At 41.9% G+C, this 72,089-nt stretch overlaps 2 protein-coding genes across 2 annotated transcripts; both read left to right on the plus strand.

Annotated features, from left to right (window-relative positions):
• The first annotated feature begins 23,167 nt into the window (after positions 1 to 23,167).
• On the plus strand, positions 23,168 to 54,419 carry OBI1 (ORC ubiquitin ligase 1). Its single transcript, XM_045011209.1, has 6 exons — positions 23,168 to 23,408; positions 34,364 to 34,499; positions 35,514 to 35,605; positions 37,737 to 37,985; positions 40,493 to 40,581; positions 52,045 to 54,419. The coding sequence occupies exons 1-6, from the start codon at positions 23,337 to 23,339 to the stop codon at positions 53,597 to 53,599; spliced, it is 2,193 nt and encodes a 730-aa protein (XP_044867144.1). The 5' UTR covers positions 23,168 to 23,336; the 3' UTR covers positions 53,600 to 54,419.
• Positions 54,420 to 64,348: 9,929 nt separating this feature from the next.
• On the plus strand, positions 64,349 to 66,627 carry POU4F1 (POU class 4 homeobox 1). The gene is made up of 2 exons (XM_044988868.1): positions 64,349 to 64,773; positions 65,574 to 66,627. The coding sequence occupies exons 1-2, from the start codon at positions 64,651 to 64,653 to the stop codon at positions 66,591 to 66,593; spliced, it is 1,143 nt and encodes a 380-aa protein (XP_044844803.1). The 5' UTR covers positions 64,349 to 64,650; the 3' UTR covers positions 66,594 to 66,627.
• Positions 66,628 to 72,089: the final 5,462 nt, after the last annotated feature.

Here is a 72,089-nt window from a genome sequence, read left to right on the forward strand (position 1 = left end):
TGGTCTCTTTTCACCTTCCTGCAATACAATAATCCCTCCACCCCACCACTAATTTTTTTACCAAATGATCAAGGAATAAAGAGGTACAGGAAGGGAAAGGGAATAAGAAAGAAAGTGAGAGAGAAAGCAGGTAAGGAATACAAGCTGTACTTAAGAGAGGAAGGAGGAAGTAAGGGAGGCAGAAGAAAGGGGTGGGTGGGTAAAGCTTATTTTTCCAGAGAATCCTGAGAACATTTATTTTTTGTTATTAGATTAAAAAAAGGTTAGTCATTTTCTCTGCTCCTTTCATGGCTTTTATTGCTAAAACTGTACCTAAAATACTACAATTATGGGCCTGATCCTAAAATCCCATAGCCAGGTGTTGTCAATGACATTACTTGTGTGATTTAGGATTACACACAAGTAGGGTTGTACAGGTCAGCGTCTATAAATGTCCATTATAAAATCCTACATGTTGAACCTTCTCCGTCTTGGAACTTCAGTTTAGAACTTACACAGTTAATTGACTCAGGAACCATGGTTCCATTGTTTTTTGGTTTGAGATTACTTCTTGTTTTGAAATTTAGGTTAATTTCTTGTAAAAGAAAAGGGGGGAAGATCAAAATTAAAATGAAATATTTCAAAATTATTTAAACAAAACATTTCTATTGACGGGATCTGATTTTTTTTGTCAGCTTGTGAAAATCGAACCATTGAAGAGAGCTCTATTGACCATGCCCAACATTTTCAAAAAGTGGTTTGTGATTTTGGGTGCCTCCTTTTTTGGTTGCCTAATTTGAGACACCTACTCCCTGTTTTGCAGAGACACTATGACTCCAAGTGAAGTTTAAATTTGAGGTGCCCACAACTAGAAACCAAATTTGAGACATTAGTCCCATCTGTCTCTGAAGATGATCCTTCAGGTTGTTAGAACAACTGGGACAAGAGAAAGCGAGCTGCAGACTGTTGGCTGACCCCTCTGTTCAATGTTTTCCATTGAGATGAAGGGTCTTTTGTCCTCACAAATTTGGTAGTTTCTAGAGAGGGTTTTATTTAGGAAAAACATTGGAGAAAACATTGCATAAATTACTGGAATTTCTATCAGAATGATGAAGTAAAATGACTTGACAGTGGGAGATAACAACAAACTTGAGATTCTGCTTGGTCATTTATTTCCCATCCTGATACTAAAAGCTATTCCAGTGGTTCCCAAACTTGTTCTGCTGCTTGTGCAGGGAAAGCCCCTGGCGGGTCAGGCTGGTTTGTTTACCTGCCGCGTCTGCAGGTTCAGCTGATCGCAGCTCCCAGTGGCCGCAGTGGCAAAGTACCTGCTTCTCCTCAGCTGGCTCAGTCACTTTTTGCCTTTGAAATGGGCTTGGGCAAAGCAAAGTCCTTCCAGGTCATGCAGGGTCTGGCTGATCCTTCCCTCAGTCAATCTCTTGTGCTGGCTTTCTCCCCTTCTGGGGACAGAGTGCAGTCTTCCTTGCTGGAAGAGTTCAGAGACCTGCTGCACCTACTTGCTGGCAGCTTCTCTCACTCTCCTCCCTACTTCCATGCCAGGGAGGGTTTAAAAAGGTCTCCAGCAATTGGGGCCAGCTGAACCTAATTAGTTCCCTGGTAACCCCTGTTCCAGCTGAACCTTATTTCTCCATGGCTATCTCTCCTCAATGGATAGGGAGAGGCCTTTTAACCCCTCTGGGACTAATTACTACCCCTCCCTTTGTAGCCATTTGTCCTGGGTTTGCCACACCGCGTTCACTGCTCCAGGCCAATGGGAGCTGCTGGAAGCAGCGGCCAGTACGTCCCTTGGCCTGCGCCGCTTCCAGCCAGAGGCTAGGAATGAGGGACAGGGGATGGATCACTTGATGATTACCTGTTCTGGTTATTCCCTCTGTGGCACCTGGCACTGGCCACTGTCAGAAGACAGAATACTGGGCTAGATGGACCTTTGGTCTGACCCAGTAGAGCTTATGTACACAACTCCTGCTTTGCTTATTCTATGAGGTACTTTTATGTATGATTTTCTTATTGAACTTTATCCATGAGAAATTCTCCCAGCAAGGAATCTGTTTCATTATTCCTGATGCCTCTTTTCTTGGTCTTAAATAGGACACTGTATAATATGTCATACAGATATAATATGCCACATATGTGAATGTGTTAAATGCTACTGCTATGTGATAAATGATTTCATTGTACACCTCTACCCTGATATAACACTGTCCTCGGGACCCAAAAAATCTTACCGCGTTATAGGTAAAACCGCGTTATGTTGAACTTGCTTTGATCCCCTGAAGCACTGCTTTACTGTGTTATGTCCGAATTTGTGTTATATCAGGTCACGTTATATCGGGGTAGAGGTGTATCTTTAACTCACTCGTGCCCAATCCATCTCCCACAGGATTTAATCAAATATTCCAAACTCCTGAGCAGCTTTAAGCAGCTGTTATTTATTTAAAATCAACTTGCCAGAAAAAGGTCTATTCTTTATCCCCCAAATGTGGAATTTTTCCCCACATGACACCTGTGTAAGGCACAGCATGGGTAAAATTCTGCCCCATACCAGTGACCAGTTTTCTGTGCATAAGATGTTAGGATTTTGAAGTCTGAAAATCTTTTAGACATGTACAACTAAAACCAAAAGTTTTATACTATCAGAGATTCCCAACTTCCCAACGGGAAGCACGGTTCATGCTTCTAAGCTCAGGAATGGCATGAAACAACAAATTTAATCTCAGGAAATTTTACACCTAGAAAAACAACCTTAAGTGACTTTACCGGTGCTGGAATTCTAAAAATACTGCAAATAATATTGTTTACAACTCTTAAAACATTTCTAAAATAGTTTCTCTGGGGCACATACAGAATACATGATTGGCTTGTGTGGTACAAATGTTTTGTCAACACTTATTTGGGATGACCTTCATAGTTTGCTTGGGGCCTCAGCACTTGTTAGTAATGTGCCCACTTTAAATGCACACTGATAAACCTTTATACCACGTCATCACGTATTCTGCATATATCGAAGCTCTCAGCAGTGTGAGCAGACATAGCTATCAGCATCAGTACCTGTGGCATGTTCACTTACCATCAGCAATCTGACTTTTTGATGTTGTAACATTATATAGTTTCATGATTTTAATCAAAGAAAGACAATGTTATCAAAGGGGTGCTTTTATCTTAATAGTTGATCTCTTAGACATAAATACGCAAATGTTAAGGCTCCTAGTAATACAACCTATTATTTTTCAATGTATGGTAAAACCACAATGAAGTCATTGCAACAGACCTTAAACACTATATAGCTAATAGGCAGGTCACATTAACATCACCAGAACATAGTATAATTTCTGCTGGTTTAAATGCTGTGGAAGAGCTATACTGACATTGTGCGGACTGAATTCACTTTCCTTCTCATGATGCTTTTCAACTAACTTTAACATTTCCCTATTATCAAACACACCCTAGTGCAGGGATTGGCAACCTTTGGCAGGCAGCTCATCAGAGAAATCTGCTGGTGGGCTGGGATGGTTTGTTTACCTGCAGCATCCGCAGGTTCGGCTGATCGCAGTTCCCATTTGCTGCGGTTTGCCTTTCCAGGCTAATGGGGGCTGCGGGAAGCAGCAGCCAGCACATCCCTGGGCCCACGCCACTTCCCGCAGCTCTCATTGGCCTGGAGTGCAACATATAACTGCCTGTGAGGAAATCAGAGTGAAATCCAGACCCCATTGAAGTCAAATGGCAAATCCATAGTTTCAAAGCTCAGTGGAAATCTTTATATTAAATTCAGTGAGTTTTGGATTATTCCCCAAGGACCCATTGCAGGATCAGGGCTTTGCTGGATCAGGGCCAATGACAGTGGCATGTAAAACTAAAATTTAATGTAATTTTTGTAATCACTTAATTAAAAACAAGTTTATGGACAGTTTCTTGGACATTCTCCAAACTGGACACTTCATCGCCCAATATAACCAACTAACAAAGGAACTGTGTATAATATTGTAAATTTCTACTGTGGTGATAAGGGCCATATATTTACCTGGACAAACAGACAAATATGCATCTTTAAATCTATGGAATATATTGAAATAATATATGAATGACTGAAAAACAATTTATGACATTTTGTGGCCTCGGACGAAAAGTCAAATTTTTAAATCTGATTTTTTTTTCTGTACTTACCAGCCCATACTTAATGAGTATATGAAAATGTCAAGATTTTACTTCTTGGAAACAAACTAATTCTAACTATTAGTCCGTGTGTAATCTTTTTCCAAACACCTATCTATAGTAGATGTTGCACATACAGCAACCACACTTATTTAAAAAAAAAAAAACTAGAGGAATTGTATCATTTACAATATGTAGGTACCGTACATATGTTGGCATGTTAGCAAAATACAGTATCCATATCTATACTTATAAAGATAGATGTGGTCTCACAACCTGTCTATTAACTTATGGTATCCAGGGCACCAGCAGTGGTTATTTAGTGCAACCCTTTGTCTTTGTAATTTCTGTTTTAAGTTTTGTAAACAGTACCTAGTTGCTATGGCTGGAGACTCCATATAAATAATTAAATAAATATATTCAACAATTTATAGGAAGTGAAAAAGTAGGAAATCCCAATTTCCCTATTTAAATCTGCTTGTGTGTACATCATTACCTTACTTTATTAACTTGCCAATATAGGCACAGTATCTGCATACTCTACGAATGACCATTCCCCTCTTTTTAATAATATATCTATTTAAGTCTGTGCCAAAACTCAGACAAATAAACACAAATTGCAACATGATGGTATAGATCCTTTCTTTAAGTAACAATCAAGAGAGGCCTGTGATTAAACTCACAAAGTTATTATTTTTTCTTTACATTAGAGTGGTGGCTAAAGGACCCAGACACTTCATGGTCTCATTTTGCAAGTCTCTGTACTTATGCACTTCCTTAACACTGAGCTTGTGAGTAGTCCGGTTGACTTTAATGGAATAACTCCTGAGCTTAATGTGAAGCACGTGCGTAAATCCTTATAGAATTAGTAGCTAAAATAAAATAGCTATACTTTTATGGAATGCATAAACTACAGAATGCATCACTTACAAAAAGTGTGTTTGTATGCTGGACTTTACTCATCTAAACACTACAGAGTCCTAATAAAAAGCAAACAGAATAATAGTATATTCTTAACCCTTATTCTCAGTAGCATCAGTCAATGCAAGAAAAAGGCTATAGCTTATCTATATTTAATTATAAGCAAGGTTTCTCCGATTAATTTAATCATTAAATATACAGATACATTTCATTGTACTAAATATTAGTTACCTTCTAGTATATTAAGGAGTAAAATATGAAGTATGGATTAAATAAAAAGAAACATTTCTTTGTGTATTTCTTGCACTGTACACAACCACTCACTTGTTTCCCAGGAAACAAAAAAGATTTGCAGATGTTCAGCATAGATCAGTGCTGAACATAATCTGCAGAACAACTTGCAAAATTTTAATCTATATTTCACTTATTTATGGATTGACCTATTATACTGTTTATTCCTGAATTTATAAAGGAATACATCAGATATCCCAGTGTTGAAAGATGGTGTATCTCTTAAAAGAAAACTCGATATTACCTTAGACAATGAGCCAAAAAAGGAAATTTTCACCAAAATAACTGCAAACTATTTTTATAATGGGAGGGTCAATTGATCAATTTTTTTTTATGAAACTCCATCAGCTGAGAGGCAAAGAACTGCACAAACAAATTGTGTGTCTATGCTCAAAATACAATGCTCTTCTTACAGCGAATTTCTATACTGCAAACTTTATTAAGAGAGAAAAAAAGAGGAAAATGAAGTCAGATGTCACTCAAAGAAATTACAGTTCTATGGAGGATAGTTTAGAGACGAGGCTTCGCGTTGCCATGCTGTGTTTTTCACAGCTGCCTACAGTTTTTGTCATTAATAATCAGTAAATAAGACCTGCAGGTGGGCATATAAGGCACCCTGAGCCAAGAAGCTGGAGCTAGGGCTTCTGTCTGTAAGATGGGTGGCCAGGCTCATTTGCACAACGCTGCTTATATTTCCATGCAAAAGTGCAACCGTGCTTAGCATAGCTTCAGGGAAGCTGCCACAACACAGAGAATGCTAATTACTGTAACCAACTGGCAATGATGCATCCAAAATTAAATGGTCTGTGACTGAGCAGATGAACAATTTTTATAGCCCTAAGTTCAGGGAACATAGATATTTTGTCAAATTAACAGACAGTCTAGTGGGTCTCAATAGGTGAGTTGAAGTATTTTAAGAGATATGCTGTTTGGTTACCAATGTAGGTATGGTTCCCCTGCAGTTTTATGAAGGGCTCAAGCTGCAAATTCATAACTACAATGTTCATATTCAGTTATTATTTTATTTGAATCTCCAACCTTGTCTCCGCCCTATTCAACTGTCCATATTCAGGCAAAATTCCCACTGAAACCAGCAGAAGTTTGAGTATGGAGGGCTGAATAAGTCCCATGGGACTGACTCTGCAAGCTGCAGAACACCTCCTGTGAGATGCTGAGCACTCTGAGTTCCAAGGGAAATTCTTGGACTTCTATTGAGGAGAACCTGACAAGATCAAGGCCCTTGGTTAGCTGCGTACAAATAGGTTTTGATAAGCTAATGCATGCAGAAGCCAAACATAATTGACAGATGCCCCCATTCTTTGCTGATCTCTGAACTGATCACATTTACAAAGATGAATCATCCATGCATTTGAGCATAGAAGTGTCCCTTATTTCAGCTTCCTGACACCCAATCTCATAACAATATGCACACAGAACAGCTGCTGTTATTCTCCCTTTGCCTGCCAGAGACTCTTTTCTTTTAAAAAAGTTGCATGGCAAGAAAAGGGGGTGGGGGGAATCATGGAATACAAACCACAACAAATCTGAATTTTAAAAAAATATATTGCCTTTTGGAAAACGTTTAGTGCCTTTACATAGAGGAAAAACTCCAAAAAGCTGTTTTACCATCTGATGTGTGTTTCTTTTAAAAGATGCTATGTATTAGGTGATGCTTATGGGTGGGGTGGCAGAGCACCTTTTGCCTCATTTCTGGATTTCAGTCTCTGCAGAATTATGAATAAGCATGTTCCTGGCCACTTTTAGAAAGGGTTGTAACATGCACATCTTTGTCCTTCTCTTCCCAACTGATAAATGGCCTCATCCAAAGCCCATTGAAGTCCATGGAAAGACTCCCCTTGACTATGATGGACTTTAAATCAAATGCTGTGTATATCATCGCAATCACTTGGTCTGGTTCAAAGTTATGTGCCAATCCTGAAAAATGAACTAGGCAAGGGAGAAAGGAGGTCTAGTGGACCGGACACTGGACTTGGACTCAGAAGACCAGAGTCCAATTCCGGGGTCAGCCACACACTTTTTACAATATAGACAAGTCACTTAATCTACCTACTTTCCACCTATAAAGTGAGTCTAATACTTACATACATCAAAGGGGAGTTGTAAGAATAAAATCCATTAACGAGTGTGAGGCACTCAGACATTACAGGGTCAAGGACCATATAAATACTTAGATCAGGGGTGGGCAAACTTTTTGGCCTGAAGGCGACATCAGGTTTCATAAATTGTATGGAGGGCCGGTTAGGGGAGGGGGTCGTGGCCCAGCCCCCACCTGCTATCTGCCCCCCCCCCGGGACTCCTGCCCCATCCAACTCCCCTTCGCCCCCCCCCATTCCCTGACAGTCCCTCTGGGATCCCTGTCATCAATGTAGCGTAGGTAGAGAAGGGGCGTGAGTGGACAAGAGTTGAGGAAGCATTGTTCCAGGTCAGCCATAAAAATGTTGGCATATTGTGGGGCCATGTGGGTGCCCATAGCGGTGCCACTGATCTGGAGGTATATATTGTCATCAAATTTGAAATAGTTGTGTGTGAGGATAAAGGACCAGACTTCAAAAAGAAACTGCTGAGCTTCAGTTCATCTGCAAATTTGACACCATCACCTCAGGATTCAACAAAGACTGTGAATGGCTAGCCAACTACAAAAGCAGTTTCTCCTCCCTTGGTGTTCACACCTCAACTGCTAGAACAGGGCCTCAGCCTCCCTGATTGAACTAACCTCGTTATCTCCAGCCTGATTCTTGCTTGCATATATATACCTGCCTCTGGAAATTTCCACTACATGCATCTGACGAAGTGGGTATTCACCCACGAAAGCTCATGCTCCAATATGTCTGTTAGTCTATAAGGTGCCACAGGAAGCTGTGTCTTGTTAAGTTAGGGATGGGGAAGATGCCTCTTTACATTTAACCATTGTAAGGGGAAATGCATGCACACACTCGAGGTTCCTTCTCTTTCATCATGCTTGTCTGTGCTCGGTTGATAGGATCGGCTACACTGCAGTGGAGTCTTGAATAGGTCCTGGCTCATGGAATAGCTGGACCCTGTCACACATCTCTGCCTTCTTCCTCCTCCTTCTCACTGTTCATGGCAGAAATCTCTGTCCTCCAAGGTACCATGGTGGTCTGCAACGTGCTAGTGGGGTTTCCACCAAGCATGGCATGCGGCTCATTGTAAAAGTGACAGGTCTGTCGTTCAGAACTCATTTGATTGTTGGCCTTAGGTTACGGTATGCCTGAGGCAGTTCCTTCATTTTCATGCAGCACTGCTGCTGATCCCTTTGTCCCCCTTTGCCTGCATCCCCTGTGCAATGTTTTCAGAGAGGTTCACATGTCTATGGCTTTGCTTGCATAGCCTCTTCTCCTCGCAGGCCCAGGAGTTCCATCACCTCCAGTCTATTCCTGGCAGGCACCCATCTAGTGTATGGAACTGGCATGACTGGTTGGGGAGTAGCACATAGCAAGGGAGAGTTGCTAGGTGTGCTCACCAAGGTGGGCAACCAGGAAGAGGTATTTCAAAAATATGCAGGGTGTTTTAAGTAGGCGGTGGCTTCCAGTCTCCATGATCCCTGGGCAGCGGAGTTTACAACCGTGACCAGAACAGTCACTGTTGCGGGGAATGGGGCATTGAGGGACAACTGCTGGTAGACTGGTAGGGTCAACATAGGTCACACATCATCTACACTCCCGCTGGGACCACCTCTGTAGGTCAATCATGGCTCAATGCAGTTCAGGGATGTGGTTTGACTGTGTAACCATAACGGGGCACTTATGTTAGCTGGAGCCAAATTTTTGTGTAGACACATGCACAAGGTTGGCACAAGGTGACTTATGTCAACCTAACTTTACAGTGTAGATCAAGGCATAGTATCTTCTACAGTTTTCAGGCTGGACTGTCTCTCCCCTCTGCTGATTGGCTCTTTTCGCCAGCCTCTTGTCCTTCGTTTTTCCATCAAGCTAGTTCCCTTTCAGCCTAACCTCACTGGAAAGATTTAAATAAAAACAACAAAAACATGGAACTAACATGATGTTTGCAAGCCACTTATCTGTATGTTTCTATCATTTTGTCTGTCTTGTCTGTTCAGAGCATAAGCTTTTGGGGACAGGGATTGTTTCTTATTCTATGTTTGTAGAGTGCCTAACACAATGGGGTCCTTATAATGATTAGCCCTTCGGTGCTACCATCATAAACAGGAGTTAAAAAATAGTCTGTAATGGATTTTTTTTATTTCACAAGTAACACACCTCTTAAAGCCCATCTTCTTCAAACCTGTCATCACCATGACACAGGATACACAGCCAACTGGAACTGGAGAAATGAGAGAACTAGCTAGTACTAATGCACAATAAGCATGGAGTCTAACATTACATATTAACTATTAAACTCCTTATAGGCATGAGAGAGGGTTGTATCTATTTAATCCAGTATATTAACCATAGCAATTAAGAAGAAACACCATAGTACAAAATCCTGTGCTAAACAGTACCACACAGGAGGGTGAAGGGAGTCTGAAGTAGCAGAGCTCAGTGTCACAACAGGCCGATGGGAACTGGAATTAATTTGGGTCCATAGCTTCTTATATATCTTCAGGCCGAAGGCTTGGTTCTGCCAGCCCCAACGGTCACTGCTTTCCAGAGATTTCTGACTCTGAGCTGAGGGTGAGGAGTATACAGACAAAACTCTTTTACATTTTTAACATGAAATCAACTATAAAACCCTTCAGAAAGCCGCATAAATTGATATTAAATCAGGCCAATACAATCCATGTGCAGGCATAGAAGGCATAGACACATTTGCTTCATGAAGTACAAAAATAGAAAATGAATACATTCTATGTAGCTAAAAGTTACTGCAGTAAAGTTTATAATATAGCATATAAAGTACAGTGAATTAAAATAAGTGTAACCCTTCAAATGTGTAACTTTCATCATATAACCTAAACTAACAGTTTAATATTCAACTAAAGGTTTAATTCTCAGAGCTCCAGAAGGTCATCGGTCAGCTTCCAGAAATGGCTGAGTTATCGACACAACACTTCAATGTGAAAACTCCAGTTGGGCTGTTTTGCAGGTGCCTGCAACAGAAAGCCCAGGAGAATTGGAGGCATTGTTTGAATAAGTCTCTCCATTGCTGCACAGCTTTTCTGTTTAGTCTTTTGTCTGCCAGAAAATCTATGTACACAGCCAAGGTTACTCATTTTAAAGCAAAAGTGAAAAAACCTCTGCTTTTTTCTTTTTTTTTAATTAACTCCTATCGAAACCCAGGGTGGACAGACAGCTGGTTCACTTTTCTCAGTCAGGCACAATGAACTCAATAAATAGCACAATGCACATACCAGGTCTCATTAGTATCCTTCTTATTTGGAGGGGATTTTTCTCACACTCAGATTAGGTGGAACCAAGGCACAGAATCCGATTCTAAGTCTGCCTGGTAGGAGGAGGGATGCTTTCAATTGATCTCTGATTCTTCCCCACCCCTGCCTCCCACCCCCACACTCTCCCATATAAGCAATACTGATACTCTGAGTATACTGTCTCTGATGCTTCACACACTCTCTCACACACAGTGATACGCCCTGCACATACCGTCTCTAATATATCAGACCTAACCGTTACAGGACTCCTTTCTTGAGACAGCATGGAGGGACTAGTGCTGTTTGAGATTAAGCTGTACTCACGGTGGTGTTTAGGAAACAAACAAGTCTGGGCTCCACTATAGCAGTGGTCTTCCACTTTTTTGTTTTAAAAAAATCAGGACTGCAGTTATGCTGAGACGAGGAAGTTCCACAGAAACATTTGAGTAAAATCTATGGTAAGTAAATCAGATATTTGGTTTGGGGATTAAGACTCTGAAAATTAATTTGGATCCAAGGACCTGGAACAGTGTTTTTCAATCTTAGAAACACAAATATTAATCAGAAAAGTATTCATTCTCTGTATTACACCCACCAGTCCCAGTGAAAGTATGAAACGCTGTTGTGGGTCTATATGACTCCACTTTACATTTAAGGTGTGAGGGGCTCAAGGACATATTGTTGCAGACAATTTGAAACTGTATCTTAGTTTTTCTGGACAGAGGTTTGTGTCAGAATAAATATGTCTTAATGTAAACAGTGGGTAACTGATCTTTATTTCAGGTAACGTAGGTGAGCCTAGGGATTTTTCAGAGATGCAGAAGATATAGTCACTGCCCAACCCATGAATTGACTGTTCAAGTCAGGTTTCATGGAATCATGATTTAGCAGTATCACATGCTTTTAGATTCACATAGATTAATAGGAATGAAGGCAAGAAGGGATCATTGTGATCATCTAGTCCAGGGGTCGGCAATCTCTGGCACACAGCTTGCCAGGGTAAGCACCCTGGCGGGCCGGGCCAGTTTGTTTATCTGCTGCATGGGCAGGTTCAGCCGATCGTGGCTCCCACTGGCCACGGTTCACCATCCCAGGCCAATGGGGGAGGCGGGAAGCCACAGCCAGCACCAGGGGCGGCTCCAGGACCAGCGCAGCAAGCGCGTGCCTGGGGCGGCAAGCCGTGGGGGACGGCCTGCCGGTTGCTGTGAGGGTGGCAGGCAGGCAGCTTTTGATGGTGCACCTGTGAGAGGTCCACTCGTCCTGTGGCAATTTGGCGGCGGGGATGCCGATGGTGCGGCACCAGTGGACATTCCGCAGGCGCGCCACCGTAAGCCGCTTGCCTGCCGTGTTTGGGGCAGCAAAAAACAGAGCTGCCCCAGGTCAGCACATCCCTCGCCCATGCCACTTCCCGCCTCCCCCGTTGGCCTGGGATGGCGAACCGCAGCCAGTGGGAGCCACGATCGGCCGAATCTGCCGATGCAGCAGGTAAACGAACTGGCCTGGCCCACCAGGGCGCTTACCCTGGCAAGCCGCATGCCAGAGGTTGCCAACCCCTGATCTAGTCTGACCTTCTGTATAACACAGGTCATGGAACTTCCCCAAAATAATTCCTAGAGCAGATCTTTTAGAAAGACATCCAACTAGAGAGGAGCCAAACATACTGAATATAGGGTCTCAGATCCTCCCCCATAGGTTTGTGGCTGGGACAGTAGCTGTATCCTCACTGATGAGTGTAGACCACAGATCAGTTCCCTGCTATGTTCTTCAGTTGGCTTCTTTTAAGGTTTATTAAATTAAATGAAAATCAAAAAAGAGAAGAAAGGGTTAATCAACAATGTGTGAGCTGATTTAAACACAATTGCTTGTGTTGCACTATCACTAAGAACCAGCAGGATCTGCAATCAGCTGGCAGTTTCACACTTTATGCTAAAATCTCTCTTCTCATTATAATCTATGGATAAAATCACAAAATAGCTCACCTACCAGCTGTGAATTTAGGGCCCGACCCCTTACTTACATGAGTATTCCTTACAACTGCAAATATTACATATGCAAGCAGAGGGATTATTCACATGACTCAGGGCTGCAGGCTGGGACCCTAAAGGTGTTCTCTGATAACTTCTTTCACCTGAGAATTGTGTGATGAGAGCGGCCTGCAGTTTCCCATGAAACAGGATCAGCCAGGTTATAGGCTTCGATTTCTGAACCTGATCAATCGGAGTGGTGGGCAAGCACCTCTAAGGATTGGGCCATAAATCTGCCATAAGGTGGCACAGGGCACTGTGACTGCATCACTGGCTAGCTACTCAAATTAATTTTAATAGAACTTTTAAAAAATAATTTCAGCATAAACCACAATGTATGTGAGTGAGTGTAAATTAATAGAAAACTCTTTCAGGAATGAAAAATAAATGTAATCTGAGATCAATATTTATGAAGCTGTGATTAACTGACTGATGACCAAATGATTACAAACCTCTGTCTGAGACATCTACTCAAATGTATTAGCTTTGATGAAAAAAAAATTGAAAAAATACAAACTGGGTCAATGAAAGAGTGCATTCCTAATCAATTTTTAATAGCACTTAAAATTTTATGATTTTTTTAAACTTTCCTTTTAATAATTAATCCAAAAAATGAATCTAATTTAAACAAGGTGGTAGAAGGTGTTCTGTATCTGTTTGATGGTGTTCTTAATGAAGACATTCAATTAGGGTTGGCTTTTCATTATAAATCTGTTTGGTTAGATGAAACATTCTGATTGGCTGATAGACTTTTGAGACCTGCCAAATAAGTGAGGTGAACCACACAGCGCGGCACAACTGTCTTGTTAAGATTCTGTACTGCTAACTTCACCTTCCTGTAGCTCAGAAAAAATGCACATGTTCTTCCTAGCTTTTGCAGAAGTTTTTTTGAGTGTCATGGTGCTTTGTCTTGTTCCTCAGTAAATCCCAAGGACAGACCTTCAGCAGCTGAAAATTGTCAAAGCTTTATTGACTTCAGTGGAGCTCTGACAGTTTACACCAATTGAGGAGCTGTCCCTAAGAGTATGATTATTTCATGATAACCCTATGTTCTCTGGGCTGGATTCTGATGCTCATACAGTGAACAGCACCTTACTCCACCAATAGTCCAATAATGGTATTACTTACAGAGTAAGGCTCCAAACCTGCAATACACAAGCATGTGAGTAGTTTACTGAAGTCAAGTTAGTCTTTGTAGGATCAAGGCCTAAAGCATTATTCTGCATGAATAAAGGTATCACAAACTGGCCCTCTTCTGTGTTGTATTGCCTATTACACCACGAAAAACTATAAGCAAGATCATACTCTACCTGAAAAAGAAGAAAATAGGGGCAGATTTTGCCACCCTGACTCACACTGAGTATTACCTTATTCCATGATAGGGTGACCAGATAGCAAGGGTCAAAAATCAGGATGGGAGGGGAGGGCAAGAGGGTCCTGTTGAAGACAAAGTCCCTAATATTGGGACAGTCCTGATAAAATTGGGATGTCTGGTCACGCTATTCCATGAGTAGATCCATTTTCTTCAGTGGAACTATTTGCCTGTGAAATAATGGCAGAACCTGCTCCATCACTTGTAATTATTTCTGGAACTTCCTTTCCCCCAAATAAATAAGGATCTTACAACACTCCTTTTAATATAACATCTACATTCTAGGGCAGGCTTTGACACACACACAAAACCAAGTATGAATAAAGGGAACTGACTCCTTGCCCCTCCACTTGTAGGGCTAGATTGAGCTCTGACACCCATACATAGTCCCACTGACTTCACTCATACTCCTTTACCTTTTATTCCTCTTAAGATAAAATCTCATGTATAGCAAAAAAAATGAAAATACATCACAAGGACAGAGTCAAAATATCTAAAGACGGTCATAAAATGTAAACCAATTTGGATTCTTTTTTTTTCCTTTTCTTTTTCTTGCAGCACCGGGTGAAGCACACCAATACTTACACAGTGTTGCCAACCTCAAGCATTATAAACTCCTGAGTCAGGCCCCTCAAAATCATGACATGTTCTTATTGTGGTCAGATGTTTGCCGAGTGTGTTCTCTCTGTGTGCTGTACTGAGTCTGGTCAGATAGCTCATACAGCAGTATCTGATCAAACTGCCCAATAATCACAGACTCGGTTCATAGCGAAGGAACTTGATTAGGTTTATTGGTGACAAAGCATGGTATTGGTGCCTTGTACTTGCTACAAGTACACTCAACGCATGTGTGCCTGTGACAATGGACGCAGCTCAGTTAGTGGCGGGACTTTCCTCTATCCCCTCACGTGGCCAAAGACACTCCGTCTGAGATACCTCTTTAAATACTGATACAAACAAGTAACATATTGCCCCTCTGACATATCTAGGTGCCACCCATTGCCTTGTACCTGTTGGTTTAATAAAAACATCCCTATCCATCATGCTGTCATCTTGACCTTATCTTTAAGATGGTTCTGCATGTTCCTGTTATCTTTGGGGAATGTGCTAATATTGAGGTGTTCTGGTACCACCTTTTTGGAATGTGTTTGCATATGTATTCTTGTATGTAGCACTATTTAGGAATATGTGTTTCTGCAATATCAGCCCTGTTCTTGCCAGATTCTGTGAGCAGGGCCTGCCTCTTGCTCACAACTAAACTTTACTTTATAGCAGCAAAGCTTTGGCCCTTACTTTAGCCCAGGCCTCAGGCCTCATGCCAGACCTTTGATACAAGACCTTATGTCTCCGGCCCTCTTTCTACTATATTTATAAGATTTAAAATGTAATGCACTCATGGGTCTTTTTATTTGCCTGTTGGTGAGCCAACATTTAGAGTTCATATTTTCAAGCTTTTCTCCATAGTCATAAAGGCTAGAAATGTATTTTTTTTTTAAAGGAAGCTGATACTCACAGGTAATAACGTGATCCCAGGAGCTAGGTCTTTAAGAAAAACACCAAAGAGTGTGAAACCCTTGACCAAATCACAAGAGTTGGCAACACTAGATGACATGTTTATGAAGACAAAGACAAATTCTGAAGTCCTGACTTTGGGCTTTCTGCTCACCTGTGTACCCTCTTCCATGGACACAGGAAGTTCCACCTTCACAGACCTGGAAGAGGAGGGGACAGAAGGAATTGGGGCTGGGGAGACAGCTGGACTCCTCCCAATTCCCCCTGCCAAAAAAATTACCTGTGGAAGAGACTATCACAAATTACTAAATCATGCATGTCATGTTTATATAGCCCCAGGCTTTATCCCTCTGTGCTGCTTCCCCCATCTAGGGTGACCAGATAGCAAGTGTGAAAAATCGGGACGGGGTGGGGGGAGTAATAGGCACCTATGTAAGACAAAGCGCCAAATATCGGGCACTCAGTAACAGATTTAAAAGTAGCCATTCTTCAACAAAAAAAACTTCAAAAATAGACTTCAAAGAGAAGCTGCAGAGCTAGAATTCATTTGCAAACTTAACACCATCAATTTGGGCTTGAATAGGGACTGGCTAGCTCACTACAAAAGCAATTTTCTCTCTCTTGATACCTCCTCATCAATTATTGGGAGTGGACCACATCCACCCTGACTGAATTGGCCTTCAACATTGGTTCTCCATTTGTAAGATAACTCCCTTCTCTTCATGTGCCAATATATATTTATGCCTGTACCTGTAATTTTCACTCCAAGCATCTGAAGAAGTGGGTTTTTTAACCCATGAAAGCTTATGCCCTGATCTCTTATGAATCCACTTGAGATCTGCAGAGAATTTCCTACTTCTTCTGTGGGGGATAGGGTAGAGAACACGGACCCTCCCAATACCACCACCCATGGAAGAATTCCTGTGACTCCTCTGCACAAGAGCAAAGAGAATGGAACCCTACTTAATCAAGTCAAATTCTGTCTGAGGGCAACATTTGTTTGGTTTTAGTGAAGAGTAAAAATGGAACATGAGTTGCCCTATGGTTTCCTTGTAGTTCTCCCTCCCCTAAAATCTGTGTTCCTATTCCTCCTTCTCCATCTCAAACCACCCTAATATCTGCTAAAGATTAGCATGTTTGCATTATCACTTAGTATTAATGATTCATAGTATGAATATTTATCATGATAATTATTCTTATATACAAGCATGCCATTATTTCACTAATTTCTTATTGCACCTATCACAGTGGCTCAGGCACTTTCATTGCAATAAATAAAATAAAATAAAAATAAATTAAAACACAAACCAGAACCAAATAAAAACATTTAATCAAATGCTAGCTGAAATAGAGGCACCTGCCATCCTCCCCTGAAGAGATAATGTTATCAACTCACTTTTATCTGTTTAAAAGCTTGATTTTTATTGGAAAGATATTTCCTATGGGCAATGGAACACTGATAATTCTTAAATATCTAGTTTTGTGTAATGCAAAGCTTTTAAACAAAAATGTGGGACTTATAACTCAAAAAAAGCATGCACTAGTGCAGAGGTTGGCATCCTCTGGCACGCGGCTCACCAGGATAAGCACCCTGGCGGGCCTGGCCAGTTTGTTTACCTGCCGCATCAGCAGGTTCGGCGGACTGCGGCTCCCACTGGCTGCAGTTCGCCGTCCCAGGCCAATGGGGGTGGGAGGAAGTGGCGCGGGATGTGCTGGCCGCAGCTTCCCGCAGCCCCCATTGTCCTGGGACAGCGAACTGCAGCCAATGGGAGCCACGATCACCTGAACCTGCCGACGCGGCAGGTAAACAAACTGGCCCAACCCGCCAGGGTGCTTATCCTGGCGAGCCGCGTGCCAGAGGTTGCCAACCTCTGCACTAGCGGAAAGAACAGCAGTGTAGGAGCCTGAAATTGCTGAGGTCTAATCCTAGCCTTATCAGTGACTCACTCTGGCCTTGAGCAAGTCACAGAACCTCTGTGTGTCTCAATTTTCCCATCTGTAAAATGGGGTCAATAATCCCTCCCCACTTCACAGAGCTGTATCGAGGATAAATTATTTAATGATTCAGGTACTGACCAATGGTTATATTTTTAGTCAAGCTGGTTGAAACTTTACGCATGAAAAGTTTTTTTGTGTCTATGTGTGAAAAAAAATGGACTTTACTCAACATTTAAAGTTTTTGTGAAAAATTGCAGACTTGTGGAATGTTTTGGTTTTTGCAAAGAGTTCAACAACATTTTAATTGATGGTTTTATAAAAAAAATTATCAAAATCATTTTGAAAATTTTCATTTGCCAAAAACCTGGCTTTCAATTAAAAGATATAGTTTTTAGTAAATGAAAAATTTTGAGAGAGATTTTGATAATGTTTTTGAAAATTCCCATAACAATCTTGATAAAAGGTGTTGTGAAAAATCCATAAGAAACAAACAGATAATGGGTTCATTCTGAGCCTGGTGAAATGGAAACAACTTCAAAAACTTACATTATTTCATGAAATCACTTTCCCATCTTTTGACCAGCTATAAATTTTAGACTCTCCCCTGCCTGATTTTTAGAATGCCCCCTGACAATGCCGAATAATGCAGATGATGCTACAGAGGCTGGGTACAGCTCCTGTTGTCACTTTGTATCAAAATACTTTTCCTTCTATTCTCATATAAGGGGTTTAATCCTACATACCTGGCATACTCGAAACTCCCATTGACTTCAGTGAGAGGTTTAGGTACACAAGCTAAGCAGGATCTGGCCCAAACTACCGTTGCTTTCTCTGATGTATTCAGCACTTAGATGGGTCTACCACTCTGTGCCTAGTCAGGGCATATAAATTCATCTGGGAGGCACTTGTTAGAAGACTAGGACCCAATCTTGTTCCTATTGACGTCAATGGAAAAACTCACATTAACTACAGTGTTGCGGAACTCAACCCTATCTTTGAATACATTGAGCCTGATTCCTCACTCCCTGGCAGCGAATGTAGTCTCAGAGTGAAGCTGGATCACATGCTAACCTTCTACGACCATCTGAAGAAGGTAGCTGCTAAGAATGAAGACAAGGATCAGCCTGGTCCAGAAACTGGCAAGCACAAGCTGGGGAGCATGAGCAACATGTTATGGACATCAGTGATGGCCCTTGTGTACTCCGTAGCCAAGTACTGTGCTTTGGTATGGACCAGAAGTTGCCATACACGACTTGTTGATGTCCAACTGAACAGTGCAATTCAGAGCATCACTGGAACCGTCAAGTCAACCCCAACGCCTTGGCTTCTGGTGCTGTCGCACATTACTTCCCCATCCATTTGCTGCAATGCTGCAACCCTTCGGGAATTTCAGAGGATTCTGGAAAATGAACACATTCCCATCCACCAGGACCTTAATAATGTCCCTCACCACTGCTTGAAGTCACATAAGCCCTTTGGGATCCGCAGGTTTAACCTTTAACAATGCAGCTTCAACCCTGATGAAAGCCAAATGGAGTTTACAAGAAGTTACAAAAAAATCTCCTAAAAGATCTGACACAGAGATCCCTGGCTTCAATCACCCATGAAGCTCCTGGGCAACCCTAAACCACATCCATACAACTATGGCAGATACTTGCTGCACAAATGGAAAATTAAAGACTCCCCAGTGTGTGACTGTGGTCACCCAGAACATATAAGAACTCAATGCCTGATTCACAAATACAAAGGAAGCATCACAGCAATACACTCTGCTACTCCAGACGCAATTAACTGGCTTAACCATCTGAATGTAAAACTATAGCTGTTGCTCTACCTTTACATCAGCCATATGAGGAAGAGAATGTAGTCCAGGGATCGGAAACCTCTGACACTTGGCTCACCAGGCTAAGGCCCCTGGCGGGCCAACCTGCCGCATCTGCAAGTTCAGCTGATCACGGCTCCTACTAGCTGCGGTTTGCCACTCCAGGCCAATGGGGGCTGCAGGAAGTGGTGCGGGATGAGGGATGTGCTCTGCTTCCCGCCGCCCCAAAGGTTGCCAATTCCTGATGTAGTCATTTCTACCTGTGCACAGTAACAAATCAGCATCTTGCACCCATTTTGCACAGGTGGTGAGTAGTGGATAATCAGCCCTCTGTGTCTGGAAGCAAGGTTCTCTCATTCCAGGAGCCCTATCTTTCGAATTCACTCCCTTAGACTGTGACCCTAAGCAGCTTAGTATTTTAATAAGTGTTTCTGTTTTGATCCCTTTTTCAATTTTCTGAAATTTAAGTGTGTGGCTGCTACAGCAAGAAGCAGTCCAGAAAGTATTTTTAAAAAATTCTTGAAGAAAGGTGTGGCTGTTTAAGAGCTACAAATTCTACCAACAGAACGTGTCTATATCCCTTATCCTACTCAATTACCTAAATGTGAAAAGATTTAGTTGTCTCCACCTGAATGGCTGATCAGAATTTCTTGTTCTATCCTGGCTTTTCTTAGAGCTTTCAACAAAAGACCTTGGAGTCATGTCATAAATAATATTTTTGATATTTTTGGGCAATATGACAAAAAGGTTTCTGGGACTCCAACTGCATTTAATAAACTAAGTGATAAAGTTAACAAGTAAGGCCCCATTCCTGCAAGCTTATCCTTGCTTTTTGATACCCCTCTTTCTCCATTTCTTAGCTCTGGGTATATTAATGCCACTCTCCAAATTAGATGAACTTTCACAGTTCACCACCTAGAGTCTTCATGCTGGAGTATTTCAACAGCCATTCCAAACATTCCTAGAACTTTCCTTTTCTTTCCCATCAACCCTGTGCTCATTGACAAATCATTGACTCAACTCCCATTGACCCATGTTAACCAACTCATCTGGGCCTGGACCCTTTAAATTCTTGTTACCTCCTGCAATAGTGCTACATTTCTCATCTCCCCTTAGCAAAGGCAGATTGCTAACCCTCCAGCTTCCTTCTTCTTTTCACTCTCTCACACTACAGAATTAAATATTTTCCATGCCCCTGAAGAGTTGGTAACATCATTCCATACATTTCAACTAAATCTCAGGTACTATTAGATCACAAATAATTTTTAAAGTATTTGTTCACTATCTAAGCTTCCAACTACAGCAGAAATCTGCTAACCAAATAAGTTTAACCTCTGTGCGCAGAAAATGTATTCCTTTTAGAAGGTATTCAGAAAGAATAGCTTGCTTGTTTTAGGAGCTACTTTTGGTATAAAGACAAGATATTCATCTTAAAACTAACATGTTCCTTTAACAGATCAGTTTCCTCTTACATATACTTCTTGAAAATGGAGGAATTTTATTCCTTTGAAAGATTTACTGCATTATCGGGTATTTGTTTTAAAAGGTCGCACGTGTCAGCTGTAAGACATTTCTTTATATTTGATTTCACTTTCATGTGTTTTGTTCTTTGTGTCATCTGTTAACACTGTTTTGATTTAAAAAAATAAAAATAAAAATAAAAAGATACATAAAAGGGTTTCTTTGCCAGTCTGTGACTTTGTTTGGTGCATGGTAAATTCAGTAATTTAACATCTCTTATTTAGGCTGTTATATTTAAAGCTGGTTTAACTATAATAATAATCTTAGGTTTATATAGTCTGTGCTGTGATGATTATCAGAGTCTTTTCTCATTTTCTTCCAGGTCTTGGATGTTCATTTCAGGGATAGCAGCAGTGTATTCTCCTAGAAGACAGCAACCTGCCTAGTCTAGAAAACCAGACTTCCCAAAATCTAGAGAAAGTTTACATCTGGATCTAAATTTTATGGCTTGGGCCTATCCCTCTAGTAATGGGCCAAAACCAGAACCCAAATCCAAGCAACCCTACTTCTGGGGAAAGTTGAGATTTTGATCTGAACTTTGTGATGTAGGCTGTTTTCTCTTTTTTGCAGAGTTGCTCCTACAGTTTAATCTGGTAGGGAATCTGTAGTTTGGAGATTGTGGGCCACATCCTTGAATCCAGCTGTGCTGCACTTGGAGTAGAAATTGGTAGGGGAGGAATGTGGCTCTAAACCACCCTTCTGCTCCTCTGATCCAGAGGCTGGCGGGGGGATTATCTCATCTTAATTTACACCCTGAAGTATACTGGCATTAACAGTCCCATACATACCTTCAGATGCCATGGATCACAAGAAGCTCAAGCCACATTGCCAGCCCCACCTCAAAGCACACCTTTTATATTAGAGTAGGGACCACAAATGGATGGGTTAGAACCACCTGTGTTGACTTTGTGACACCTGGGGATTCCCTTTGGCCAGGAAAATTCCCAGTTAAAAAAGGTTTCTAGGAGATTTACACTGAGCATTGCAAATCAACCACGAATGGGGGTGGCAGGGGTATCAAAGATCTGGCCCTGTTCATTTTTCTAAGGTCTAGTCCTGCAGACACTTACTATTAGGCATAACAGTTTACTATTCTAAAGCCTGCTCTAGACACAGTTTTTGTATCAGCGTAACTATTTGAATTACAGGCAGGGGGTGATCTTTTTTTCAAAATAGCTATACCAGTACAAATTATAGTGTGGATGAAATTATAAAGGTGCCATATTCCAGTAGAATTTATTCCCCTTTCCCATATGGGAACAGCTATACCAGTATAAAACACCTTCACTTTAATAGCTATACTGGTGTAAAGCACCTGTATACTAACATAACTGTGCAGACATTATGGGTGAGGGGGAAGAGGGGCTGTACTGCTTTAACTAAATTTTTGTGTGTACATAAGCCCTAAATTATCCTAGTGATTATTCTTGGTGATGTTTATCAGATCAGATCCTTAGACTGTAAACCCTTCAGGGCAGGGATCATGTCTTCTTTTGTACCTTGTACAGAGCTGAGCACCCTCTGGGCAACTAATATTAATAACTAAATTAAAATAAAGAAAATAATAGTTGTTTATAATACTACTATACTAATAATAGTAATAATAATATATTAAATAATAATAGGGTGAAACGGGTCCTACACTACATTGCTATACCATTTTAAACCCAATTAATTGGCTATGATTTTCATTCTCCTTGATCTTAGTTGTTGCATCTTCTGAGAGTTATGGAAAGGTGGGGTAACTAACTTTTTCCAAAGGTTCCTTCTTCAACTCCCCTCAAGGAATATTAGAGACCAGACATTTTAGAGATAAATCCCCATACCACCACAGCGGAGTCCTGAGAGCTGGCCAGGAATGCGATTTATACTTGGGAGGGTAGAAGCCTCCCCACCTCACTGCCCTTTTGTGGGATTGGAAAGAAACTGCTGACTCGCTGAACATGTCTAATGCTCTGGCTTTCTATATAAGCCTGGGCCGGGGGGGGGGGGGGGGGCAAGATGCTGAGAGACTCCTGCGCAGGCAGACCCCACAAGGAACAACAGATGGAGGAGAAATGAATCCTCCCTAGAAGACAGTGAATGCTGCTGGTACATTAACAGGAGGGGACAGCCAGCAGTTTCATAGCCCAATAAACCAGCCCTTGTTTAAAGGTGCAGGCGGGGCAGGTTAACCTTCGGGACAGCAGCAGCATGCAGCTGTGTACGCGCTACACCCAGGAGGCCCAAGCCCCCTATTCCGCCTCTCGTCTCCTCCAGGGGAACATTTCAAAAGCGCGATTCCGGTTTCCCGTGTTGCGTTGCGGGTTGGACTCGCTGGCTTGCCGTACTCCGGGCTAGAGCGTGGGGGCCTGTCTTGCTGCTGGCTGGTGCCGCCGCCTGTGGAACTTCCGCGCTCGCGGGATTCGAAACGCCACAATGGCTCAGAACGTTCAGAATGTGACATTGTCTCTGACGCTGCCCATCACCTGCCACATTTGCCTGGGAAAGGTAATGGAGCTGCTGCCGCTGCTGCCGCTGGGCAAAGCGAGCGGGGGCAGGGGGAGCCGGCTTGCACCTCCTCCCCCGAATGTGCTCGGGGGCTGGGGCGGGGGATGTTCACCGCGAGGGGGGAGGTGCTGCTCTAAGGAGCCTGGCAACAAGTGCAGCCATGATCAGGGATTGGGCATGTGTCTGGATTTAGTGTTGTCCCTTTAAACAGGCTCCAGCTGCTAAAGTGGCGCCGGAGAGAGACGGAGGGAAAAAGTTGGGGATGGGTGGTTATGCCAAGGGGGGGGGAGACCGACCCACCCACGCTGTGTGGTGTTTGCCGAGCCGGGATCGTGACTAGTGGCGTTTTGTTGCTAGCAATTTTTATTGCCACCTTTCGGATTATGGGAAACGTGCGCTGCGCTTGTTAAAAGAAATATTTCCAGCGCTGCGAGTTAACAGAGAGAGTGAGAGGGGAAATGGCCCTTTGGATGAGTATCTGGCTCCCCGACACGGTTTATCCCTCCCCCTGAATGTGGAGAAAAAGGCTTTTTCTTGCGTGTCTGTTGAGGTATTAGCACGCTTTAGAGTGGCGAGTAATGTGTTCTTTAAGGCTGGGAACTGCATGTTAAAGAATGACTGGAACAAACGTTTTCAGGTGCTGGATGTGGAACAGAGTAGATCAAACAATGTGGAGCCAAATTCTAGTCCATGCAGCTGAAAAATGTTCCATTTTCCTAATTGAAGTTCTCTTGGGCCAGAATCTCTTTCCTTGACCTTCAAGATTGGGGAGGGTTACTGCTGAAAGTTGGCATATTTCTTCAAGAACTCATTTTCATGACTGATTGCTTTCCAAATTCACTTTTTCTACTTCTTCTCCACCCCAAAATAAATAAGACTTCATGAAGAGAGACTACCACTAGGAAATAAATAGTTTTTGTGCTCAGAACTCTGATGCTTGTTGGTTAGTGTGTGTGTGCGGGGGGTCCCCTTTTCTAAATGACAATGATGTTTTTGCAAGGTGTCAGGAGGAGGAGGAGATGTCTGACACACAAAGTAGGTACAGCATAGAGCAGCCGTGTTCTTGAGCCGCATGCAGCTCTTTTACAGTTAAAGTGTGGCTCATGGAGACCCCCTCCCCATTCTCTGCCTAGCAGCCAGGGGTGGGGGGAGCTTCAAACTTCTGCCCTGTGGTGAGATGTGGGACTAGGTGCTTCTGCCCTGCAGGGAAGGGAGCCTAAAGAGAGGTAGAGGGGTGTGTGTGTGTGTGTGTCACACACACCTTGGTGCAGGTGTGTCTGAAAATTATTGTATACAGCTCGGAGAGTCAGTAAGTTTGGACACTCCTGGCATAGGGGATGCCCATACTCCAACTGCTCACACTTGTTAAGTGTCTCAATTCTGATCTGGAGGGAGAAGAGAGTAGTTCATTCAGTATCTATGCTAGCTATTCATTTCTTGCTTTTTCTGCTGAGATTCAATAAGGTCTTGCTTCTGATTCTGTGGATACCTGCTTGCAATTAACTGGAGGAGACCATAAACAAATTTGTAGGCTGTGGTACAGAATGGCTTTTCTCCAAAATCTGTGCTTTATTCTTTAGAACAGTGGTTCTTAAACTTTTTTTTTCCCATGGACCACTTGAAAATTGCTGAGAGTTTCGGAGGACCACTTAATGATCTTTCCAAATATTGTTTGTACCATTAGCTAACTATTGTAAAGCACTTTGAATAAAAGTGCTATATTAAAAAAAAACTTAATTTTTTTGTTCTACAGATAAAAGCACACAAGTCATATTTTAATATCGATAGTCTTACCTTTCTCATGTGACAGATTTGCCCTCTCTTCCCTGCCGTGGCAGCCCCCGAGCTGGGGCTGGGAAGGGGGAGGGTCTTTCCCTCTCTCCCCTTCCACAGCAGCCCCCGAGCTGGAGCTGGGAAGGAGGGGAGGGAGGTCTCTCACCTGCCACAGAGCTGAGGCTGGGAAGGAGGGCTGTCTCTCCCTGGCAGCTGCAGCCCTGGAGCTGGGGAAAGTTGCCTCTTTCTCTGGCCACCACAGCCCCGCATATCCCAAATTCCCCCCACTTCCTCTTCTCACCCCACTGCTCCTTCCCACCTACCGCTTATACTCTTTCCCCGACCCCCCCCCCCACCACTTCACATGTATGTCTTCTCCAGGGTCCAGGCACCTAATTAGTGGAGACATGCCTGTGTGGCTCCACTAATTAGGTGGATGGCCCTTCATTCTCTTGTGTGCGGCCGCCCAGGCGCTCACCTTAGAGGGAACTATCCGCGGACCACCTGAATGGAGCTCGCAGACCACTGGTGGTCCATGGACCACAGTGTGAAAACCTTTTGCTTTAGAATCTTTCCACAATATGTTAAGTTCAGTACATCTTACATCAAGATAAATGTGTTGACATTATAAATGGACCTGGTAGTAACTCCTGTGGTGGAGGATGTTCAATTGTTTGTAACTTTACCAAACTTTAGCCCTTCTGGGTGAAATTTTCCATACTAAATGTTGGCTCTTAGCTGATTTTTTTTTTTTTTGGAAAACTTTTCAACAAAACACGTTCAGAACCAAGAACAAGATTAAGGGGAAAATATGTTCTTTTGCTAATGTAGTATAAATTCTTACAGTTGTTTTTTGTTGAAAAGTTCTTGTGCCTGCATGCTTTTGAGCACGTGTTTGAAATTTGGCAGGGGAGTCACCCTGGAGTCAGAGAGGTGCCTTTTGCTGTCCCATGAAAATTGTGCAGGGTTTGGATGGTATGTGATAAATAAGACATGGAGCCACACATTCAGTGGTGAAGGTAAAAAGAAATACTGAATGAATAGCTACTCATTAACTGAACACCATCCGTTCTGTGCACTGAGTGAGGCAGAAGTCCTGTGGGGAATAAATAGCGTGTGACCAAGTAATTAAAGATTGAATCATATATATGCACAGGGGGTGGGGTAAGAAATGAATTAAAATTGTACAAGTGACTTTAATTCTGGAATTTCGTAAATTTTGAATACCTGACATTGCAACCTTAATATTGTTTTAATCTGAATGTTATAGTATATTTAAGTGTTTTTTTATTTTATTTTAACTGAGAGCTCTCTGGGTCATGGGCTGTCTCTTTGTTCTGTGTTTGTACAGTGCCTAGTACAATGGGGTCTTTGGACTAAGGCTCTGAAGTGCTACAGTTATACTGTGTATTGATGGTTCTTGAATGTATTGCCAGCTGCCCTACTTCAGCTCTTGAAGACTTCATCCTGTTTTCTTAACCACCCTTCTTAAAGAATACTGTGCATTATTCCTTCCGTTTTATTTCTTCTGTATTGACAAGGCATCCAGAACATGGTTTCCATTTTTATTATCTGAAGGGTTGACAGCTTACTTGGGCTCAATCCTGTACTCATTGAAGTCTCTAATAAGTTTGCCCTGAACTTCTGAAGATATGACCAATGGCCTCAGTACATTTGCTACTCAGCTAATTTTTTGTTCATAAATAAATAACTAAATAAATGTTCAAACACATTGTTGCTGTAAGAAAGCAGAGTGTTAAACAAACCTTAATTAAGCAACTGCTTAACTGATTAGCCATACGTGTTTCTTAGGGTTCTTTTTAATTTTGATTGCTTAACTAAAGAAAAGAACTCAAGTTGCATTTAGCTTTGTAGAGTTTTGTTAAATATTCTTAACAGCAACTAATAGTATAGGATATAAGAAAACAAAAAATTGTATTGGAATGTGACTGTCATCAAAAGCTAGAAAATTGGCGGATATAACCATTCACATTTTCAAGATCAAATCACAATAGAAAATAACACTTGTACTCAATCACTAGCTTGAGACGATGACTTTATTTAGATTTTTTGATTGAATTCCTCAGATTGGAGCCTCACTTGTGCCAATTGGTTATCAACTCTGGTGTTGCTAACACAAGAGGGGAATGCTGGGGGGACGATCCAAAGCTAAAGCACAAGGCAATTTGGTCAGTTGCTTTCATGCCATTTCACCAAGATCTCCTTCCCGATGGCTCTATGGTGGTCAACCATTCTAACCTACTTTCCCACAAATTATATTAGCCCCAGAATGTGACTAATCCTCCTAACTGTATAGCACAGAGGTCTCAAACTCAAATGACCACGAGGGCCACATGAGGACTAGTTAATTGGCCCGAGGGCCGCATTACTGACACACACCCCTTCGCTGCCCCCGGCCCTGCCCCCACTCCACCCCTTTCATGAGGCCCCTCCCCTGCCTCCATTCCGACCCCTTCCCCGAAGTACCCACCCCAACTCCACTCCCTCCCTGACCCCAGAGGGTGCAGGAGGGGTGTGGCGGAGGCTCAAGGCAGGGAGTGCAGGAGGTGTGCAGGGTGAAGCAGGGGGCTCAGGGCAGGGAGTCGGGCTGTAGGGTGCAGGAGGGAATGCGGGGTGTGGCAATGGGTTGGGGTTCAGGCAGGGGGCTCAGGATGCAGAAGGTGTGGGAAGCAGCAGGGGGTTGGGGTGTGGGGTTCAGGCAGGGGGCTCAGGGCGGGGGGTTGGGGTTCAGGCAGGGGGCTCAGGGCAAGGAGTTGGGGTGCAGCAGGGGGTTGGGGTTCAGGCAGGGGACTCAAGGCAGGGAGTTGGGGTGCAGGGGGCTCAGGACAGGGGGTTGGGGTGCAGAAGGGGTGTGGGATGCAGCAGGGGGCTCAGGGCAGGGGGTTGGGAGGCGGGGTGCAGGAGGGCTCCGTACCTAGAGCAGCTCCGGGGTGGCCCCAGCAAGCAGCTGGAACCATGTCCCTGCGGCCCCTGGGGGAGGAGGGACGCAGGGCTCCATGTGCTGTTTGCTGCTCCTCCAGGTACCTCCCCCGAAGCTCCCATTGGCCGCGGTTTCCCATTCCAGGCCAATGGAAGCTGCTGGGGGGGGGCGGTGCCTGGAATCAGGGCAATACACGGAGCCCTGTGCTCTCCCCCACCCCCCCCCAGCCGCAGGGATGTGATGTCAGCCGCTTCAGGGAGTGGCGCAGGGCTTGAGGGGGGCAATCTACTGTGGTTTGCCCACCCCTAGCCTGGAGGTAGGCCGGGGGGGCATGGGGCGCTTGGTGGGCCACAGGAAATAGCCCCACGGGCCATGTGTTTGAGACCCCTGGTCTAGCATATATTCCTACATTTATGACAGACTGTATAGACTGCGTGCAGTTCAAAAGGCTTGTACGCTTGATCTGTATTCATGTCTGTATGAAACAATTAACTAGGGTAGACACTTGTACTGCAGTGTTCTGCAATCTCAGTTAACAAACTTGTTCAGTTTCAAAGCTACTGTAGGACAATCTTGATTGGAACTTGTTGCAAAACAAGGACACACACCGTAACTTGGTGACAACCTTTAAAGTACATACGCAAACATGTATACTTCCTACTAATTAGATATCCAGTTTCAGGAAGTGGTCAGTTGATTTGGGTCGTAATCCAAGGGAAAATCTGTGGGCCGCTTATCACCAGATCTTTTCTCCAACGTCAGCAGCTTTCAGCTCAGTTATTGTTCACAGCGGAAGTTAATGCTGCAAATGCAGGTGAAGCAAAGGACAGACACAACTATAGTCTTCCTCGCATACTAGCGGGTAACCCAAATTGCTGGAAAATAGACAGAGACAGTTAAAGGTACATATCCAGCATAGTTACTTGATGTCACCAGAAGACTCCCAGGTGGCCAGCCCAGGATCTCAGTCGTCTCCCTTCCAGGTGTCTTCAGCTTTTGGGAAGCAGTATGCTGCAGGAGATGGCCATTTTCTCCCATTTCTGCTGGGTGTTTCAGCTTGGTTCCTCTTCTTGGAGATGCTGGTGTAGATCAATCAGATGTTGATCCAGGCCTCTGGACATTTTGAATCTTCGGCAACCAAAATGAGAGGTATCCTCTCTCCCTGTATAGTCATCACCTTTTGAGGTCTTGCAGCTAGGACTGGAATTTTCCAGTCTCTTTGTCCAGCACACCTTCTCACACCAGCTTGTGTAAGACAAGTTAGGCCATAGCTGTTGCTACAACCATCTTGGGACATACTGTGAACACCAGCTAAATTGCTTCAGTCAGCAACTTACCTCTGTAAATTGCTTTCCATGGGCCCCTCTGCCTGCTGAGCATCGTTTGGCCACCTTTGCAGTTATGCTGGCTCAAGTTGCAGTTTCTACATCAGAGTTCTGCTAGCTGCTAAAATGTTCAGTTTAAAGTTCATATAGTTATACAAAGAGCCTCTATATTCTTTGCTCTCGTAATTTGTTTTAGCAGTCCATTGCATAATGCAAAATCATGGCAGAACAGCTGTATAGCTTTTCCATTTCTGTTCTTGTTTTAACAACAATGATGGGGCCTCTTTTATATGAATGAGTTGACACTGTGCATTATTAATCAAACAGTTGCCTTTCTGGTTATTCCACTCTGTGATCAAGTGTCCTTATAAACACAATTTTTGGTTTCAGTTCCTTTTTATTTGCTCCCTCTTTCAGCACAGGTATATTTCACTAACTTGGTAGTTTAAGCATGCTTGAGTGCAGACATTAGCCCTACTTGTTCACTTTGTCACTAAGCTTAGAAATCAGTATGATTTCTCCCTAATAGGATTGCTTATGAGATAAACCCTGTCCTTAAAGATTACAATATTTTGCCCAAACCTGTATCACTTATAGTCGACTTCCCTTTATGTGTGTAACTTTTTTAAATCAGAATATTAGAGTCCATCAAGTTCCCTGTTTTTCAATACTGCATCTGGAAACATCATGTATTTTAATGTTTCGTATTCATGTTTTGTTCATTTAAAGACAGGGGAAAAAATTCCCTCCCCCCCTTGTCTCACCAGTTGTTCTTGTGAAAAGCTGCAGCAACTCTAAGTTTCCTCAAGCTATCTGAAGAAATCATGCCTGTTAGATCTGGAGTTTTTTGTCTGATCCCTCTGTCCTGTCTCTTCTAAACAGCCCTGTTGCCTGCAAAATTCATAACGGTGACTCAGACTTTGGGGCCTTAATTGCTACACTGGTTTCAAAGTGACATGAATGTGCACAGGATTAGAAACTTCCAGTTAGCTGTGCAAAAAGCCTGTCTAATAAGGTAATTAACAGACATTTTGCATGAAAGAATAGTACAGTGTTTCTCAAACTGGGGTCGCCGCTTGTGTAGGGAAAGCCCCTGGTGGGCCAGGCTGGTTTGTTTATCTGCCCTGTCCGCAGGTCCGGCCGATCGCGGCTCCCACTGGATGCAGTTCACCGCTCCAGGCCAATGGGAGCTGCAGGAAGCGGCGTGGGCTGAGGGTCTTACTGGCCGCCGCTTCCAGCAGTCCCCATTGGCCTGGAGAGGCGAACCATGGCCAGTGGGAGCCGCAGTCGGCCGGACCTGCGGACATGGCAGGTAAACAAACTGGCCTGGTCCGCCAGGGGCTTTCCCTACACAAGCGGCCTCCCCAGTTTGAGAAACACTGTACTATTCTTTCATGCAAAATGTCTGTTAATTACCTTATTAGACAGGCTTTTTGCACAGCTAACTGGAAGTTTCTAATCCTGTGCACATTCATGTCACTTTGAAACCAGTGTAGCAATTAAGGCCCCAAAGTCACCTCTCTCTCTCTCTCTCTCAATCCTACCCAGATAAGCTACATTTAAAAAAACAAAAATTATTGAACAGATTGAGGAACTGGACCTCTGCCCAATGAGGTTTAAGCCACACGTTGTATTTGAATTATACATTTTAGCAATGCCAAATAGTGTTACACAAAAAATGTTTTTGGATAACAGATCTTGATATTGTAATAGAGCTTTTATTGTTGCACATATCACTTTGTTTCAATATCAAAGTACTTCTAAAAAAACCCTGAAATGAAAGCACAGTTAAATCAGGAGCACAGTGCCCTAGACGGTACTAAAATGTAACTTGATGTTTTGTTTAAGATACTGTGATCTGAATGTTGACTCTAAGTGTGCTCCCACTTCAGGATTTTGATATCTTGAGGTCTTGAAATGAATCTTGCTTGTGTGTGTGTGCATGTATAATATTTTTTTATTATTGTGCTTTACTGTTTTTAGTTTTCAGTCTTTGATAGCTGTGCAACCATTCTAAGGCTGCTTCTGATGAGAAGGAATAGAGGTGTATTAACAGGAGTGTTGTATCTAAGACACAGGAGGTAATTGTCCCACTCTACTTGGCACTGGTGAGGCCTCAGCTGGAGTACTGTGTCCAGTTCTGGGCACCACACTTTAGGAGAGATGTGGATAAATTAGAGAGTCCAGATGAGAGCAACAAAAAATGGCTTAGATTAGAACATCTGACCTATGAGGAAAGTTTAATTAAAAAAAAACCCAACTGGGCATATGTAGTGTTGAGAAAAGAAGGTTGAGGGGGGAACCTGTTAAATCTTCAAATATGTTAAGAGCTGTTATAAAGAAGGTACTGATCAATTGTTCTCCTTGACCACTGGAGATAGGACAAGAAGTAATGGGCTTAATATGCAGGAAAGAAAATTTTAGGTTAGATATTAGGAAAAACTTTCTAACTGTAAGGGTAGTTAAGATCTGGAATAGGCTTCCAGGTTGGGGAATCCCCATTATAGGAGGTTTTTAAGAACAGGTTGGACAAACACCTGTCAGGGTTTGTCTAGGCCAGGGGTCGGCAACCTTTCAGAAGTGGTGTGTCAAGTCTTCATTTATTCACTCTAATTTAAGGTTTCGCGTGCCAGTAATACATTTTAACGTTTTTAGAAGGTCTTTTTCTATAAGTCTATAATATATAACTAAACTATTGTATGTAAAGTACATAAGGTTTTAAAAATGTTTAAGAAGCTTCATTTAAAATTAATTAAAATGCAGAGCCCTCTGGACCAGTGGCCAGGACCCAGGCAGCGTGATTCCCACTGAAAGTCAGCTTGTGTGCCGCCTTCGGCATGCATGCCATAGGTTGCCTACCCCTGGTCTAGGCTTATTTGGTCCTGCCTCAGTGCAGAGCGCTGGAGATGATGTCCTCTCGCACTCCTTGCCAGACCTATGTTCTGTGATTCTATGAAAACAAAAAAAGAAGCTACTCTTCTGGCTAATTGGTGGGGAAAATAAGGTAAGACTGTTCGTAAAGAGATGTACTAAGCAACCAGAGTACTTTTAAAATTAAGATTCATGATTTTAGAACTTTTATTGTAACCAAGGATTCATAGGGCTGGTTTAAATAAAATCTGGAACCAAAATAACTAAATTAGTTTTAAGACACAAGGTGGGTTAGGCGATATCTTTCATTGGACCAGCTTCTTTTGGTGAAAAAGGCAGGCTCTCAAGCTCCACAGAGCTCTTCTTCAGTCCTGGGCTAATAAATTGGTCCAGTGAAAAATATTACTGTCTAATATCCTGGGACCGACAACACTGCAAACAATGGGATACATCAGTTTAACATTTCTTTGGTGCAAGTTTGTGTATGGATACTTCAATCACATAATTCAGCTTAAAATAATTTAATTGAATAATGAAAATAAATTAAGTTTAAATGGCAGAAGACCCTCTTAATCTGAAATCAGTGTCTACATTTTAAAGGTGTGAATTAAAATAATTTGATTATTTGAATTCCACTTTGTTCATAGACAGGTCATTAGGTTTTCAGGAGTGTCATTTTGGAAGTTCTTAAAACAATATTAATCCTGTAATACAACAGGGACATGTGAGGTGAATTGGTGGATGGACTGACAGTATTGGGGCTTGATTCTATTCCATCTGTGTCCATTGTTTTCAGTTTGTGTAGGATTGAATTTATAGGTATGATTACTACAAAACACATCCAGTCTGGCTTTCAAATAAATTACTGGCTATCCTCTTTTTATTTTCTCTTCCTTTTCTTTTCATTCTCCCCTCTCCCACATTTCCATCTGTGTTATGACTTCCTTCTTAATGCAGCCAAGGAAAACATTGTGACAATTAACAGTTTTATTTAAAAAGGTACCATGTTTCTTGTTTTGTTTGAACTTTGGTTTTAATTATTTCCTACCTGAGGCATTTTAGTACCTAAAGCAATATCTAGTGTTATTTGTCTATTTCCAAAGTAGATATTTTGGATGGAGATAGAGGGTGATTTTATTTTGGTTTTTTTTGTGTTTTTACTGTTACGTGAGTTGAAAGTCATCTTAGAAGCATAGGAATCAGAGCTGGGTTTAAGAGATTTGAGAGCATGAATTAATTTTCTGAAATATAGCCTCACTTTCTGTAACAGGTAAATATTGTAGTGAAGTGCAGAATCTTCCTTGCATAGTTGGTTTTGAATCCTGATGCCTGTTTGTTTCCAAACAGAATTTAAATTAATCAGAGAGAGAATGTGAAATATTGTTTTTTAGTAATATTTTCTAAACATTTATTACTGTAAACCTGGTACTTTGTTGCCTTGGATGGGAAAACATAAAAATCTTGTTGAACTCGATGCATTTGTGATCCAAGAATTTAAGTGATTTTTTTTTACGTAAATGTTCATGTTGCATAAGCTTTCAGTTAGCCACCCTGTGCTATTTTGCAGTGTATTGCACACCAGTATCACACCTTTAGAAAGAGTAATGGGTTAGTGATCCCTGGACCCACTAGTTGAAATCCCAGATGGGTAGATTTAGCTCCTCATTCTTCCAAACAGACTGTGCAGGTGAGACCTTAATCCTAGATACTTCAGTGGCAGTTCTTGCAAGAACATGGGTTTGACTTGTGCCAAAAACCTTTCCTATTCCCTCAGTGTGTGAATCCGTTGTTGCTTGTCTCTAGGTGATCCTTGACCTAGACGTGGCTGCATTTCAGTAGGGCTATCTGCATATTAGTTTATGAAGTTCTTTGGGAGTCACTTTGCATGAAAGATATCATACGATGTACATGAAATATGCCCTTTGGATTTAACAGTAAAAATGGATCAAATATCTCCTGAATGACAGTAGTAATATATAATAGACTAAAACCAAATAAACTGAAAGTAACTTTAAAATATTTTACAATCTCTTTTTTTGAAAAAGGTCCGCCATCCGGTCATCTGTGTCAACAACCACGTGTTCTGCTCCATTTGTATTGATGTGTGGTTGAAGAACAATAGTCAGTGTCCGGCTTGCAGGATCCCTATCACCCCTGACAATCCCTGCAAGGAGATTATAGGTAAGGGCCTGTTAGCCACTGAAATAATGTTCCAGTATTTGCTCACAGATGAGACTCTTCCTTGGTGAAAACATGCCCTAATGTTTTCCCTATTGTTTCTTAGGCACGTTTGGAATAATCATTTATAGATATGGGCCAACACATTTTAAAACACAATGACTAAACGGGTGATCTGACTCTTCATTGTGCTTCAGTGGGCTTCAATAACTGTCTTTGAAAGTGTTGGCCAGAGACTGTAATTGTTGCATGTGGACAGAGCCATTGTACATCCTGCCTATGTATTGTGACCCCACCCCCAACCCAAGGAGGAATGCCAACTAGTTCCATACAGAGGCTGACTAGACACTTTTTTTTTTTCCCCTGAAAAATTCTCCTGAAGTTGAGTGTGAGTTGCAAAATTTGAAGGAAGGACCTGCACTTCCCTGAGTTTGGTAACATTCTCATCTGGGTTTTTTGTTGAGACTCATCTCTACATGTTTAAATATTTAACAAGTGTACTTAATAAATAAAGTAGGCTTGATTACTAACCCTCTCTCAAAATGAGCCATCTTTCTAGGTAATTGTAGGTTTGATTTCCCCTTCCCCAGTGGAATCTAGCGGTACAGTTTTCTTTAAAACAAAAATAGGAATCTAAAGTCACATGGAGAAAAATGATGTATTTTACTAATTTTGGATTGAAAAACAAACCCAGTAATAATACTAGTGGCACCTTAGAGACTAACAAATTTATTTGAGCATAAGCTTTCTCTTACTTAATTGGCCTCTCAGAGTTGGTAAGACAACTCCCACCTTTTCATGCTCTGTGTGTGTGTGTGTGTGTGTATAATATCTCCTCAATATATGTTTCATTCTATGCATCCGAAGAAGTGGGCTGTAGCCCACGAAAGCTTCTGCTCAAATAAATTTGTTAGTCTCTAAGGTGCCACAAGTACTCCTGTTCTTTTTGCGGATACAGACTAACACGGCTGCTACTCTGAAACCAGTAATAATACTGTTTATCTTGCATTGCTGTAGGAGGAACAAGTGAAAGTGAGCCCATATTTAGTCCTACAGTCAGAAAACATCTTCGTAAAACCAGACTTGAACTGCTCCACAAAGAATATGAGGTAACAGCAAAGATAACTTCCAGATGAACAGCTTTTAACCTTATCTTGTTACGTACAACTCTTCTCTTTAATTTCTACACTTTCTTTTTAAGAAAAGTTTCATTTTGAATACACACTAAAACTCAAATTTATCTCCTAATCTTAATTTGAGTTTGTGTGGATTTATCTCCTAATCTAGATTTCAAGGTGAGAGTTTCAGAAGAACTTGGCATCGGAGCTTACCCTGCTCCCACTGAAGTCAATAGGAGCTTTATTATTAACTTAGTGAGAGCAGGGTTTAGGCCGAGGCCAAGCACTTAAAAAATCCTGCCCGTAGACTTTAGTCCCTTCCCCCCACACACACACGCACACACCTTCATGTGACACAGTATTTTTAATGCATTATGGTTAACTTGTCTCTTCCTGCTGCTGCACCCAAACAAGCATATCTGTGCCAAGAAGCGCAAGAAAGTGGGCTTCTTCTAAAGAAATCCCTCTGGACTATGAAAGAACATCGTTTCGTGGAGAAACACTGTCAACTTGCATTTTTTGACATGTACTAATTTTTTTTTAAATGTACAAAGTTCTTCTAAAATGACAAAACACTCAGCAGATCTTTCTGCTCCCCTGCTGTGTAAAAGACCTCCTGTGAACAGGGGAGAGTCGGCAGGTGTGCCTGGGTCCATGCTTTCTCTGCCCATCTCTGTTCATATGGTTGCCTGCTGCCTTCTCTTCAGATTTTGTGAGCCTGGTAGGAGCGGTGTAGAAATAAATGCTCCAAGTTCTAAACTCTTCCCTGAGACTTGTGGTGTTGTCCTAGTGAGGGAATAAGAGGAGGCAGAAACAGATGTGCTTCAGCTGCTCCCAAGGTCTTCGGAAATGCCCTGCCAGGGGAGCTCTGAGCAGTGGAGCCCTGCAACCTGATGACACTTGACTACAAGCATTGGGTCCAGGTCAGGTGGGAAATCAGCTGGACCCCCTTGGGTCCGGTCAGCTCTCCTTCTCCCCGCCACTGGGGTCAGTGCAGGGGTGGCTGCATGCTGAAGAGTTGTAGTGCATCTCGCTCCCCAGCACAGCAGGGGCTGGCAGCCAGCAGGGGCACGGTATGCAGCTGTTGCTGCACTTACCTCAGGCAGGAAGCAGAGGCAGCTACTCAGGTTTGGGGGGAAGAGTCAGAGGCAAGTTTGGTCAGGAGATGACGTAACCTTCTCGGGTCGGGTGGGCTTGGGCCTGGGTCAGGCCTAAAAGTTAGGCCCGAGGAGGCCTCTAGCCAAGAGATCCCAAATATGCCTGTCAGATCACCCCCAAATGTCACTACAGTTGAGAATTGAAGGGAATAAATCTCCAAAACTCAATGAATAGTTTCTCTCTCTAAAACATGGAGGATCCAATGCAGAAGATTAAGTTAAATTTTTTTTCATTTATGAATCAAGGCAAGACCTAAGTTTTTATAAGTGCGTATCCTCCTGTAGTCTTACTTTCCACAGCAGTTTTGACCACACACATGCTTTCATGGCTTTAGTATAGGGAGCACATGAACAGTTATTGCCAAGGTATCAGGCACAAATAGGCTTTCCCATAACCCTCTTCCTTCCCCCACCCCTCCAAGTGTTTGGTTTTGGCAGCTTATGGAAGTCTGCATTTTTTTTCCCCCTACATTCTTGTCTCCAAACGTGCAGCTCAAGACCTTTTTCTATACCTTGGTCTTTTGTAAGATCTCTTCCCCATTTCTCATTCTTTAACTGCTGCCTCATTTGCTGCTGACTGTCCACGTGAGCACACTGTGTAGAAGCTGGCCTCCTAAAATGTACACAGAAAAGCATTATCCATAGTAGTGCAAAGTGTCCAGTCCACATATAGTCTTATGCGCTTGCTATATATAGTCAGAGGGAATTCCTCTGCCCATAGCTGAAATCCTAAGCTACGCTCCAGAATGCAGCCTTCCAAAACCTGCCCAGAGTTCAATCCATCGGTGCACTTTGAAAAGTGCTGTAATGAATTCCTTGCAGGCAGGGCACCCATCCTACTGTCCAGAGGATCTCTATACATAAAGCACTTAAAGAATTAAGTCCCAAGGTAATCGCTGTTAATTTTTATATCTTTTGTCTGGTTTGTTGCATTCTTGTGCTTTCCGGGTTTGTAACACTTTCAGGATGAAATAGAATCCTTGCAGAAAGAAGTGGAAGAGCTAAGAGGTAAAAACCTTGGCTTGGAAGCACAGCTGAAAACGGTTCTGGATCCTGGGGCCTTGGGTCTGTGTAACACACATGAAGAAAGTCATCGGTCAACAGATGAGGCGAGCCAACCTGGCCCAGAAACTGTAGAAGAATGGACCAAGAAACTTAAAGCTGCTAATGATCTATATGAGAGAGTGAAAGATGATGTGGAAAAGTTAAAGGAGGTAACAAATGTCTGCTTCTCTAATCACATAGCAGTGTAACTGTTTCATGTTATTCAAATGGGGTGAGGGTCAGTTTGACCCTTTGAGTACTTCATAGCTCCAAAAGGAAGAGGGAGAAAATTGTGACTATTGATGCTTTTGCTTGTTCCAGTCAATCTTACATGTGACTTTCAACTTGTCTGTCATCCCATGGCTCAGTAATTGGATTATACTAGCACTTGTTTTCAGTATTGAGGACCAGAGTCTTCCAGCTTGAAATAAATTATAGAATATATCTATTTTGCCAAAAAGAGCCCAATTGCCTTAAACCAGAGGTGGGCAACCTCTGGAACGCGGTTTGTCAGGGTAAACACCCTGGCGGGCTGGGCCAGTTTGTTTACCTGCTGTGTCGGTATGTTTGGCGGACTGCGGCTCCCACCTGAAAAAGAGCTCTGTGTAGTGTGAATGCTCGTCTCATTCACCGACAGAAGTTGGTCCAATAAAAGTTATGACTTCAACCACATTGGCCCTTTGACCTAAAATAGACAGCATTAGTACGTTTAGGACCAAAAGATCCTATACTGGAGACTCGTAAATTTACTCTGCACTCCCTGCAGTATTTGGGACCTATTTTATTGTTGCTTTTAGGTTTCTTGACTACAGTGTAAAGCAAAACTTGTGATTTGGAGGGGAAGAGAAACTAAAAAACAGATGAAAACAAACTTAAATATTGAAATCTTCCAAAACACACTCTCTAGGGCAAAGAGAATTGCCTAAAACAGTTTGAATAAGAACGAAATTTCAAAGTTAACTTGAAGGACAAATTGAGGAAACTTAACCTGCATTTTTAAAGATGCTACCTTTTTATTTCTTCTGTTTTTAATCTTGGATTGCTTCCTGGAAACTGAAGCTTTAGCATATTTAGGACATATTATCATTTTTTACAGTATTAATACTAAGGATTTATACTGTCTAAATGCTACAAAGACTCGGAGGGCCAAATTTTGCTGTTACACCAGTATAAATCCAGGACAGTTCCATTGCCGTTGATGGAGTTGTTCTGGATTTGCATCAGTGTAATTGAAAGCATATTTAATCAGAGACACATCTGCTTTCAGTTACACGGATGCAAATTCAGAACAACTCCATTAACAGCAGTGGAACTGTCCAGGATTTGTACTGGTGTAACAGCAGAATTTGGCTTTTGGAGTCTTTGCAGTATTTAGAAGGTATAATTGCTTAGTATTAACATTGAAAGCAAACAAAAAAGTAGCAGATTATTCAGAGTCTGGTGCATAACACAAGGAACAGGGAGGAAGGAGGGCTTTGATCACAGAACTTTTTTTTTTTTTAATTTATTTACTGAGGCTTTGTCGTCACAATTTTAGGATTATATAAACTGTGTAAATACCTTCATTTAAGGCAGGGGTTCCCAAACTTGGTTTGTTCAGGGTAAGCCCCTGGCAGGCCGTGAGACACTGTTTTCCTGAGCGTCTGGAGGTACAGCCGCTTGCAGATCCCAGTGGCCGCAGTTCGCCGTTCCTGGCCAATGGGAGCTGCGGGAAGCGGTGGCTTGGTCCGCACCACTTCCTGCAGCTCCTATTGGCTGGGGACAGCAAACCACGGCCGATGGGACCTGCGAGCAGCCGTACCTGTAGACACAAAGGTAAACAAAGTGTCTTGTGGCCTGCCAGGGGCTTACACTGAACAAGCCACGAACCAAGTTTGGGAACCCGTGATTTAAGGTTGAGTCATAAGTCTGCTGGGTCCTCAGCGTTCTTTCCAATTTATTAAGATTGAGCAGTTTTCAAAGTGCAAGGAGTTTCTTCTCCCTGTTTTTAGGCCTTTGCATTAGCTGGAGACTTGGAGAAAAAAAACATTGCAGCAGGAAAACTTCCCTTGACATGAAGTATCTTGTTAACAAGACTGTCCACTGAACTGAGAAGAAGAAATTGACCTCAATTCAAAGAGTGAGCGAGGCAGTAAATCAAGAGTCTTAAACTTAACATCATGGCAGCTATGCTGAAGGAAGACAGCAAGTAGTTTGTCATAAAGGATTTACGTCCATAGGATAACTAAGCTTTTATTTTTTTTAGAATCAGAGTAATCTTACTCTAGTTTGGAGGGAAGAAAAGCTGTTCAACATTAGTTTTGCTGATACCTGCACATTGTAATGTTAATGTACTTAAAGTATTTAGTCATGTGAAAAAAAACACGGAATTGCCATTAGTACATCCCCTTAATGACTCTCTCTACTAACGAACATAGCTCTGTTTATTTCCCTAGATAGGAGCCTTGCAGTGTATTTTGGGGATATAAATAAAAAATGTCTGTTCTCTATTCAGTTTTGCGAACCATTTCCCAGGGTAATTTTTAAGTGGTGTCCCTGTCTGAGGGCTGTTTCCTAGCTGTAGTTTTCTAATGCTGTCTCTTTAAAAAGCGCAAACAGCTTGTCTTATAAATATTATAAGCCAGTTCTGTTTTACTCTATACTTAATTATTTTTAAACCCCCCCCCTTTTTTTTAAGGCAAATAAGAAACTGAGACTGGAAAATGGTGGCCTTGTGAGAGAGAATTTGCGACTGAAGGCTGAAGTTGATAGTAGATCACCTCAAAAGTATGTAAACATTTTAAAAGTGACTATTTATTTTATTCATAGACCATTTTTAACTATTGTGGAGCCTTAGCTTAAAATTACAGTGATGTATTTAGTGTTGTGTATGTGGCTTGAATATGAATTTGACGTTCCCCTGTGCACAGACCTGGGTGTCCACTTCAATCTTAGCAACTACATGTAATGTACAATCTCTGTAGTATCACCATTGCATTACCTGGGCGGTACCGTAGGAAAAACTTCACTTCTCTTTCAAGCTGGTATCAGACTCTCTTTGGCCGAGGGGGTGGGATTATTACCAAGTGACCTGCAGCAACAGATAGTTTCTCTTGGTTTTTATAGCATTTGCCTGAGCTCCTTGTTCAGTCAAAACTCTACAAGTCAATGAAAGTTTTTTCTATGTGAGTAAACTGCAGGATTAGGCCTCTTAAGTAGCAACTTGTCACAGACTTCCACTGTAAATTTACCGTTTTAAACAATTTAAAACTTTGAGGACAATGACATCAAAAGGCAGAGACTGTCATGCTGACTGTGCTTCTCTGCTGATGTGTCTGTCCCATGCTCATCACGGACCCACTACAGGAAGCGTTTCTTCCAGTTCTGATTTCTTTGATTCTATAAGTCAGATTCTCACAGGTTTGACACCAGTGTAACTCCATTGACTACAGTGAAGCTATTCCTGATTTCACATTCAGGGTAACTAAGAATCAGGCCCAACCTTTTTTCTTTTCTTCCTGGCTTTGTGGTGTTACAGGACAGTGATCTGGTTCCCATTCTGGCTCACACATCAACTAAATTATTCACCAGGATGAAATCTTCCTCTAGGTGGAGAGCCAGCACAAAGCCTATATGTCACTAAAGCCCGAGAATGGAACTTCTGCATGCACAAAGGTGAATTTTGGCCAAAAGTCTGATAATGTGTGGGACACAAAACAGTTTGTGTGGTGGGTTTTTATTTTTAGGGAGGGGGATCCCACTTTCTGCCACTCCCCTCCTTATGCCCGAAGATTTCAAGATGAGTTTGCAGGGTTGGTAGGTAGTTTCAATTAAAAGCATCAAAGAGTCCTGTGGCACCTTATAGACTAACAGATGTTTTGGAGCATGAGCTTTCGTGGGTGAATACCCACTTCGTCGGATTGCATCCGACGAAGTGGGTATTCACCCACGAAAGCTCATGCTCCAAAACATCTGTTAGTCTATAAGGTGCCACAGGACTCTTAGTCTGGATCTGTAAAAGCAGCAAACACGGCTACCCCTCTGATACTTGACAGTTGGAATTAAAACTATGGTTTTCTGAGCAAATCCTGGCGAAATAATTGAAACACTGGACCCCACAATGCAACATTAGGGGTTCTTTTCTTTGTTTTTGTATTCAGTACAGTGATTTATCTGAGCAATTACTTTGTGTGTACATAAATTTTGTATGTGGAATCCTCAGAAAACAGTAAGGAATGTGGGAAGCCAGCTATTGTTGTCTGTAAAGGTGTTTTATTCCAATCTAAGATAAACATTTGCTTGAATCTATTCCTAATCTAGCAGTATTACTGTTGTTTCTCTTTAAATCACACTTTTTAGTGAGCTGATGGAAGCAGAGCATGGAACTTAAATGATTAGTTTATGCAGTTAAATACCCTTATCGTTAATTTGCCTACAAAAAGATTTGTCAGTACTCATAGTTGCATTATCCCAAAGTAGAGGTCACCTTATGTATCTCTCACTAGTGAGAGTTTATCTAAATATTGCACCGCAAGTCATCTCCTTTGCTGAAAACTTAAGCACGTTGAAACATTGATGGCAGCTGCATTGAAGATCTTTTTTGCAAGATCCATTTATAATATTGACTTTGTGCTTGTAACTTTATGGGAAAACACAACCTGCCTCTTTGTTGGTTAATATAAAGCATTTCTTGTAGTGATATTAACAACTTCCTTTTTTGCAACTCACAAGCCCTGCTGAGGAATCTTATTAATGGCCTTAAAAAGAGTCAACTGGTAGCTCCACTGGCGAAGCCCCAAGGATCTAAAAGTATTCTTGGGGGAAATTCATCTTGATAGTATTTACTTTTTACCCAAAGTAAAAGATGGAGCTGGCCTATCTATCCAGAGTATTCTGTATTTTATGATTAGTTAGATTCAGATTTGTTTTAACTAACTCTATATCGACTTATTAGGTATCCTCAGCCCTGAATATTTAATTCCTTCTTCTGCCAGTTAAAATTCCAGTCTGAGACGCTTTCGGTAGCATTCAGAATATAGTGGCATTAATGCTGATATTTTTTTTCCATCCATTTTAATCTCATGGTTTATCTTGCCATTTATTTTTAAAATTTGGGGCATTGTAATCTCTGAATTTTGCATAAAAATACTATTTTGTTTAACTCTAAAACAAATTTTGTTCACTATTTTCTAAATATATATATAAACAAAACCTGGAAATATTTTAATTATTTATAAACAAAACCAAAACTGCTTTGAGTCTTTCTAAGGTGAATTCGATTGGTTTCCCACAGAGCAATCATGAAATTACATCTGTAATGTGGCAGGAAGAGTCTTGATATGTCCTGTAGAAAAATCAAAATTGTTCATTGTTATATGAATTAGCATTCCAACTTCTCTGAACAAATTTCACTGAGAACTTCAGAATGATCTTTGCTCCGGCTAACTTGGGTAAAGATAGAAACTTGTGTCAGCAGTGGACTTTTTTTTTTTTTTTTTTTCAAAACTGATAGGAAGTTTCTTCAAATATGGCAAGATTGTCCCTTATTGCAATAGATTCTCTACCCCTGCAGCATCCTCTCCCCGCCCTCCCCCAAAAAAGTTGGAAAAGGAGACACTGTGTTCCTAGTTCAGTTGCTGGACAACCAAGTGGCCTTGTGAATGAATGGAAGGCCCCTAGTAAAAGGAAGTATGACAGGTTGCAGTGTGCAATGTATACAGTAGAGAACACATCTCTCTTCTGTGGCTTCAAAACTGGACTCCCATCTCTCAGACTTTTACAGCAAGAGTGCTCTTGGGGCAATACTCTGAAACCAATTGCTGTCCGCTTCCAGGAAAGACACCCTTCAACAGCCCTGAGAACAGATACATCCAGTATAATTATCTCCTGAGCTTCTGTGTTGTGGGACAAAGTTCTGAGGAAAATTTCAGCACTCTAGGTGCAAAAGTTTTAATCTCCAGCAGCTAAGTCAGGACTTGCAAACCTTATGGTCAGTTTTGTCGGATGCCTCAGAAGACCTCATCCTTCTTGCCTTGTGATACTCGCCATCCTTGGATGCAAACTGACTGTTGTTTAATTTTTTGGAGAGGCTTTGAATACAGTTGTTTGGCCTCTCCAACCCTCTTAGGCCAAAAAGGAGGTTCTTTTCAAATGAAGTTCAGGTGGTTCTTGGAATCCTGCAAGCAGCCCTTTTTTTTTTTTTTTTTGCTTCTTTCTGGATTCTGTTCACATCCTACTTCTACAACTCAGAAATAAACAATGCCATTTCATGCAACAAATAGGGCTCAGCCATCCTTCGTGGCCTAAAGGAGACCGACACTTCTTTTTTGTGTTGGGTATTGATCATGTGGGGAAGAGGTGTGTGTATGTTATGTGGTTGCCTGCAGAAGATGAAAGGGGATACTTTCCAATGTTATGTCAATATGTTGATTTTTGCTCAAGTTCAGTGTGTAAAACATATATAAGTACGTATTTCTGTTCCAAGTTAGATGGACTAGAGTTTGAACACTGCTCTTCCAGACTTTCTGCTGTGAACCATCAGTGTCTGTTAATGGAAAGCAATGAATGATAGGCTTTACCCCAAATGTTCCTCACTGAGGCAAGGTTCCAACATCTGTGCAGCTACTCTTGCTTCAGATTTCAAAAAGCCACATGCTTGATGGCTATTTTTTCTTGGCCTGTCCTTGATCCTAGTAGTCTTCTCCGGGCTAAGCAACCCGGAGAAGGAGGGGATCCACTTGGGAATCACTTCCTGGATGATCTCATCAGGGCTCTGTCCTTCCAGAAGACTGTCTGGGAAACTTGCAGGATGTTGCTGAAGTTTCAGCATCACAGTTGCTTGTTGAAGCTGGACAAAATTTCACTGGTTCCCACACCAAATTTTGCCTCACTTCAGGGCTGTTTTCCTAATCCACCAGCCTAGACCTGCTGGAGGAGAGGTACCACGTTTAATTTCCCCTGTTCATCTCCAGACCAACAGTTTCCATCTCTCAATTCTTCAGATTATTCAGGCCCAGTTAGTTATTGGGCTTGCCTAAACTCCAGACCTCCTGGAGAGCTGCACCTTCATGTTTGAGAACCATTAAGAAGAGTCCAGGCACCTGGCAGCTTCATCCATTCCTTGTAATGGTGGCTGTTGGAAATATAATCTCCTAGATGTTGAAATTCCTTTTCGGAACCCTCTGTCAGGGGTGGCAAAAGTCTAAATTCCGTATAGACTGTGACCATGTTTCCTTCTCATCAGTTAGTCATTCATACCCAAGCTACATATGTCACTTTTAAAATCTTTCCTTGTATATCAGTTCCTCTAGCCTGCAGTATTTTGTTATAGTTCTTACCAGAGCTCCCTCCAATTTCTCAACATCTTACTGTGTTCCAAAAACGGTTGTATCTATGTCCTCTAGAGACTGCTAACTCCCTGCTCCATGATGTGGCCTACCCCTGTATGCAGCCCAGACTTGCATTGGCTTTTTTTTTTTTGTTTCCTTATTGCACTGTGTGCATTTCTTATTTACTGTCCACTATTATTAAAAAGCCAGTGCAAGCGTCATTTGGTGTCATTGCTTTCCAGGTACCTCCTGTCCACTGAATATCTTTGTTCTATGTACATGGGTTTTTTTTTCCCCCCTCAAGCTGAATCGTCTTTTTAAACAAACAAAAAAAAAATCCTGTTTTCTGCCTGTTTTAAATGAGTCCTTTAATGTTTCTCTGACAACTGGTGTTGTGCTGCTACATACAATATGATACCTGCTGAAACATTCGTACCTACATACAGGGTCAGAATGGCAATCTCAGAAGTTGTAATAAATTTCTCCTGGACATCATTAGGGATCACTTTATAATATCCATATCAACACAGTGGGCAGAGAGATACTCCCAAGTATGGTCCTTGCTTCAGCCATTCACAACATGGATGTATTGCTGCTTTTGGTCACTGGGACCTGTACGCTGCCGTTGCTTATCTTATCTTTCCCGAGTTCTAATTTTTTCTCCCTCCTGCTTGCTGATTCCCAGTAGTCATCCACACTGATGGAATATCAGTGCATGAAAATGAGACCACTTCCTTTCCTATCTTCAAACTCTCATTTTGCTAATACACTTCTAATATGCTCAATCCCAACACTGAAGATCCTCCCTAAAAAGTGAACATTCTTGTTTTTGTTCAGCTTCAAACCTTGGGTTCTCCTCTGGGAAAGGGAAATTCCTCTGTCCTCGTTCCCCAGTCCTCTTATAGCAGTGCCCAAAAACATTCAGCCAGAGCTGGTGTAGCTTAATCTTATAAGAACGAGACTCGCTCTGTAACCAGCAGGAGTGGTTTCAGCAGGTAGTAATTAGACTAATTAACCTTTTGAAGAAGAACATATGGCCCATTTTTCACATGTATGTATTAAAACATCACAACACAGCTATTAAGAACTAGTCGGTGCAGAGCACTAACCTTGCTTTCACTAGCCTCCATGCCACTTGGTCCTGTGATGCTCTAAGGAGTCTTATTCTTTCAAAGGTAGCATCCCCTTTCCTCTCATTCTGTATCTTTCATGTTCATCCCACTTTCCATTGTCTGCCTCCCTCCCTCCCTTCCTGGTACACCCTGTCGTCTGTTGGTTTTGTGTTGTTTAGCCCCTTTTGTCACCCATATTCTATTTTTTTTCTTCGCCCTGGATCCCAGTGTCTCCCTGCTTACTTCTCCCTCCTTTTCCTTCTCTTCCTCTCTTCCAGGGACAGAAGAGGAGCTGCTGCTGTCTAGAGCTGTGGCGATGTAGCCTTCTATCTTTGGGGAGGAGGTGCTGCTGCTGAGAGGAGGAGGATAGTGTTGTATCTCTTTGTGCTCTGTCCCCTCTCCCCCGCCACCCCCATACCTGATTCCTGCCACAGAGCAGCTCTTCCCCTCTCTCCTGCCCCTCACCCTCTGTAACTAGAGGACAGTTTAGCAGAGGAGCTACCTGCAGAGAGTTCACAGCAGCCCAATTGAGCCTCTTCTCCTCTTATCCCCCCCCATGAATCAATCCATGGACCCCCTCAAAATCTAGGAGCCCACAGACTTCAGAGGCCCTGATATCTAGCCCCTGAACAGCTGCTAAGATGATAATTCCAGGGTGGTTTAAGTCTATTGTCTTGGGCTTTGCAGGGTTAACATGCACCACATCCCCTCCCTCACTCCACACCCTGTGGGAGATCCCTGTGTTTCATGGGTATATATACTAGAGGGCTGTGAGACTAGCTGCTGTTTTGATCTTGAATTCCTGTCTTGTCCCCTTGAAATCAAAACCTCCATGTTATTTTAGTGCTTTGTATATGGTTAAAATACAAAGGGCTTGTTTGCTTTAGTAATTTATTATACTTACTCTGTTGTATAAGTTTAAACTATGCACGTACAGAGCTGAGGGCATAATTTGGCTTGCAGAACAATTATTACTGAGGTGATGTGGGAAGGAAAGAATCTAAGCTGAGTTTGCTGGGCTGGTAGTTAGAAAAGAATAAATTTATTGACTTGAAACTAAACAGACTTGATCTGGAGTTAGTGATAGACAATAAACATGAGTCCGAACTGCCTTTAGTTTTACATTGTCACTTTTCTGAGTGAGAACACACTTTTGAATCTCACTTTGATTTAAATATGACAGAGCTATTGAAGAACAGCTTGCAGTAATATCTGCAAAGGAATGTCAGTTCTTGTTACTCTACAGAAATACTTACAGCTGGTAACTTTTTGCAGAGGTAGATGAGGAACTGGCTGTTTAACTTCTCATTGCCAGCTTTGACTTGCAATATTTTTTGTGGCTAAAACTCAACTGAAGAGAGAACTTGAGAGAGGGAGTGATTTTATATATTTCTGTTGTTTGGGACCATGCGTATGGACCTCCATTAGGCTGGCAGCCTTCTACACTTGCTGGGGGTGAAAGGATGAACTTGAGATATAGGAATAGACTAGAAACAGGCTTCCTTTATATATTACTGTTGGGTTTTTTTAACATTGAAAATATTGGAGACAGAGTCTCTCAACAAAATTATTAAGTACTTGCCCCAAAACATTCACATGGCATATCTGCAGTTCTGTTGGTGGGCTTCTCATGATATCCACAAGCTGGAAAGTAATTCTCCTGAAAGTGTTCGAATCTATCTATGTTCTTGGCACTCTGACTTGGAGCTCAGATGTCAGACTTTTTTAAATCTTCAGATCACAACTTTCTTATTAAGACACTCCAATGTGTGGACAGTCACTATAACCTTTTCCTGGCCATAGAGTAATCTACTTAAATATTTGAACTAATATGGCTGGCTGGGGAGAAAAAATAGTATGGAAGCCTTGAAAATTTGGGTTTTAAATGCACACAAGCCTCAAAGTTGGGATAGAAAGTTGCTCTACTACTTTTGATGCTTCATTCCGGGTGTAACTATTTGTAGGTGGTCCTTTTTCTAGGACACAAATTCCCAGACACGTCTCCCTACAACGATTAACATATTAGCAATGCTGCTTGTTTTTGAATGACAAACTTCATTTTTTCCTGAGGACACGTGTTCTAAAACTTGCACTTGAGACTACATTGCTTCCTCTTGGTAAGCAAATCTGAGGTTGTCACTAATGCTATTTGCATTAAATAAACATATTACACAGTTCTTCCATTAAAAAAATTGCCAGGTATGCATATAAATGTAAAACATGTTAAACATTTCTATGTTAAAGTGTCTGTTACAACAATCTCTGGAAAATTTTGCTTACTCTGCATAAGCAATTTTTATTTTTCTCTGGTGATTACACTTAGCTTTTAAGCTAATCATGACTTTAGTGTGTGTGTGTGTGTGTGTGTGTTGCCATATCAGATGAGACACTGCATCTACTGTGCTAGCTTATACAGTGGCCTATACCAACGTCTTCAGAGGAAGTAAAAATAAGTACAGCACAGTGCCCCTGGCCTGGGAAGCAGGGAAAAATCTTTCGTGATCCTTGCAGTGCTCAGATAAATCAAATATGCCATAGTGAGTTATCTCTATTTGAGTTTTGAAATTAAGGGGAAAAACAAGCCAAGATGTGTTAACATACTGTATTTAATGGAACATCGTGAACTTTAAATCTAGGCTGTTTAAAAAAAACAATGAGTGAAAAGTGGCATCGGGTACTCCACCTGTCTGAGTCCCTTGCCAACGTATATGGATTTACAATCAGTGTTGTTTCTTTTTTTTAAAACATTTTCCCCTCCCATTCTGCTACATATGAAAGACCCACACCATGGGGAAGAACCTACTAACTATACAGGGAAAATGGTGAAACTGACTATACACGAAGTAAACCAAATTCAGATATTGTGTCATGTCTCCCTTTAAAAATATGTAATAGCAAAGTTATTCCTTATTTAGCAAGCAATGCATGGCTAAATATGGAAAGCTTGTCTTGTACTGGTTTGCCACTTTGAGCTGAAAACGAGATTTGTAGCCTATTCCGTAGGTGGTGTAAATTGCGGTTTCCTCCCTCTCTAGTAACACCAATGAGGTTGATGCTGTATCCAACTTCTTCAGGAGTTTTGAGCACCCCAGGCTTCCATTGGCTTCGGCTGTAATTGTTAGCATACACCACCTCTGGAAAATCACTCAGCTGGTGTTCAGGGATTGGAATTCAAGAATTCAAAAACATAAACTCTTGAGCAATAGTCAACGTGGTTTCTGTAAAGGGAAATCATGTCTTACTAATCTATTAGAGTTCTTTGAAGGGGTCAACAAACATGTGGACAAGGGGGATCCGGTGGACATAGTGTACTTGGATTTCCAGAAAGCCTTTGACAAGGTCCCTCACCAAAGGCTCTTACGTAAATTAAGCTGTCATGGGATAAAAGGGAAGGTCCTTTCATGGATTGAGAACTGGTTAAAGGACAGGGAACAAAGGGTAGGAATTAATGGTAAATTCTCAGAATGGAGAGGGGTAACTAGTGGTGTTCCCCAGAAGTCAGTCCTAGGACCAACCCTATTCAATTTATTCATAAATGATCTGGAGAAAGGGGTAAACAGTGAGGTGGCCAAGTTTGCAGATGATACTAAACTTCTCAAGATAGTTAAGACCAAAGCAGATTGTGAAGAACTTCAAAAAGATCTCACAAAACTAAGTGATTGGGCAACAAAATGGCAAATGAAATTTAATGTGGATAAATGTAAAGTAATGCACATTGGAAAAAATAACCCCAACTATACATACAACATGATGGGGGCTAATTTGGCTACAACGAGTCAGGAAAAAGATCTTGGCGTCATCGTGGATAGTTCTCTGAAGATGTCCATGCAGTGTGCAGAGGCGGTCAAAAAAGCAAACAGGATGTTAGGAATCATTAAAAAGGGGATAGAGAATAAGACTGAGAATATATTATTGCCCTTATATAAATCCATGGTATGCCCACATCTCGAATACTGTGTACAGATGTGGTGGTCTCACCTCAAAAAAGATATTCTAGCACTAGAAAAGGTTCAGAAAAGGGCAACTAAAATGATTAGGGGTTTGGAGAGGGTCCCATATGAGGAAAGATTAAAGAGGTTAGGACTCTTCAGCTTGGAAAAGAGAAGACTAAGGGGGGACATGATAGAGGTATATAAAATCATGAGTGATGTTGAGAAAGTGGATAAGGAAAAGTTATTTACTTATTCCCATAATACAAGAACTAGGGGTCACCAAATGAAATTAATAGGCAGCAGGTTTAAAACAAATAAAAGGAAGTTCTTCTTCACGCAGCGCACAGTCAGTTTGTGGAACTCCTTACCTGAGGAGGTTGTGCAGGCTAGGACTATAACAATGTTTAAAAGGGGACTGGATAAATTCATGGTGGCTAAGTCCATAAATGGCTATTAGCCAGAATGGGTAAGAATGGTGTCCCTAGCCTCTGTTCGTCAGAGGATGGAGATGGATGGCAGGAGAGAGATCACTTGATCATTGCCTGTTAGGTTCACTCCCTCTGGGGCACCTGGCATTGGCCACTGTCGGTAGACAGATACTGGGCTAGATGGACCTTTGGTCTGACCTGGTACGGCCTTTCTTATGTTCTTAAGAATCAAAATCTGACTCAGTCCTTTGCTGGCAACACACATGTTGCTCTGTAGCAATGCCTCTGGCTGTTTCAGAGATGATATTCACAGACTGGGGATGCACCTGCATTCAGACCTCATTGGCCTGAGGGTTGTGATATGTAGGGCTGGGAAACAAAAGTTCGGGGTTGGGAAAGAGGACCTTATATGCACAGTCTCTGTGCCTGGTAATAGTCTCTTGTAAGTGAATGCAAATCAGTGCTTGTGCATAGGGGGAAAAGCAAGTAGCCCAGCATAAATAGATGATGTGATTTTTAAAGTGGCTGCAGGTTTTTCCCTCCTCATAATATCCGAACTGAATTTTTCTTTCTGTAAATTAAAAGTCTCAGATGGAGCAGGAGATTCCCTCATGCCTACCTGTCAGAGGCAGGTTAGAATTGGGTAGGCATATAGATGGCCTTCCCTAAAGTAAGAGTGGGTTGGGGGTATTTAAACTTTCTTTTGTAACTTTGCAAATGCTTTAGCTAGAAATTGTGCAAAAGTATTATGTGCCACTCTTGCAATCACAAATGCCAATTTTATATATTGGAATCCAGGAAGTGTAATTAGATTGACATTACAATGGTGAAACCTATAAAACCAGGTAGCACTGAACTAAGTTAAAGTACATGTGAAGCCCAAGGAGAGGCTAAGATGAATGTAATTGAAATGGTCCAAATAAGTATTTAAAACCACCTCTAAGGATTGTTGCAATTTCTGAATTTCATATTGGCATTTTATATTTGACAAGGTGACATTGTGTAAGAAATGTATTGTAAAACTCTGCTCTACTGTAGGAAAATGATTGAATGTAAATATTTCAAGATGTGGACCACCATTCAAATGTTCCCATAAATCTTTGCCATTGTTTTAGGGGATAATTCTTCATGCATATTTGAGTTGAATTGATAGATCCAGCCCCTGGAAGGGTAATCTTCTGCTTGTTATTGCTTCACTATAATTTTGAGTGGTAGAGGTGTTTCATGTATTCACCTCCCACCTATACAATATGATTTTTTTCATTACTAGCCGGTAACTACAATCCCGAATGGGACTATATTTTTTACTTTCAAATTAACATGGTGTGTGTTGACAGTATTGTCTCTTCTTGAAACTAGATTAGGAAATTTATTTGCGTCAAGGTTTGAAAAAACGTAGCACAAATCAATTCTTTCTACTTAACATTTTCTCTCTTCACATTTCTTGCAGGTTTGGTAGGTTTACAGCAGCTGCGCTTCAGTCCAAAGTAGAGCAGTGTGAACGTGAAATGAACCGTCTGAAAAAAGCACTGGAAAGAAGTGACAAGTACATAGAAGAACTGGAGGGTCAGCTTACGCAGCTGAAAGGATCAAGTGGAGAAACCCAAAATGTGAGTACTGTTAGTGAGAGAGCACTTTTCACAGATAATACAGGAAGTGAAAGCAGTGAAGAAGACATTGCATCATTGAAAAGCCAAGTAGAAAGATTAGAGAAAAAGACTTTAACTACCAGCCAAAGTCCTGACAGTCTTGAGCAATTGTCAGGTAATGGACTCTTAGATAGTGATGGTGCTTGCTCAAACTCTGCTAGTCAAGACAGTTCAAATGGGCCAGTCACGCACAATCGTCCGACAAACAAAGAACTATTTTCAGGGTGTCAGGAAGTTCTCCTGGATATAGCTGCTACAAATATGGATGCCTGCTTAGAACCACAGTGGGATAAAGGTGAGGATTGTGCACCATATAAAGATGAAGAACTTTATGAGCTTCCAGCACCATGTACACCTTCTTTGTCTCTCAGTTGTCTCCAGTTGAACACCCCTGATATCAAAGAGAGTCCACTCGTAAAACAAGAGAGTACGGGGAAGCCATCTGCCTTTCTAAGGAAACTGGAGTTTGATGATTTTTGTGACACTTCAGATGATTGCAACAAAGATTCTCCCGATCATAGTGCAAGCCCCTGCAACAGCCAGAAGAAGGTGACTTGTTTTACTTCAGCAAAGCCAGTGTTTTGGAATAGCTGCTCAACAAACTATGCTGAAAACTTAGATTTTGAAGGTTCAGAGCAAAACGCAATTACTAGTCATTCAGGAGAGCCATTGGCAAAGTCCAGCGATAAGCATGAACTTCTTTTATCTAAAAGATTACATACTATCCGCTCTTCAGAAATGAACCGCACAAGAACGTCCAGTGAAGCATCCATGGATGCCGCTTACCTTGACAAAATTTCTGAGCTGGACTCCATGATGTCAGAATCTGACAATAGCAAGAGTCCTTACTACAACTTTAAGTCCTCTGAGCTTGAGAATCTTTCAAAGTCAACACAGTGTTCTGAACTCCTGAATGAATCAGATAAGAAGCTGGAAGAAAGGAACAAACAAAACAATGTAAAATGTCCTGAATCAAGTGAGCAATTGGTAGATTGGAAACCTACTACATTTTCAATCCTCTCTCCATCTGGACTAGACATGAATGAACACTTCCCATTGTTTTCAGGCCGAAATTCAGAAACTAGTGAAATCAAACCTCAGAACTGTTTATTTCAAAGAGAGTGTTCCCAAAGTTTTCTTTTCAGTAACTCACAAAGGCTATTTGAAGAACAAAAGTTGGGTTCCTCTATTTTTAAAGTGTCATCTGAGATTCATAATCTTCACAACCAACTTCAGTCTCCTTGGGCTTCTTCCTTTATTCCTGAAAAGAAACATAAGAGTGTCAATCAGTCGACCAAAAGAAAAATTCAAAGCAGCCTTTCTAGTGCTAGTCCCTCAAAAACTACTAAAAACTAACTCTCTTGTTGAATTGAAGTTAATAGTCTTAGTGCCAACATGGGAACATTTAAAAATGCCCGAGTGAACTTGATTCTGGTGAGTTCCATGTGACCTGATTCTGTCCCTTTTGACCAAGTGAAAGCAGAATGTTCTCTCAGCACCCCAAATTGTTTCACTTAGAGAAGAATCATTCAGAGCTTTCTTCTTTGATAGGTTTTGTTTTGTAAATTTTTTTTTTTTAACTGTCAGGTTATGTGAAGTTCTCTTTGAGCAGCAGTTATGTCCTCCTTGAATATGACCCAATTTTAAATGTTCTTGTTAAACCAGCCCTTTATACGGGAAAGGACTTGCTTTTAAAAGTTTAATTTCCTATGCTACACGGTAATGGTAATTGTAACGCTGCTACTGGTAATAATTGTTCACTTGCCATAAAACACTGTAAATTCTTGTTGTAAAAATTTACTTCCAGAGGAAACTGCTACTGCTGCTTAGACCTATTTGCATGGCACTATTCTATACTGAAACTGTAGTTTAAAGTGTGTGTATATAATGTAGCAGCCTCTCTCTTGTTTCAGCATTTCAGTTGGAAAACCTCTCTTCCTTAAGACTGAAAACATGGCTTTTTTTTTTTTAAGTTAAGCACAATTTTTAATTTAGTTTCCACAAAGCATTGTTGTTCAGAACATGTTCAGTACGCCTGTGTAGACCATAAAAATGGGTTTGTATGCTAATGACTTGTTTACCTAATGTGCACTGAACATTTTACATTAATACTGTACTGTTTTACATTAATACTGCATGCTTTTCTATGTGAATTGAATAAAAGATGTCATAAGCACTATAATCTTTGATGTTGCCTCAGATATTGGACTAGCACAGGAAGAACTGGAAAAGTTTCCTTTTTTTATAATTTTGAAAACTGTGTATAAAACTTTTATAAGACTGGGATTACAATTTTGGAATAAATTCGCATCTTCCCCCTCCCTGTTGGATGCATTGCCATTCTGGTGTCAGCGTCAATGCAGTTGGTGGAAATTGGTTTCAGCTTTTCTGGAGGTGACTTTTTTCCGTTAAGTACTGAATAGGTCAACATAATCTGATGATCTGCTACAGAAAGGAGACCAATTAAGCAGCAAAGCAAGATTGGTCTCTTTGCATTACCATATACTTTATTGTGTTTAAAATTTAAATATGCTTTTTATCTTAGACATGGAATTGTCATTCTAAACGGACCCCATGATGGCATTTCTTACAAATGGGCAGATCATGTCTATCGATGGATCGAGGACAAGAAATCCATAAACTGTCTTTAGCCCACCTGATTAGAGGGATATACAGCTGGAAACTCTTTGGACTAACACTATAATAAAAATATTGTAGTTCTATCAACAGTTGGACCTAGAATATATTTTGCATTTTCTATGAACATGTTCAGCAACAAATGTGGCTTTACTTATGTACAAATATCTGTTCCAAAATGGTCACCAATGCCACAAACACAATATCTCAGCCGCAGCTACAAGCCCCAGTACCAGACACCAGCCTATTCCATAGCACCTCTGACTGTAGCTGATGCTGGATCAATCCTCCAAGAAAAGGAATGTTTGTCAATGTACAGTCTTAATTTATACAGTTCAAAAATTAAGGGGCCATCCTGTTCTGGACACTAATTCTGGCTGTCCCTAGTTAATTAGGTAAATCACAGGATTACTTTGTGTTAGCGCTTTTTTCAGAGACCATAATTACCTTCTGTTTAAAATACCATTGCACTGATAGTAAATCATGCAAGTACACATGCAATTGCCAAATGCTGGGGTTAATTTTTATTTTGATTCTTTGTAGTTCTTTAACCAAGCCCTTGGGTCTTTGAGTTTGTTTTACACGATGTCATTTTAACTTTCGTTGATAGGGTTAAGTAACAACATGAATGGTTGCTGGTGTCTTATCTAAATTCAAGTCAGAATATAAGAAAATATTTATTGTGTGGGTAATCCTGGTGATTTGATTTTTAAGCAGCATTTTTTGATAGACATTGTTTAGTTTTAGTCATGCAAATGGAAGAGACGTTAAGAACTTAAAAAAAGTGGTAAATGGGCAAAGGTTTAAACTTGTATCACTTTCTGTCTTGTCCACCTCAGCCCCTTAATACTCTGCAAACTGAAGTACATGCTTCACTTTTATGCACTTAGTAGTCCTAGGGTATGTCTGCACTGCAATTAAACTCCCACTGCTGGCCCCTGTTTAACTGTGATGTAGACGTTTGGACTCAGGCTGGAGCCTGGGCTCAGCTTGTCTCTCTCACCAACAGAGGTTGGTCCTATAAAAGATATTACTTCACCTTGTCTCTGTAAAACACCTAACACACTTAAGGGTGCTATATCAATAAATAGTAATATGTAAGCAACTCCTTTTTTATTTAAAGTTTACAGAAAGGATTGGTGACATGTACAGCCTATACATTAAATCACATACAGTGAAACAATTTTTTTTACACAATTGAAAAACCCATAAACTGTGTTAATTGTTTATAAGTTTTGTATTCTTCAGGCTTTTTATTGCTCCTCTCATCCAATCTTTGGCTATATTTAATGTTGTTTTTCACAAATGTATTTAAATACATTTGTGAATCTTTGTTAAACTGTTCTTACATATAGTTAAGTAAGAACATGTAGACACACACACTCTCTCTCTCTCTCTGATACAAATTAAACTGTTGTGGGCTTTGATCTAATAACAAGAAATAGTAAGCTGCAGGCCGGCTGTCTAAGAAAATATTCTTTCTCAAGTTCTGCAAAGTTTTTTTTCCTAAGTCAGGCTAGGTCCTGCTGAAACAAGCTCTGTTAAAATCTTTAATTCTGCTGTGTACAATAGCGGTCAGTAAATAGGCAGTTAACTTGTAACTTACTATGTGGGTTAGCTTCTTGCACAAGATATGTAATTTCCAAATTTTCAATGGCAGTGAGGGAGATATCTCTATTCCCTTTTCCTCTTCTGATGTACAGACCATACATGGCAATATGGTCTTCAGAGAAGAGGTGGCCAGAGAGCATCATTAGCACCAATCCTTTCTCTAGTCAACATAAGGAGAAACCTACTTCCTCCCTCTTTGTTTAAAAGTGAATGCCACCTGTACTGTAAAGGAACCTGGTTTTACTGCTACTTATCACTAAATCAAAGCTGTTCATTGACTTCTGCAATGAACTATGTTCCTGCTACCGGGGGAAGCGCTCTCCAAGGTTTTTTCATTTTTTTTGTTTTATTGAATTTTGTAACTGTTTGGCTTATAAAATAAGATTCTTTAAAAGAATTTGTACCAGTCAAAGTAGTAGATTGAAAGATGGTGTTGGCTAGGGATGAGAGTTGCCCAACTGGCTTCTTAACATTAGGATCAAAAGTGCAGCCCTCAAATATCTGCTATGTTCCAGAAACACTTTAGAACACCTGCACAGATGATCTTAGTGAAGCCTTGGAGGGTGTGGTGTTTTAGAAACTTGGTGACCTAGGCTACTCACCTACGGCTGTTACTTCAATGTAAAAAAAACAACTTTGCGGGCAAGGTTCCAACTCTCTCCTTCTCTTGGCCTACAGACTACTATAGGCCTGTGCAAAAGAGTGAGTACACCAATATACAGTACAAGTGATGTAATTCAAACAGTTGGTTTAATAAATTTTAGTTTTCCCTCTGCTGTTGTGGTGGTTGTATCAAGCCCTTCAGTTGAATACATTTTATAGACAGCTCTTCAGATGAAGAGGTTTAGTAATGGAAGGGAGGGGAGAAAGAGAGCTAGGAAAGACCTGTGTGTGAGAGAGGGTTGGGTAGGATGGAAAAGGGAGGAGGGGGGGGGGGAGAGGTGCTGGAAGAGAGCAACCCCAGAAAAGCAAATCAAGTGTGAGAATTATTTTCAGGATTCTGGTATCTCCTACTTTAACAGGTTGCTTTCACATGCTTGTGTGCCTGCTGTCTAGCAACTACCAGAATGCTTAGGGAGAGCAGCAGATGTTATTTATTTATTTATTTATATATATATATATATATATATAGGACAATCAAATGTCAGTTGTAACAACTTCCTATTAGCTTACGGTGAGGGCAGTGTTTCCCTTTTTTTGCATAACACCTGGGCTAGAATGAAGAGAGAGGAGTCTGGTTCACTTTTATTTCTAGTCAGTTTCATTTTTACACACATCTTAGTGCTTCAGTCTGGGTTACAGCCCCTCAAGAAATGAGTTTAGTTTTTTTTTAATTCCCTAAGAACTGCAAAGCCAAAAGCTTTGGTCATATTTTCTAATGAGCTTAAATTATGTAAAAGCATAATTTTAAATAAGCCCTTTTAACTGTGCCCCCCAAATTACAGGGGTGTTCCTTTTGAAAGAACTAACACGGATCAAGGGTGAGTGGAAGTAGGGCCATATCCCTCTGTCTTTTTATTATTCCCCTCTTTTCTTGTGTACTATCTCTGGTACTTAGTTTCCCCCTTCAAAACAGGAACTTTGGACAGAAGGAAGAAAATATCCATTTGTAGATGCGGTAGGATCTCTCTGCTTAGTGTGTTCTCCCCCAGTTTATGCAAAGCTGGGCTAGTGTAGCCTTGGGCTAGTCTGGAGTAGATTCTTTCATCAGCACTCAGGCAAATAGGAAGGAGTTCCTTTCTTCTCCTTCTCCATCCCCATCCCCAAATCAACAATGTCACTAAAGCCGGCCCAGCTGTCTACACCTTATAGTCCCGCCATGTCTAGGTTTGGGCTGAAAGTTACACTCTTCACCCCTTGTATTTGCAGTAAACTGCCCTCTGTGTGGTGCTTTCACCCACTCAATGAGACCTCAGTTCTTTCGCCTCTGGTCCCCATCCCTTCCCCGCCTCATGAGCAGCACAGAAACCTTTTTTTTTTTTAAACTGCTAACAAAACCTGGTGATTAAGACACGAAACTAACAAAGAGTTTTTCTTCCACCTTAACCTTGCACACAAACCTTTAACAAATTAATTAATCCTAATGAATTAACACTTCATTTATTTAAACGCGCTCCAGTTCATGAATTAAATTTTCATGCAGTGATTAAAGGCTGTTAAAATATGCATGATTTCGTTAAAATTTTATAATAAATCAGGGCAATGTGTTACATGACAAGGCAACTATTTCCCAGCCCCTCGGAACGTGCTTTGATTTGTGCAGAGACTGGGAGGCGAGCGCATCGCTCTGTATTTTGGCAATTGAACAGATCTCAGAGCGCCTTTAGATTTAACTTCTAATCGACCTTCTACCCCTCTACAAGCCCCTCTCTGAGTCGTTTCTTATGTAAGGAAACCAGTAGCTACGGGATAGACACGGTAGGGATGCTGTAAGGGAGCGCAGTCTAAGGGAGATGAAGCAGAGTGTGTTCAATTGTCTGTATTATCTATATATTAAAAATCAGCAATACATTTACCGATGGTGCTTAAATGATGCTGAAGTGTAATGTGATCTGGAGACTTTTATGCTGCAGGCCCTTCACGGTGTGCCTTTTAATTAGCGTGTATCACTTAAAAATAGTAACCAGAAACTTTACCAGACAGAGCTAGAACGGCAGTATTTTCTATTGGACCCAGAACTAGCTCCTCCAGCCCCGTTGTTCTCCCGAAAAGGGACGTTCTGAATTACCTTGGGACCTAACTCACAATCAAGAGTTTCAATTTTTAATATGACAACATTCTACACTTTGGCTGCAAAAGCAATTATTGCAGCTTGTACATCAGTAATTAGCAGGTCTTTGCTGATGTAAGGAAAGTCCTCATTAGGACATGGAAATACTTTTTGTGCATTCACCCTTAGGGCTTTTTTTTTCAAGGTAGGTTAGTTTAATCATCTAAAGGGAGAATAGCTTTTATACTAAATGGGACATTGACTTTCAGTAAACCTTACCAAATAACACAGGTACCCTGGGCTTGCTTTTAGTGCTACCACCAACACGCAGAGAAATGTTAGGGTAGAGCAAATAAAAAGTCAATCTAATTCTTGAAATAAAACTGCACCAGAGATTAATGCAGGATCTTCTATAAACCCCTAAATGACTTTTTCTTTAAAGTCAGAATATATAGCAAAGTATGAGGAGACGTTAGAGCTTAATATCCCAAGCTTTAGTATATTCATCTTTTGGGAATCCTAAAAAGGGAAATCAAATACAATGGGTTACAGTAATTAATTTATACATCGTTTTACTGTGGGAATAGGGGGTTTACTTTATTAGCTCTCGGGATAGGCAGTGCAGTCAATTAAGGAAATCTGCCTATTTCTTACATTTGAAACAGGAGAAAAGTACCGGAGACAAGTAAATGCATATATAGGTAGATAGATAAATATGCGTCCCTTTATCGAGTATGTTTGCCCATAAAAGTGGAGCTACAGCATGGTCATATCTCCAGTGAACTCATGCTCGGAGCTTGCAAGTTTATTACCATCAGTATTCATGAGAATGGAAGTACCCACTAGGAATAGGAATAACAGCGAATATTAAAATAAAATAAAATATATTGCCGGGCCCGTGAGATGTCCATACCTCTGCGATCTGAGAGAGAGAGACTGACTGACTTTCTGTGTGGATAGGTATGTGTATTTGCAGGTGTAGCCTGGGGCTGTGTTGGTGACTGTCACAGAAACTGGAAAACGAAGAAGGGAAAGAGGTGCACTGAGGACAGAGCAACAACTCAACCTAGACGTATTTGCTCACAAAGCCAGCGGAGAGAGGAGTGAAATTTGAAGTGCACAACACCACAATCGGCTGGATCCTGCGCCCATTGAAAAAAATGGTAGTTTTGCCACTTATCTCAGTGGAAGCAGGATCGGGCTCATTTTAGGCTTTCTCTTTTAAAAAGTATCTGAGGGACCGAAAGAGGATTGTGGTTTAAAACATCCCTTTGAAACGTTTTCTCTTCCTCCCCTGCCTCCACTCCCATCCCACTCTTCACAAAAGTGCCCAAAGCACTACGAATGAGGCTTGGTTTATCTTTTGATTCAGCCATTTGTTTTATTATTATACCCGAGGAGCCACGGAGACTCAAATAATTGTTGAGACTAAAACAAATGTGAAAGTCTCGCCTCTCTCTACCTTCCACTCCCGCTCTTGGCCTCTGTTAGGAAGAGATCAGAGAAGAAAGAGTTGATTGAGGCTTAAACTTTGAAACTACGTTCAATGCCTGAAGACTCCAACATAATAAAAAGAAGGGCAGGACAAAAGCTGGCCACCACAGAACATTATCCAAACCCCTGTTACCGAATGTACATTAGCAGACAGGGCCGGGGGTTAAGCCCTAAATGCAATTGTCTTTTACAGATTCTGGAACTGTCAAACTTGAGTGAATGGGGCATGAGGCAGCATGGGATCCCGTATCAATGGGGAACTGTCCAGCACAAAAAAGCTCCTGAAAAACATGTCAAGTACCTGCGAGATCTTCGATCATAACACACTCCCCACCTACTGCATGGGATTTTTGCACAAAAATTATGCCCAAAACTATTTGTAACAAAAGAGTGCACTATAAGTAGCCTGCAATGCATCTACAGCCAGGTAGAAGCTGTACTTCCACTGGTGCTTGCCAATCTGAGTAAACCAACAGGCGTTATGCTGACATACTTCCCAGACATATTGTCCATTTCCCCCGTTCCTGCGCTAGGTTGTTAGCGCTCCAGGAAGACCTGGAACAGAAAGAGCAGAAACCATTGGCTTCGAACAGATGTTACGTGTGCTGGTAGAAACAGTAGTTCCAAAGCCAGTCCTAACATTAAAACCCTTAATAATATTCCTCTGGGGCTAAATCAGTGAGATGAAGTTGCAGGAAGAAAGAGTCAAGGCTGAGCTTTTCGAAGTAAAGGGAAATAAATGGACCAAAAGGAACATGAGTTGCTGGTCCTCCTGGTAAACTTTAAAGCAAAAGCTGCCCCAAATCAACGTCTCCTGTATGCCTTTTCACCCAGGGCAGATATGCCCACGGCTATATTCTCTACTTATAACTGTGAATAAATGTATTGGTTTGTGGCAACCCAAGCTGGCCTGTCTACAATGCAGGAGCCATCTGGAAGTGGTGCAATCGCTACCATATGAGTATTTCCCAACCAGCCAAAACCGAAGGGTGATGTTATTAATGACACTACGGGCCTTCTGACTAATGGTCGAAAGCTCACGGAAGGCTGCTGTAGAGGTAAGAAGTTAAGGGTTTACAATCAGGAGCCCAGAATCCGTGGTGTGATGAGCAACCTCAGAATTGGTAGCCAGAGAGAAAAGAGAGAGAAGAGTGCGTGGTTCTGGCTCACGTACAGATTTCATTATTTTTAGTGGACTCTCTCCTGGTTTGCGAGTTCCTAACGGCCACCACCACCTTCCTCTAGGCACAGGTTCTCTCCTTTCTCCCGTACGCCCTTAAAAAAGCCACTGTAGTTGATGAGTATAAGAAATAGAACTACTAAACAGGTGTGGGCCAACCATATCTAGTTCTGTTTGTCACTAATGAGCTATCTGGAGAACATGCTATATGATATCTTGGCTTGCGAGAAGGGGAAAAAGAAAGCCCATGGAATAATCCATAGACAAAACATGTCTTTTTCTCCTCCTTTTATCATCACTTGAACAATCTTCATTTACACTGAGCGTTCCCTCTACCGATGTACACTGGTGAGTGTACTTGGCCAGCGTTCTGGCTAACCAGATAAATTTGTCCAGCTCTGAGTGTCTCCATCTTCAGCGTCAGGTGCGAAGCCCATTATCTTTGTGTGGCTGATTGGTTTACCGTTATATCTATTCTATTAGCAAAGGAATGCGGGTTGGTTTGCATCAGGCTCCAGCACGCATTTTCCATACGCGTCTCACTTCAAAACAGTGTATCAAATGCACCCTTTCCCCATTTGCTGATCTTCAATTTACAAAACAAGGCAGCTCAAAAAGCTAGGGTAAATCATGAATTGTTAATAAAAGCATGTTAGTTATTATACTGATCCTCTTAAACAATGATTTCGATACAGGTTTTCCCCCTTAAAACCAGAATTGCCACTTTCTAGTTCATCCCCCCCCTCCTAGATAAAGTTGCATTCAGCAGTCCCTGGGGACACAATAATGGATGGAGACCGGCTTTCTCTCGTACAAGTAATTGAACATCTTTCTTTCTTTCTTTCTTTCTTTCTTTCTTTCTTCTCAGGCTGGATGAGAAACTGGAGAAAGACGTATGATGACAAATGTGGACTTTACTTGGGATTTTACTATGTTCTCTGTCTCTGTGTGTGTTTGAGAGGGGTATATGTATATGCATAGTATACGAATATGTATATATGTACATAGACGAATCTCAGTGCATGAGAGATACAGCTATCCCGGCACTCTTTAAGGGTGACACATGGCAGATCGGTTATCAGATCACTGCATCAAACAAACACCCGGCTGCTTTTTCCTGGTGCCTGTCTTCATCACTCCTGGAGCAGACGTGATAACATCTGGGCTATCACCCAGGGTTATCATTAGAGTGCCCCAATGGACTGGCATCACCTGTGTTGTTCCCTTCGGATTCAAATTAATCCCAGTTGTTGATCATAAACGTGAGAGACAATTTTACAGGTTGGTTAATTAAAGGGTTTGGCTGCCACCAGTTTTAACTACATATAGTTAACTTAAGAATTCCACTCTAAAAAATATCGGGCCATAACCCAAAATATTAGTCATCAATATATTTGCGAATCATTTTTCTATTCTTTTTTCCTAACCGTTTCATTTAAATGCAACAATAAAACTGGGGAGAAACACAGACAAAAAAGAATTCCAACAATGTTATTTTCCAGCCTCTTCCTCCTTTTCCTTTCTGCAGTAGTGTCTATGAAGGCGATTCAGACTAGTTTCCCTGTGTTCTCTCTTCATAAAAAGAACCAAACTACCCGTAGTTTTAAAAATAAAAAGGCTTTGTGATTGTTGTATGCTTCAAGTCATGCTGGAGTGAGACGTGGGTTTTCACACGATTAAAGAAGAGAAATTTTACAGGCTGCAAAAAAGGAAATGCACAATTTCATTTCAACAGTGTTTCCCATGTAGAAAGCACATGCTCCTTGTGAGCTAAGTGGCTGTCACTAGCGGTGCCTGACACAATAATATTTGCAACAAAACTAGATGGGGGAGAAATGAAATTATATGGAAATCAATAGACCCTGACTGCTTCAAACCAATGTCTGTCACAGTGATTATTCTCAAGGAGCTTATTTAGAATTCTTAAAAGTAACAGGCTTACGCTGGAAAACTGTCACTTTCTGTGTTGAGAGTCTCTCTGAAGGACTACACAGGAGCACAGGAAATTAACATCTCTTTGGCTAGAATCTAGTTATTATTTTAAATAAAGATAATGTAATTATCTGTATGTAATTAGACACCAGGTATAAACCAGGTATAAAATCAGATCTGTACATTACAGGTACCAGCACCTAAGCATGCACAAAGTCAGAGACAGCTATAGAGACATGCACACTGCATTGTATTGCATGTAAGATCTGGGCATGTATACATGTACGTATATTATATGCAGGTGGACATGCAGGCACATAATACATAGATGCGCACGTTGGTGTCTCTGTGTCCGATTAGAAAGGCGAGCAATGCGCATGTGTTGCAGCTACAGGTGTAGCACCTGCACTGTCCTTTCTGGTGGTCATTATAAGAGCAGCTCTCAAACTCCAGCACCGGCTAGACGTGCAAACGCGCAAGGAGATGCAACAAGGCGCGGGGAGGGAGAGAGCGGGAGGCGGGGAGGCGGAGGCCGGGGGAGACAGCTGATGTCTATCAAAGCCGGAGCGCCAAGCTCTCGCGAGAGTCTGCGGGTCCGTAGCCACGAGATGTGGGGCTCAGGTGTAAGCAGAGCGCATCTCAGCCCAGCGCTAGGATAGAGCAGACAGATAAGTGAGACCGAGAGGGCTGGAGGGAGTCTCACGGTGCGGTCAAAGGGAGCGCCAAGAAACAGCGGCACCAGCAGTGGGATCTGCCGCTGCACCCTCATCCCGGAGAGCGCCCGGAGAGCACTTTTCCCCTTACTTCAGGAGTGTTTGTGGATTTACATGCCAAGCCTTCAAGATGATGTCCATGAACAGCAAACAGCCGCATTTTGCCATGCATCCCACCCTACCTGAACACAAGTACCCCTCGCTGCACTCCAGCTCGGAAGCAATAAGAAGAGCCTGTCTACCAACTCCACCGGTAAGGGGCAAGCCGCTGCATCTCTCTCTCTCTCTTTCTCTCTCTCTCCCTCTCCCCTGTATACTGCATGTATGTGCATTAATAAAAAAACCGCTGCGAGGCACATTTTGACAAGCGGCGCTTAATGTTTTTTTCATGTCCTCCTCTGCAATCATCTGAGCGCCTGTGATCTTTTTTGAAAGCGGTGTTCACACGAGTCTCCGACTTCCTCCACTTTCGGTATTAATTTTTATGACTCGGCCTCTGAAAGGAATGTTCTTTATGCGCGCTGGTGTTTGACACGATTCCCCAGCTGAGAGTTACATATCCATTTCTCCTTCTCCTTTCTTTTCTTTTTCTTTGCCCCCCCCCCTTTCACTTTCCTTCGCTTTCTGGTTCCCTCCTCTCCCTGCTCCCTCCTTTGCTGCTCTCCTCCACTCCTTGCCCTGCTTTCTCCTCTCTTTCTCCCCACTTTCCTCCTCTCTTTATTTTCTCTTCCACTCCCTGCTCTCTCCCTTTTATTCGCCCCTCTCTCGGCTCCCCCATTCCCTCACTCCCCCTCTCCTTGGACTCCCCTGTGATTCTCTCTTCTCCCCCCCCCTCCCTGGCTTGCTCCCCCCTTTCTGTTCCCTCCTGCCCTGTCTCCCCCACTATATCCCCCCATCTGCCCCTGCTTTCCCCACCCCCACTTTACTCTCTGCCCCAATTCGCCTCCCCTCTCTCCTCGGCGTTTGCCCTTTTATTACCCCGCTCCCGCGTCTCTCTCCCGCCCCACTCTCCTTTCTGCCCCCCTGTGCTCCCCCCTTTTGTGTCGATTGCAGTTGCAGAGCAATATCTTCGCCAGCCTAGATGAGACCCTGCTGGCCCGGGCCGAGGCTCTGGCGGCCGTCGACATCGCCGTGTCCCAGGGCAAGAGCCACCCCTTCAAGCCGGACGCCACCTACCACACCATGAACAGCGTGCCGTGCACCTCCACCTCCACCGTGCCGCTGGCGCACCACCACCACCACCACCACCATCACCACCAGGCGCTGGAGCCCGGGGACCTGCTGGACCACATCACCTCCCCGTCGCTGGCGCTCATGGCCGGCGGCGGGGGGCACGAAGGGGCCGGCGGAGGCGGCGGCGGCGGCGGAGGAGGAGGGGGAGGCGGCGGAGGCGGCGGCGGCGGGGGGGGCTTGATCTCCACCTCGGCCCATCCCCACTCGCACATGCACGGCCTGGGCCACCTGTCGCACCCGGCCGCCATGAACATGCCCTCGGGCCTGCCCCACCCGGGGCTGGTGGCCGCTCACCACGGCGCGGCGGGGCAGGTGGCCTCGGCGGTGGTGGGGGCGGCCGGCCTGGCCTCCATCTGCGACTCGGACACGGACCCCCGGGAGCTGGAGGCCTTCGCCGAGCGCTTCAAGCAGCGGCGGATCAAGCTGGGCGTGACCCAGGCCGACGTGGGCTCGGCCCTGGCCAACCTGAAGATCCCCGGCGTGGGCTCGCTGAGCCAGAGCACCATCTGCCGCTTCGAGTCGCTCACCCTGTCCCACAACAACATGATCGCGCTCAAGCCCATCCTGCAGGCCTGGCTGGAGGAGGCCGAGGGCGCCCAGCGCGAGAAAATGAACAAGCCCGAGCTCTTCAACGGGGGCGAGAAGAAGCGCAAGCGGACTTCCATCGCCGCCCCGGAGAAGCGCTCCCTGGAGGCGTACTTCGCCGTGCAGCCCCGGCCCTCCTCCGAGAAGATCGCCGCCATCGCCGAGAAATTGGACCTGAAAAAGAACGTGGTGCGGGTTTGGTTTTGCAACCAGAGACAGAAGCAAAAAAGGATGAAATTTTCCGCCACCTACTAAACAAGCCAACAAAACCAACGCGCCAAGTTTCCATCCCCTGGAGTGTGGGCGAAGGGAGGGGACCGAGGGGGGGCTGTTGGGGGGCTGGGAGTGAAGGGAGGGAGATGGGGGGGGTGCGAGTGGGAGGGGAGATTGTGGAAAGGGCGAGGGGGCTGGAGGAGCCAGTGGACTTCTTGTTTGACCAGAGACACTCTCAAAATCTCCTGGGGACCAAGGAACAATGTAGGGGAGAGAAAAAAAATTCTAAAGGAAAAGAAACGAGAACCACCAGAAGAAAAGCAAAAGTAAATGCTCTAGAAATCCATGGGGGGCACTTCTGCAGGCTGATCGCCCCCTTTACAGGAAGAGAGAGCGAGAACAATTCAAGCGTAAACACACAGAGACACACACAAAACTTACAAATAAATACATTAAAAAACCCCTGAGTCACCAGTTTTAAAAGAAAAAAAACACAACCCAGAAGGTGAAACTATTGGTGATGATGCTCATCGTTTTTGTTTGGGTCTCTTTTTTGTTCTTTTGGTTTTAACTGTTTTTAATGAGGCTTCGTGACGGTTCTTCTCTGTGTTACTGGGGGTTTGGAGAGGGTTGTTTTTGCAGTTCCCAATTCGGTTCGGACGCCTTGGGGAGTGAGCGGGGAGAGGGAGAGATTTTGACCCTTGTTTCATTAACACTAGGTAGCTAAGAGTAGAGAGTGAATGCTCAGTCACAGGCTTTATACTCCGAGACATTTTCCCTTTCTTCTGCCCTCCCTCTGCTAGGGAAGCCAACCATTTTTATAACTAGCTATATAAAAAGTTACTTGCCCCTTTGTTCCTTTTCCTCCCTGTGTGTGCTTTGTGTTTATATCTAGAGCGAGAGATCCATATCTCTATAGAGATACATCTAGCTAGAGATACAATGCATACGTTGGCTGTTATACTGCCCTGGCTGCCCTGTTAACGTTAGAAGAAAACATGCTCTGAGTCATTAAGTCTCGGGGTTAAATGTGTCCTTCCCCTCTGGCATCTCTTCTAAATCTGTTGGAGAGGTTTAGAGGATTGCGGTGGTAGAAGGTTTCCTGTTAGTAACAGGGTTTATTTTACATAAGTAGGTAAGCGAAATCACCAATGTAAAGAGGCAGGATTTGAAACGACATTTATTTCTGCGGGGTCTGCATGTTGAGGGGGGAAACATTTGGGTTTAAAAATCGTTTATTGTAAATAAACGTTAGGTAGAGGAATTGTTTTGTATGGTTACATTTGCACTATCACAGTCTCCCAAATTGGAAAGCAAAGCAATTATTCCGTATTATTAAAGATAAAGGTGCATTATATCTCGGGGATGGGGGTGGGGGGCCAGAGCTCGTTGGATAAAATACCAGCTGTGTGCAAAAGACATTCACTGGGTCTGGTGTTATTGGAAAGGCTTTAATAACAAGGCATTTCTGAAAAGAAAACGCCCTGCTGTTTAAAACAAACAAAGACTGAAATCATGCATGACCTAAAAAAAGGCACAGAAAGATCCGTGATAAGGTCTCGCTATTATTTATTTATTTATTTGATTATTTATTTAATTATTTTGTGTATCATTGTTTGCAGCGCAAACATTCTATGCATTTTGAAACTGAGCACTAAAAATAGAGTAGCTTCTGGTAGAACCTTTTGTGGATGGTGTAATTTCACAGTTTACTGCCTGTTTTCACCGAAAACACAAACATTCTTGTCACGTTCTTGTATTTAGATTTTTTTTAAAAAAAGGAAGATGATTGTAAATATTTTCGTTAATGCAACACACACATACACAAAAAATGGTTACAAACTGCAACCACGTGTGGATCCTGAAATGTCTCACTGAATTATCTACCTGTCCATGTATGTTTGCTGAGCTTTCTCCTTGGTTGTGTCTTTACTATATTACTTTTATTTCTTTCAGAAATATTTCTGTAACACAAAATACAACAGGGAGATAAGTCCCAGCACACTTACAAATAAAACAAACATGAAAACAGAATAGTTTATTATTGGGTGCATCTTTTTTTTGTTTATTTCTGAGGCACGGCTGATAAATTCAAGGTATAGCCGTTAGACAAATACTAATTCTACCAAAAAATAAAAATAGTGAGAGATGTATTTTTCTGCTAAATTCAGAAATCATTACTTTGAGATAGCTCTTATGTGAAAATCGGTGCTCTGAATAAAATTAACTATATATTAGCTGCGTGTGTTTCTTGAAGTTTATTCTATAACTGCAGAAAATATAAATCAAAGTAAAATTAAAAAGGACTTCTGAAGTATTTCTTTTCAGTTTACTGGAAAGGATTATGCACCGACAAAATATGTGTAAAGAAAAAAAAGCTTGGTGCTTTCAGGTTTATATGTTGTTCTGACTGGCCTAATTGCACTTAATTATGTAACAAAATATTTTATTTTTATTTTGTGTTAATAAATATGAAAATCATAAACTGATCTCTCCTGACGTTGTAAATGCAATTGTTCATTAGGAACGTATAGGATGCCACCTACTGCTTCAAGTGATCAAAGAACCTCTTTCTTTTCTGATGACCTGTGACTAGATCATATGCCAAATGTAAAAAGTTACTTAATAGCTGGGATTATTTCTTCTGTAGACATATTTTAGCCAAATCTTTTTAATTTTGCCGGTAAATCTGTGAATCAAGACACTTAACGTGATGTTCAGTAAAGAATAAAACGTTCAAAAAGCTGTGATTTTAAGCAACTGTTGATGTTAAAAACAAAAGCACTAAAGGTATTTTTTAAAAAAATAGATCTCCTCCACCGGAAATTGACTTGTTTCTGTGTTATTAACTTGAAATGTCATCAGAATTTTTAATAAATGCATTTGTAAAAAATATTATTTTATAGAAAAGTATTACCGGATATCATTTTTGGAGAGTCAGGAATGAACAAATAAAATAAATTACAAACTTTTTTTAAATCTTCCCCAAAACTGAAATGTTAGAGGACAACACGTTTGTATTATACAACAATGACCAATGTATGTATTGAAAAGTAAAGAAGTTTGTTTTGTATTAAGTACAATCCTTATCGAGTACAAAGAAAATACTGTTAATAAAACAGATAATGAAAAGAAAAAAAAGAACAGCTTTGCAGAGTTTCCTATATTTTATGGTAGGAAACTGTGCAAAACCAGAATGCTCTGTTTTCTGTTGAATGGATCTGAAAATTTCACGACAGAAACCCAAGTACCAATGGGGCCTTTTTAATCAACTCACTGAAAATAGCCCCGGGGGTGGAGGGAAACAGGTGACAAGGATCGTTTAAACTTTTGCTTCTTAAAAAGGCTGAAGAGGGCGAAAATTCATTCCAATATATTGTCAATAAATATATAATCGCCTGAGCGGGGAATTCAACTTTGTTGCTAAAAAGTTAGAATTATTCTCCAGGCTGGAAAATGTTGCGGATCTATTCTAGAATATACAACCTAATATCTTCAGAACTTCTGTCAAGTTCAGAACCTGTGACCCCTGCCGTGGAAGGGTGAGGAAACTTTGGTTTCATATTTTCCACATTTGCTATACCTTGTCGATTTCCTGGTCTGATTTCCCAGCCACCTCCTTAAAACCGAGACTGACTTCTGGAATTTCTGTTTAACACTTGTTCTCCAATTGCTTTCAACTTAGATTAGACCATCATAAATGAATAATAGACATCCACTGCCATGATAGTATTGATTTTTACTCTCCTGTGATATTAAGACTAATTCGGTCCTGGTTCAACAAGTAAAAGGCTCCCCAGAAGGAGAATGAAGTGTCCTACAGCACAGTTTTTATGGTCTATACCCCCCCCCCTTCGCCCCCACGCATTCGCTCTTCCCTCCAAACAGACAGATTTGTCGAAAGATAATTATTTTAACTCTGACGGACTTGATCGCACAAAGCTGATACTACTGCGGCTGCCCTCTTGTTATTCCGACTTTTCCCAAACGATTTTAAATCCCTCCAGTTATTTAGGTCTTGCTTTGCAGCCGATGTCTTTTTTAAGCTTTTATTATATTTACCTGCTGAGTCAAAAAGAGGAGAAAAGCTTAATTGACTTTAAAATATCCGCAGCAGAATTCCAATTCGCATGGGAACCTATTTCCACCTGCGAGACAAGCATATTATTATCAGTAATTATGTTATTTAATAGTTGATAAAATATTAGAGCTCACTGCTGCCTAGGCCCCTTCTCCATCCTCAGTATAAATGGGCCCTATGCCAGAAGAGCGATGGGTCTGCAGAGCAGTTTTCGATCACGTGCACTACAAAAGGATGGCTGCAAATACAATTACAGAGCCGCCTTTAATAATTCATGGGCTGAGATTTAGAAAATTAATAAAATGAATTATAACAAGAGGCTAATTAAAAACTTTAGTAATTGTTGTCAAGACAGCTTGATGGGAGGCGTGCTGCAGAACCCCCCCCCCCCCAGCTTTTGGAAAACATTGTTCTTTGAAAACCTAAAATGTGAAACAGACTTGGTTTGTAGGGAGAGTCGTTTTGATTTTTTATATGGTTGTAGATCATTTCTACTGGAATCTGATTCGAGTTTGACAAATAGCAATCAGGTATCTATAACACGACAAATCAAAAAGTTCCACTGTGTAAAGTTAACCTAAAAGAGGAGCTCACCGATTAATATTTGATTGAGCAAACAGACACCACCACAACGCAAGTGTTTCTACGCGGGCAGAGAGTGTTTCTACACGCCTGCAGCTAGTCACCAGAGAACTGTTGGCTTTGCACCATCCGGATAAAGAAAGGATTTTGACACAAAGGGCTGGAACTTTCAGTCCCTAACCAGGCAAGCCCCTATCAGTTACGGTCTGTAATATGCCTGGTCTGAAAGTTGTAAGTGTGTATCTTGTACACAACCATTCCATCCCGCCAGACTTTGGTCTGAGTAAGGGCTGCAGGATAAACCGGGCGTAGTATGAAGCATTTGATTTATACACCTCCAAAGTCAGTGAAAGTCAGCGTTAAGATTCCACCTCCACCTCAACTTGCCCTTTGTGATTAGGCACTGCAGGGGATCTAATGTTGCTCCACTGATAACAATACCGAGGCAAACGGGGCCAGCTTTGATCTTGGTGTAACTCAGGCGAAAGCGATGGAATTACACCAGGAATTCATTTGGCCCAAGCAGGCCACTAATGGCTGTATACCTGTCTTTAACTGACATCAATTCGCTTTTGCTAGTTTAAACAGGACTTTAACCTTGGTTTAACACGGACCTGAGTTTTAATTTCCTTTATTTTTGTTTACGGGTGGGAAGAAACTACAGAAACAGCAGCTCACTTGAAGCGTACAAGAGGCACTTTTAAAGCTCTCAGATCATTGACACCGGGGTAACGGATCTGAAGGAGCCCTTTCCAGTCTATTGAGGCAACGCAGACTTTTGGAGAATCTTAATCCAGGGATTACGGGCATGATGGACCTTAATAGTTCCTCGCAGTCTATTGACATTTAAACTGCAGATCCCTGTCTGATAGTTT

This window comes from Mauremys mutica, chromosome 1 (assembly GCF_020497125.1).
Source record: "Mauremys mutica isolate MM-2020 ecotype Southern chromosome 1, ASM2049712v1, whole genome shotgun sequence".
In the NCBI taxonomy this organism is placed as follows: Eukaryota; Metazoa; Chordata; order Testudines; family Geoemydidae; genus Mauremys; species Mauremys mutica.

Coding starts and splice junctions, on each gene's coding strand:
- OBI1 (XM_045011209.1), top strand. CDS start 23,337: ATGGCTCAGAACGTTCAGAATGTGACATTGTCTCTGACGCTGCCCATC. Junction 23,409..34,363: donor GCCACATTTGCCTGGGAAAG/GTAATGGAGCTG, acceptor TTTTTGAAAAAG/GTCCGCCATCCGGTCATCTG. Junction 35,606..37,736: donor TGCTCCACAAAGAATATGAG/GTAACAGCAAAG, acceptor TAACACTTTCAG/GATGAAATAGAATCCTTGCA.
- POU4F1 (XM_044988868.1), top strand. CDS start 64,651: ATGATGTCCATGAACAGCAAACAGCCGCATTTTGCCATGCATCCCACC. Junction 64,774..65,573: donor CCTGTCTACCAACTCCACCG/GTAAGGGGCAAG, acceptor TGTCGATTGCAG/TTGCAGAGCAATATCTTCGC.